The 72,089-nt window shown below is 43.1% G+C and overlaps 1 protein-coding gene and 2 long non-coding RNA genes across 3 annotated transcripts; 1 reads left to right on the top strand and 2 right to left on the bottom strand.

Moving 5' to 3' along the window:
* Positions 1-26,628: 26,628 nt before the first annotated feature.
* Positions 26,629-31,779, bottom strand: LOC118209576. Its single transcript, XR_004761735.1, has 2 exons — positions 31,168-31,779; positions 26,629-28,466 (listed from the first exon to the last, which is right to left on the bottom strand). It is a non-coding gene; the product is annotated as an uncharacterized LOC118209576 (long non-coding RNA).
* A 6,577-nt stretch (positions 31,780-38,356) lies between these two features.
* On the bottom strand, positions 38,357-60,132 carry LOC118209575. The gene is made up of 5 exons (XR_004761734.1): positions 58,282-60,132; positions 57,631-57,708; positions 55,372-55,456; positions 40,543-40,894; positions 38,357-39,328 (listed from the first exon to the last, which is right to left on the bottom strand). It is a non-coding gene; the product is annotated as an uncharacterized LOC118209575 (long non-coding RNA).
* Positions 60,133-62,674: 2,542 nt separating this feature from the next.
* zgc:162730 (uncharacterized protein LOC564559 homolog) lies at positions 62,675-65,028 on the top strand. Its single transcript, XM_035385014.1, has 2 exons — positions 62,675-62,833; positions 63,113-65,028. The coding sequence occupies exons 1-2, from the start codon at positions 62,801-62,803 to the stop codon at positions 64,163-64,165; spliced, it is 1,086 nt and encodes a 361-aa protein (XP_035240905.1). The 5' UTR covers positions 62,675-62,800; the 3' UTR covers positions 64,166-65,028.
* The last annotated feature ends 7,061 nt before the right edge of the window (positions 65,029-72,089 follow it).

The following is a 72,089-nucleotide window of genomic DNA, read 5'->3' as shown; positions in this document are numbered from 1 at the left end:
GTGTGTGTTCCACAATTTACAAGCAGGGGCGTAGATAGTGGGGTGTTCTACATGGCCTTGTCACAGTAGCCTAATGTCATCTATATGGTGATACTGCCCACTTACCCTCATCCTTTATGGAAATTAAGTTTCTTACCCGTTTCCACCTCCCATGGCAGATTCGAAAGGGTTGGACTTTCCTGAAAAAAAAAACAGGAAGAGTAAATATTAATCTCTCCTCTTACTGAACCCCAAAGTGTAAAGTCCTTTCTGTGGCCTCAGACTACAGATAGACGACACATGATTGGTCGGTAAGCAACAACAAGTTAAATATTTGGACATGTGTCTGTTCTTACAACCTTTGTGTATGTCTACTAGAGAGGAGTGACAGAATCTGGCAACCTTGCATGAACTGTCTTGCACATTTGCGGAGGCTGAGGTGAGTTTCCTCACCTCCTTCCTTAACTGTAAATCGCTTTGATAGCCATGAAAGCGCTATATACAGTAAATTAGGTGCATGCTCCTCACTGAGCTTTACTCAAATAAAGTAGTTTATCCATGTTGAGTGAACTCAGACCATTACAACTTAGTAAGAATGAGTTATTACAACTTAAATTTGCACAGAAATTGAAAACAGGACAACTTGTTCAGATCGGAGGAAATTTGTTGTGTCAAATCAACTTTATTGAGAAATATGCAGAAATATGACGCCAGGCCAGCGTTATATAATGAGTTCAATAAAAATGAAATCAAAACACAAGTTCTCTCAGCAGGATCTAGGCCACCGTTTTCGATGAATCTTGAACAAAATTTGATCGGTGAACAAAAATTTGAATATCAAGTTAAATGATCCTCCAGCACAGTTTAGTATTAACCTGCCCACTCCTGGCCCACGCACAGAGATCAAGATCGACATGAGTCAACAAGTAATGTATTATCACAATGATGCACCCGCTGTGTGCTCACCAAAAGGAAAACTAACCTTACATCTTTTTGTACAAAATACGTAACTATATTAGCTATATATCACTATATTAGCGGCAGTGTGGAACAGTGGGTAAGGAACTGGGCTTGTAACCTAAAGGTCACAGGTCAATTCCTGGGTAGGACACTGCCGTTGTACCCTTGAGCACAGTACATAACCTGCACTGCTTCAGTATATATCCAGCTGCATAAATGGATACAATGTAAAGTGCTATGTAAAAGTTGTGTAAGTCGCTCTGGATAAGAGTGTCTGCTAAATGCCTGTAATGTAATATGAAGTAAACCCTTCATCTACTGAAACACATTTACACAACTTTGTATCAGCTTGAATGAAAGCGAAAACACTGCTTGCACTCTCAGTGTATGAGAGAGCATCGTGCAGTTAACAGGCTTCTCGCGGTAAAACATTTACAGGGTGTTCATATCTGTTTTTCTCCGCTGTTTCTTTCCTGACACGAAACTGGCCCAAGACACTGCAGATGAGTCACCGCCGAACGTGACAGCAATATCTTTTTTGCGCGCAACACTTCCTGGAAGCGCGTACGATACTCCCCTTTGACGCGAACTTTGAAAAACAACCCCCGTGCGCTTGAAAGGGCCGTGTATTCATCGCTAGCGAACGTGAAGGATTTTCCGCAGCTCTGTTAGCTAACGTCGTGACGGACTTACTGTCAAGAAGCGACACAAACAAATGCATGCGTATCACGTGTGTACATGTTTCCCTGTGATAACTTCCAAGTTGTATTACGGGACGTCACAGGTGTCAGACCTACTGTGATTCGGTGACTCAGTTTCTCTGCCTCGAGCTGTGTTTTATGTATTGAAGACGTTAAAACCAGACACCCGGAGGCAGCAGAACGGAGAGGTCTGGTTGGTGTACAGGATCTTGTTACTTTTTGAAGATATAACAGAGCTTAGCTACCTGATAGGCCAGCACCAATGTTTTGAATTTGATGCAAGTGGAGACTGGTAGCCAGTGGAGTGGGATGAAGAGGGGAGTGACGTGGCTGAGGCTGGGGAGGCTGTAAATCAGATGAGCAGCGGCATTCTGGATGAGCTGCAGACGTTGTAACAATCAGTTTGGTTGTATGGTCCTTTCAGTGCCTCCTAGTTTGATTTAGCGTAGGTTAGGTCAGAGTAATGTTCACTGTGTGAACTGGACTTAATGTGTTCATGGCCATGAATAACTGTTACAAAATGAGTATTGTACCTTATCGGACCTGTGTTTTGTAGTTGCTCCAATGACCTTCGGTATGCACTTATTGTACGTCGCTTTGGATAAAAGTCTCTGACAAATAAATGCAATGTAATGGCATTGTATGTGTGTGTGTTACGTGAGCGTGCGTGTGGACGCAGAGAAAAGGGCCCATGGGATGGCTGGCTAACAAGCTCTGTATATCGCTGTATCCGTTGTACATCCACATTTGCTATTCCAATAAAATACTACTGTTCACCATCAATCGAACTAGCTTCAACGTTTGAAGGTAGAAGCATAGGGTGCTTATTTTTTTACCTCCTTTTTTCATTTTCTTGTCTTATAGGGCAATTGGAAAGTCCTTGCTTTTTGAAGCGTCAGTTTGAAGCCACGTCAATTACAGACATGAGAGATGGGGAGAGGTGGATCCACAGGTGGATCATTATACACCTTCTGAAAAAATACTTCTGCATGTCCTTGCTCCAAGCCCCCAGCTCCTTGAATGAGCATTTGGGTTAGAATGCCCTTAAAGATGGTGCACCTCAATCGATTTCCAGGTCTGTCAAGGACCACGGGAACAAGGGATGAATAAAATAAGAGATTTGAATGCACCCGTGATGACAACGCATGAGTTCAGATGTAAATTTAACATATTTTTGACTCGTTTGAAATTCCGTACCAGGAAAGGAGGCGAGGGAAGGAAGCAAGGAGGTGAGAAAATAAGCAGGCGGAAAGCACCGAAAGAGGCCAGAGGTTGCAGTAGCCCAGGCGGGAGATGAGCAACCCTTGGAATTACAGCTAACGAGTTGTGAAACGCTACAAGAAATTGTGAAACCTTGAGTTTGTTAAACAGTGCTGACTTATACAGTCCTTAGTATTTTGAGTAATGTATGCATTTTTGGACACAAGGTATACTGAATTACTGTGTGCAACGTCAGGTTTTATATCTGTAATGGAACACGCTAACTATATTTACAGTACTATTTTACTGGTTGTATTTTCTGGGCTTGTAGTCACAGTTAGAGGTACAGTCTACCAACAACTCTACGAGTGAGTATCTTGGTAGAGTCAGCTTCTAACAGTTTTGACAACACATCATTTGCCGCAGCACATACCAAAGAAGCTTGCTGTCAGAACAGTGGAGACAGGGGAAACCTTATGGGAAGATAGCCTTCTAAATGGGAAATCATAACGAGATCTCATGTTGAGAATAGTTGCTAAATTATTAAATTAACCTTTAATGCAAACATTGCTCTCTCACAAAAACAGAATCTGACAGTGAAAGCTTCTATTTGTCAACTGATACACAACATCTGTCATAATGCTTGTGAATTGGATCCAGGTTTTAGAGTTTGTATCACAGTAGTGCATATCGAGAATATCCTGTACATTCCTATATGAATGAATAATGGAACATAGGCTAAATTAATATGTCAGCTAAAAACCAAAATAAAGTTGTTGTTTTTGTTCATGCACATTTCCACAGTGAAATAATTTACAACACATAAGGAGCACTGGTATGTAAGCAGTTCCCATTGATATTTCTTTGTCACCATAGAGTAAGAGAACAAAATAATGTATTATTACCAGAACTCTAAAACAACCAGTTTGATCTTTATGAGAAGTTCTTATAGCTGACAATGTGCATAGATGGCCCTGCGATAGACTGACGACCTGTACAGGGTGTATTCCTGCCTCCTGCCCAATGCATGTTTGGATAGGCTTCAGCCTCCCACCCCATGACCCTGCCCAGCAGTAAGTGGGTATAGATAATGGATGGATGGATCTATCCTTGAACAGTTGTCAAGGGCAGCTTCTTTGGTTAAAACAGGGCTACCCGGTCAGTCCTAAAGTGACCATATTCAATCAGCCACTAGAAGAACCGATGCCTTTGTTCAACCGCAAAGGTCAGGCGGTTTATCGCCTTTCGGGAACAAAGGCTTGCGGCTAGTCCTTTTGGATTGGCGAGCGGTTCCTGGTTCAGTGGGAAAGTATCTGACGAGAACGCACGTACTCGGCAGTGTCATTTCCCCCCCCAGCGTTCTACTGCGAAACCACAATGGCAATCACGGTCCACTGAATCACACACAGCTTCTCACCACTCCATTCATGTGGGTGGAAGGAAGACATTCACTGTGTCCCGAAGGATCCAGCGGGAGGGAGAGCCCCCCCCCCCCTCCCCGGAGTACTTCACGGCCGGTTCGTTCTTGACCTCAACATCGGTGATGATCACAGATTTCCCAGTCCACTGTTCTGTCGAGTCAAAGCTCTGAAGGCTGAATTCTCCACTGGTGCCTCTAGGTGGGACTAGAACCTAGGAGGTTGGGCCCTCTGAAATCTGCTGTGCCCCCCCCTCATAGTCACAGCCAGCTCCCCCGATGCTGTTTCCGGTACGTTCCGCAGTGCCTCTCACACAGGCAGCTGTAGTGCAGGCCTGCAACAGACCTTATTTAAGCCGTTCTGTAAAGGAGCTCAATGACATTATCCAACCTATTTCCAGTCTGTAAACTTCATATTCGCCTCATAACAATTTATAGTTCATTCACATATGCATTCACTTAAACATTGAAATATACTGTATAAAAATGACATTTATTCTATGGATACACACAACTTTGTATTTATTTCATTTGTGTATGTATCAGGGACAGGGTGCACAGAGAAATTCTTAAAGTTAAATTGACTAAACGTTTACGAGTGTAATAGGGACAATTGTAAGGACATATTAGAGTTCATTTTACACTGAACATGCTGTGTTGCTGTGTACAATTAAAAACAAAAGACGTTTTCATTGGCAGAAGTGCTGTTGATATGGATGTTGAGGTTTCAAATCCAGCGTCTGTTGAGGCATTGTCATTGTGCCGCTGGGCAAGATATTTTAAAATAAAAGTGCCATAAAACCTTAACAATGAGTAACTAGCTATGGGAATGAGTTTCATGTAACCATGGAAGTTATGCTAGTTACCCTGGTGTGGAAAGACACTGTATGTTATGTGTGGTACAGTGGAAACCACACTTCTTTCCAGGTGGTTACCGGTATAGCATTGGGGTACAGCTGTGCCACTCATAACCAGACCCTTGCTTTGGTGTTAATGTGTAAAAGGATGTATGATACATGAGGATATATGCTAAAGAAATACCTGCACATTTGACTGCATTATATGGACATATGTGACAATAATACTACCAAAACTACACCCTACTGACAAACACATGTTTAGAATTTAGATGCAGTTAGTGCTTAAAATTTCATTTGAAATGTGCCCTCTAGCAATACAGGCCCCTACACTTAAGATATTGTTTTACAGACCTGAGCCTAACCTGACTGACTGGTCCGATCATTCTGCTTGAAAGGAGTTGTATAGATAGAAAGACCTGATAAGAAGACTTGGGGCACTCTGGGCTGAAATGCTTGAAATGGCAGTGAGATACTATCCCTCCAGTCAGGTGAAGCCCAGCTCCTGTCCCAACAGTGGGGCAATGAACCGCCACAATGCTTGATTGTTATTGGTTTGCTTAGAATTTACTTAGCTAGCTGTTCAAATCTATTGGCTGCCATGAGGTATTTGGTGTAGCCTAAGACATCAGCTTAAAAAACCTGTCCTTCTGATGTATAAAAACCTAAATGTACAGTACATTGAGAATACGTACAACTTACCTTAAATCGGTTGCAGTTGGATTTAGCTAAAACTCAAAAATGTAATTATAACAAAAATATAGTTTTCCCTGGCCATTCCATGTTAGGAGTGCTTTTTGACTTTTCGCACAATAAAAAATTCTGCTTTGTCCACAGAAATCAGTTGCATTTTCATATTTTTGACAATCCAGAACCATGTTAGCTACAAAAGTGGTGAAAATAAAAAATGTTTCCAGTTACACAATTAAGAGTGTTTCTTTTTTTTTTTTTTTAGATAACTGTGGACTGAGAAGGCAGGAAATGTGTCAAAAAATAGAAAAGCATGATAACTTTTACCATTTACAAACCACAATATGGTTTTTCTTTGATTCAGTGGAATATTTTTGTTATTTAAAAACATGGCAGAATATATTTGTGTAAAAAATCCAACTTTGGGCAACAGCTGGTTGCACACGTCCACCTAAAAATCAGTGGCTCATTCATTAAATACCGTACTGTTTCTGCCTCGGGAGAGTGACCTAAATAAAGTTATTTATTTACTGCAATTGGGAGCAAGGAGCAGGGGTGGCTTTGTAAGAATTTCTCAATGAAGAGGTGGCCATGAACGGTAGCCTGTGTGAGGGAGGCCAAACCATTTCCTCCTATTCCACAATCTAGGGCATGCCATTTATGTCTATGGTGTACAGACTATTTATTGTAACATGGCGTGTGTACAAAACACCCAAATAACTGGCTCACTTCCACAGTGTCCCCTGCCCCCTGCGTTCTGACCATTTAAATCAAATGGCCTAAAAATCTCCCTACAGTGCAGAAATAAATATAAATTGGTGTCATTGTTAGTATGTAATATATTGGCCAACATTTTATAACCTGAGGCAGAAGACAGTGGAGACATGTGAACATTAGGAAATTGAAAAAACTTTATTCCATGGGCCTGAGCTAACTTTGTTCCATGGGCCTTATGCTCTGAACATAATTATTCAAGGAGGTTTATTTTCAAATTTTTTTTTTTTTTTTTTAATTTTTTTTTTCAACGGAAAACCAGAATCCAACACCCTACTAAACATTGTTATAACAGTCAAAAACAAACTACTCAAAAAAAAAAACAAAAACAAAAAAAAAGTCACAGGCCTCGGTGGCATTCAAGTGCAGTTTTAGATAATTATGGCGAAATTGTGTGCTGTAGCCGAAAGTCGCGACGGTGATGTTGATGTACTTGTAGTGCGTATCACTTTCTTTCCACCCTCATTTCGTGATACCCTGGTTTTTCCCTTCTGTGTATCAGATCCCACAGAAAAGGTGTCATTTTCTTTCAGCGCAGTCACGACGTTTCTGCGTTTGCCGTGATTTACAGTAACCCTGTGAGTGCACTTTCGCCTGGACTCGCCGCTCGGTGAGAAGCAGAAGCAGAAATACGGCTTTCTTTTTCCGGGCTTCCGTGTGTCAGAGGCGTTCTCGCCGATCGCTAGCCTACTCACGGCTCTCTCCCACCTGCAAAAGGCAGCGTTGGAGAGACTGACATCGCGTCTGGTAAATGACAGCTGCGAGGCCACCGCTGCGTTGCAGTCGGCTCGCGACTCGGTCGCATCGACCCGGTAAGACAATAAAAAAACACTGCCCACTAAAGACAGAACGATATTTTCCGTCGGCAACATCCAGTGGAAACGAGGAAACGCGCAAAGACGTGGCCAATAACAGCAAGGCTGGTAAACAGGCTTGAGCACCGACGCGCTCGCACCGTCGCCTTGTGTGATGGGTTCGACTTCCTGTGGGTGCATGCAGGTGGAAATAGTTGCGTGAGCGAGGGGGCCTGACATTTCTCCGAAGGTGTGAGTCTGTCACTAGACAAGCCAGAGATAACCTACTCAGCACGGCTGTGCTGTGAGTGCAGTGTCCTAATCATTGATATTAGTTCTTAGTTTAAGAAAAAAGTACATTCACACTTTTAAATTAGAGACCTAAATAATGTTTGTGATTCAAAGTATTGGTTAGAGGGAAAAAAACAATTGTCTGTTATTCTTCTCATGCAGAAATGCTTCCCGTATACCAGCGCTAACCGAGAGACGGCAGCGTCTAGAAGAGAATTAACTAGGTGATTCCACTGTTGGAGTCTTTCTAAATCTTGCCCCTGATAACAAGAAAGACCCAAATGAGATTGAGATTTAAAAAAAAAAAAAAAAACTATATATTTTATGTATATTTTTACTGCTGACAGATTGCTGTTTTAGTCAATGAGTATGAAGCTGATTAGTTTGGTTAATTAATCGATTTAATAAGAGAACGAGCGATCGATTGTCACCGATTGGACAGAGATCTCACTAGGCTGGTGCCTGTGGTATAAATCAGTCCCTCATTAGAGGGGAAGAATGGACGAGCCAGTTAAATTTTTCTGTATACCTGATTTACAGATATGCAAACATTGAAAAAGAGACTCCCAATTCTTTGAGAACCACGGCATTATAATTTTAGACCAATACTGAAACCCCTGGTCTCAGAACATCTGTTGTGGCTCCTTCGCTTTTTATTTAAAAAAAAAAAAAAAAAGGTGTGCTTATTTAGCTGTGCCCATTACTTTCCATCTGGCCCCAGCTTAGAAAGCGTGGTTTAAGTGTGGAAGTTTCAGAGCTTTCATATGAAAAAGCGCTTGCCGGAATGTGTCCAGTCAGGAGTTTCTGAGGAGCGTTCGCCTTTTCTGGGCAGGGCTCGAGTAATCCGAGAAGCTAAAAATGTCACGCTTTTGGCACCGGTGCTTGGAAACAACGCAAAAAAGCCACCTGAAATGATTCAACTGGATCCATCATCAACATGCCCCCCCTCCCCGAAACAGATGACCAAGGAGACCGAGTCGCACCTGTCCAATGGACAGTTTGTTTTGCTCCTTTATTCTGACATCCAAGCAAAATTTTCAAGAATACCTGGAATCGCTCAAAATTATTTTTTTTACTAATTATTTTCCACAGGTACAAATAAATAAATACACAAATAATGTTCACAAATTCTGTTCTGTACTAATTTGACAACAACCAGTTTACACAAAGCATTGTCTTTTACATACAGTAAGCTCTTGACTGCTGTATAAATATTTAAGTGTCTGCCTTTCAAATAGAGGAAAGAAAAATCTTTGTGAACCGGACGCAAGAAAATGTGGGCTAGCAGAATAGTCAGACCTTCCCCCGACACTGGGATGGAAATGGTTAACCAGAACATTATTTTTAGCAACATAAACAAGCCCCCAGATACTGACAGTAGTCACTGGAACAGAAGAACCCTTTAAACCTTGTTACTGTGCCACTGTAAGACGTAATTTCTCTACTGCCAAACCCTCATATTGTTTGACATATAAAAGGTCAAACTGCAAAGGAAATGAGGAAATAACACTTTAACAGGAAGGTGGAGGGGGGCAAAGGACACAAATTATCACGCTGGTGTTCTGTGGTACGGCTACGTTTTTATCATGAGTGGAGAATTACTGATGTCATTTCCTGTCATAACGTGGGGACATGCTTTGTGCATATAAATATATTCGAACAAGATGTTTCTAAGTATATGGTGTCATTCGCAGAGTTAGTTTTTTTCCATTCGTGTAACACTGGCCAAAGAAATGAGTTTGGTCTGGCATTAATGTACTCATTACTTGTGTAGCATCCATTTCATGCCATTTCATCCATTTCAGCCATTTCATTTCATGCCAGGGATCACAATTTCAATTTTGCATACGTGATGGGGTGGACATTTTAAACACACAGGTTGAGCTGTTGGGTGGCTCATTCTATTAAGACACTGTTCCAATGTGGATGGCCCTATGGTCTGGTATCGCTCGAGGCACTGTATGAGTCCATGGATGGGCCCCACAGACTGGTATCTGTTAAGGCACTGTTCCAGGGTGTGGATGGGCCCCACAGACTGGTATCTGCCAAGGCACTGTTCCAGTGTGTGGATGGGCCCCACAGACTGGTATCTGTTAAGGCTCTGTTCTAGTATGTGGATGAGCCCCATAGGCTAGTATCTGTTAAGCCACTGTTCCAGGGTCTGGATGGGCCTCATGGTCTGTTATCTGTTCAGCCACTGTTCCAGGGTCTGGATGGGCCCCACAGCCTGTTATCTGTAAAGCCATTGTTGCACCATGTGGACTTTTCAGTATCGTCCACAGTCCCTGCACACAGTCCTGCAGTCTAACTACATCATTTACAGTACATACAGTAGTTCTTAGGAAAAGGCCGTGTGGACTATCTCTGACACTTACTGTACCTTCATGTTTGGAGTTCAACCCTCCTTCCCCTCCCTCCGTGTCACCCATTGTATCTCACACACACCATAAGCACCAGATTTTTTTTTTTCCTTCTCAGTAGCGGTGTGATGGTGACACATTTCAGCCATACGCACCGTCTCTGGAAAATGCCGACCCCCCCCACTCTCCCCCAGTGACAATTTGCAAAGTTCAGCGACGTGGATGTCAATCATGTTTATCTGCAGCTTCAGACGCGCCGGGGAGGCGGCTTTGCTCAGCACACCGCAAGTACCAGAACAGGCGATGCACAACAAGTCTTCATTTCTGAGGAGGTGGGAGACTGAAACACAACCCCCCCCCCCCCCCCCCGGGGGCTGTGGGGTATTCTGTGTGAAATTTATGCCCTGCACTTCCACCCCAGTGGAAGCTGGCTCGCGGCTCCGGAAGCTGGCTTCCTTGGCCGGGTGTGGAGGTGCCCTCAGTGGGAATGCTGGAACACCGGCTGAACCTGCAGTTCCGACCGTGGAATGTTCTGGTGCAACACAGATTAGCAACGGGAAACAAAGCAGAAGGAAAAGACATGGGCCATGTGCCTCAGGGTCTCTCTCTCTCTCTCTCTCTCTCTCTCTTTCTCTCGCGCTCTTTCTCTCTCCCCGTCTCTCTCTCTTTCTCCCCCCCCCTTAATCTCTCTCTCTCTCTCTCTCTCTCTCTCTCTCTGTCTCTCTCTCCCTCCCTCTCTCTCTCTTTAACTCCCGTCAGTTTGAAGGCTACAGACCTCTAATCTTGAAAAGAGCCAGACTGCTCGGCCTGTGGAATGTGCTTATCGCTGCTGTTTGCCTCCCTCCCGCGGCGGCTGCATTCCCCCTCTCCTCCCCAGCCGCACCCGCGCACTGTATGCTTCCCCCGAGCGGCCCAGCGGGCCAGCAGGAATACCTTTCACCCACAGGCCCGCTCTTTAAATGCTTCCTTCCCGCAACGTGCGCGCTGTCCGACTCGAAGGCTGTTTTTCCCCCATCCTCAGCCTTGTTTCCTACAGAGCGCGCCACGGGAGGCTTATCTGGCTGGTGTCTGGATGAAAGCTTCGGCACGCAGGCCCATTTGTAGTGCGGCGTCTGCAAGATGTCACGGGAAGTCTAAACGAATGCAGCTTGTTTGCGGCTGCTCCTTGTCCGCTGACGGCGGGGGGGGGGGGGGGGGTTTCCGGGCGCTCGACCTCTCGGTGTCATGTTTAAGCGAGCAGGGGGCGGGGCTCGTCCGCGCCAGCTAAGCGCCGGGCCCCGCGTGGCGGGAACCCCTGGGGAACCTCGCCGGTGGAGATGCGATCCTGAGGGGTGAGCTCACCACTAAATCTCCCAGCAGCCCCTCCCCCCCCCCCCCGTCACAGCCACTGATGACGCAGAGCAGTCAGTCCCATCTGGCGTGTACTTAAACCCGCCAGCCCCCCCACACCCCCCCGCGAGGGGCCGCAACACTTCGGGCATTCGAGAAGGGGTCACAAACAGGGAAGAGATGTTGCCGTCGTCAGTTTTTGCGGACGCGCCAGAGAGGAGCTCCACCAATCACGGACAGCGGCAGGAAGCAGAGCAACACTGAGAGTGATTGGTGGATACTTTCTGGATGTACTTCTGGGCGCCCCTTTTCAACAAAGAGACTCAAACCAGAAGGTATCCAACCAACCTGACCTGAGGCACCAAATCAAAAAAAAATAATTATTCATATTCTTTCTTCTCTTACATTTTCAGTATATTAAGTTCCAATAATCATCACAGAATGATTTATGTTAGACAACTACACCTTAAATATGCATAAATAACGCAAATAAACAGTTTGTGCAACCATTTGTAGAATAAAAAATTGGATGTCTACATCATCTTACGCAGTTGTTACCCAGATTCCGCTTAACCTAATAGCTCTGTCCTTTGAACAACAAACAAAGGTAAGCGGTTACTTCTGTCTCTCTTTTCCCACAGCGCAGTCAGTTTGGAGGTCATCAAGTTCCATGAAAAACACGTAACTGTAGGAAGCAATGCGAGGACACGTTATCTGACACTAAGCACAAAGGGCACTGCGGTTACCCTAAAACAAGGCCAAAGATCAGAACAGTCTGACGGCCCACACTGGCATGAGCCCTGGTGAAAGGTCTCTAAATTCAGAGAGCAGGTTTTCCATTGAGCGACCTCCCCTCTCTTCATTTCAGTTTACAGTTTTGTCTAAATGCCACTTTGGCTAAATGCCACTTTTCAAGAGCTAGAGACGGGTACAGTCACAATCAAATAAATGCCATCATTGAGGCACATCTCATGATACCTGCTAATTCAAAGCTTGTTTTTTTTTTTTGTTTTTTTAATAGTCATATTGTGGTGTAGTCAGACATAGTGGGTTTTCAGATGCTTGCGATAAAAGGTTAAAGTGTCTGTTTTCCACCCACAGGATCCTGGGAGTTTCTCTGCGGAGCTGAGCTGGTCATACCGCCAACACAGAAGAGACTTTCTCAACAAGCTCATTTAGACCAGTGTTCAGCCTCTGACAGAGCTAATGCTAAGTCACACCTAGCATCTGGACTGCTGTTCAGCCTCTGACAGTGCTAATGCTAAGTCACACCTAGCATCTGGACTGCTGTTCAGCTTCTTACAGAGCTAATGCTAAGTCACGTCTAGTATCTGGACTGCTGTTCAGCCTCTGACAGTGCTAATGCTAAGTCACACCTAGCATCTGGACTGGTGTTCAGCCTCTGAAAGAGCTAATGCTAAGTCAAACCTAGCATCTGGACTGCTGTTCAGCCTCTGACAGAGCTAATGCTAAGTCACGCCTAGTATCTGGACTGCTGTTCACCCTCTGACAGAGCTAATGCTAAGTCACACCTAGCATCTGGCCTCCTGTGTTCAGCCTCTGACAGAGCTAATGCTACATCACACCTACCATTTGCGAAACACGAAAAAGCAATTAATCATCCACATACACAGCATGTATATTTCAGTATGTGGACACCTGAACATCCCACCCTTATGTGCTTGGTGAACATCTCATTCCAAAACCATGGAAATTGATATGGAGTTGGGCCCCACTTTGCCTCCACTCTTCTGGAAAGGCTTTCCACTATATTTTGGAACATAGCTGCAGGGATTCACTTCCATTCATCCACAAGAGCATTATGTTGGGCGTAAGCACTGGCTCACAGTCGGCTTCTCCCTTCTTCCAAAGGTGTTTGATTGGTTAGAGGTCAGGGCTCTGTTCTGGCCAGTCAAGTTCTTCCCTACAACACTCAGCAAACCATTTCTTTATGGACCTTGCTTTGTTCACAGGGACATTGTCAGAAAGGGCCTTCCCCAAACTGTCGCCACAAAGTTGGAAGTGTACAATTCTCTAGAATGTCATTGTATGCTGTAGCATTAAGATTTCCCTCCACTGGAACTCTGGAACTAAGGGACCTCACCCAAACCATTATTCCTCCTCCACCAAACTTTACATTTGGCACTATTCAAGCCAGTACAGTTGGCACATTCCGCCAGACAGTGAAACGTGATTCATCACTCCAGAGAATGCATTTCCACTGCTCCAGAGTCTAATGGCGGTGTGCTTTACACCACTCCAGCCGAAACTTGGCATTGCACATGGTGATCTTAGGCTTGCGTGTTGCAGCTCAGCCATGGAAACTCATTTCATGAAGCTACTGAGGAACAGTGCTTATGCTGACGTTTCCAGAGGCAGTCTGGAACTCTGTAGTGAGTGTTGCAACCAAGGACAGACAATTTTTATGTGCTACATGCTTCAGCACTCAGCGGTCCTGTTCTGTGAGCTTGTGTGCCTTATTGTTTTCTGGCTGAGCTGTTGTTGGTCCTAGATGTTTCTACTTGACAATAACAGCACTTACAGTTGACTGGGGCAACTCTAGCAGGGCAGACATTTATCAAACTAACATGTTGGAAAGGTGGCACCCTCTGACAGTGCCACGTTGAAAGTCACTGAGCTCTTCAGTGTGACCCATTCTATTGCCAGTGTTTGTCTATGGAGATTGCATGGCTGTATGCTTAGTTTTGTGCTCCTGTTCGCAATGGGTGTGGCTTAAGCAGCCGAACCCACTAATTAGATGGGGTGTCCACATACATTTGGCCATGTAGTGTAGCAGTGCAGATAAAACAGGTCCCTTTTTTGCCATCTTTTCAAAGATTGTGACTTAAAAAGATCTGTGGCTTGAGCACAGGAAATCTGCTTCCTCCACAGCAATCATTATAATCATAAAATGATTTTGTAATTAATGTAATGTAGACTTTTAGAGTCACTCACACTGGAAAGCAGAAGAGCTGTTTGAGGTTGCAGAACAGGCTACAGGTAAACACTTGTGTGCATGCGTGTGTGTGCACGTGTGTTACTACGCACAAAATTCTATTGCAGAAAGGAGAAATTAACGTCCACTTTTTTCAGGAAGTAGTCTTTGATGTTGTGCGTAATCCTACTAAGTCTCAATGGCTGTACCCCACTGAATTTGTTCAAGCATTGCACAATTGTACTTTACCTCAGAACAACCCAAAAGCCCTTAAATTCCTAAAGAGCCTTTGAATGAAGCAAAGCCAATTTATACATAAGACTTCATGGTCCTTTTATTTTCAGTAGAACATATTTCACTTGACTGGCCTCCACTTGCTTTTCAGTCTGACGCAGGCAGACTGCAATTCATTCTGGTGATGATCAGCAAAGAGACACAAAACTATTCACCAGTATAAACCCCAGAACCCTGTAGAAAAATAGGTCTATTTTTCCCTGCCCTGTCACTGCTATTTGACTTTGTTTGCCTTTCATGCAAGTCAATGAATAATGCCCTTCTGCAATGATGCAGATGAAGTGTCAGGCAGGCAGTATAACCTTTGACCTTTTGGTTATAAGCTCAGACCATTTGTTTGGAGCATACTGCCTCCCCTATTTTGAAACTTTTAAATTGCTCAAACAGAACCCTAGCCTTTCACCTCAAACAGTCAGCCATTCAGCCAATCTAGGCAGTGTAAAGCAGGCAGTATACTCCAAACAACATTCAAACCTTTCGACAAAGAGCCACTGGTGAATATCGCTGTCGGTATACTCCATATGAACCCCATGTCCTTCCTTTCTTGTCACTCCACGTCACTGAGGGGCGTACAAACAAAGTTTGTACCAAGTTCCTTTGCACAACCCAGGATCACCGACACCCAACTCCATGGAAATGTTGTGACAGGAATTAGAACACAGTTTGTTGTCTTTAAAATCTTTGCGTGATCAGTCATAAAGGTGATATTGCACGAGTTCAGCAACTCTTAGCTACTCCGGTCGTGTCTAGATGAGATACAGGAGATTTCAGTAAGTGGTGTCATATCTGATAGATGGATTGAGGAAATTTTTACTTCATTTGTCAAACTAAAGATAAATCATTTGGACAGAAATGTAGCCAAATAAAATATGAGGAAGCTACCTACAAAAGATGGAGAAACTAGTTCCCCCATCTTTTATTTGGCTACCTTTCTGTCCAAACAATTTATCCTTATTTTGGCTAACAAATGAGGTCAAATTTCCAAAGGAGGAATAAAGCACGATTCTATCTGGCGACCCTATTGGACCTTATTGGATAGGACACCACTTCTCTAAATCTCCTGCATCTAGACAGGACCTGCCACAGTACAGTGATGAGATGACCAGAAAAATAAAAAAAGTTGAACTCTGCCCCCCCCCCCCCCCCCAGCCAGTCAGTCATGACGCAAGCAACCATGTTATATTTGGACGGATCAATTGCAGACTGGGGGAGATCTGCAAACTTGCAAACTGCTTGTGGACAATTTGTGCTTGGGGTTTGCACACACTGAGCTGTACAAATTTAAACAGGTCTTTTTGTTCCTCTCTTGGGCCATTTCAAACAAAAACACCTTAAAGAGCATCCAGCACTGCGTTAAGTCTGGATTTAAACACACAACTCTGACTCTACAACATTATTTGACAAATTATATTGCCATCTGTCTGTGTACTAAAACAATATATCTAAAATATATTATAATATATTTAATCTGGGTTGCTTGTGGTCACTGTCTTTACTATATGGCTGCGATCTGGCCTTTTGAAAATGAGAACTTAATGAGATCTTAATCACTTTGCCCTCAGCAAACTTGTTAAAGAATGGTTAAGAATAGATAACGCCCCAGAACATTGTTATACAAAAAGCCCTGCTGCCTCTGCGCAGATGCATGGACAGGATATTGTGGTGGCACGCTGGCTGCACACACTGTGCACCGCCAATGGAGAGTGGAGACAATGACGCAGAAAATGAGACCCGAAAACGCGTCGGCGCGCCCCCGCCGCCCGCCCGAGGTCCGAGCGGCAGGATGCGAGCAGCGGCCAGACTTTCCACGTGCTTCGGCCCCCACGGCTGCCAAGGGCTCAACACCGCAGGCTCTCGAGCGCTCGGCTAACCGTCGGCAGAGTTTGTGTTTTTGAGTTGAGTGGCTTCTGATAAGTCCACTGTTTTTGGAAGGGATATACATATCCAAAAAAAAAAAAAAAAACTCCCAGAGAGGGTGAGAAGATGCTTGATAAGGCCCACAAAACTGTTGGTGATTTTTGGTCAAGGTGAATTTGGGCTTAGGGGATATCCTTGAAAACCTTACAACCATCCCACAAAGCACTATGGTCCACGAGAATCTAGCCTCCTTAACAGCTGCTGCCAATATTGCAGCTAATTGACTTGTTGTGTGGAAAGGCTAGTGTAGTGACCACCTCCCAGAATAATAAGAGATCTTTGGATGCCCCAAGGTGTTGGTTGTGGTGATGATTTTAAGGTTGCTTTTTACTAGTCCACAGACCCTAAAATCCCTCAGGCCCTAAAGTCGGGCTTCAGCGGCCATTTTGAAACACAGCCTGAAAATTTGTGTCAGTATATTTTCAGTGGCCCTGGGTGTGCCATTCTGTAGTATTTCATGTATATTAATGTATTACAAGGGGTAAACCTAAAGCTAAATATATAATTTGAGATATTCAACTTGTGTAGATGGACCTGTTGCATGTTTAGCCCTTGGTCAAACTGAATAGAGCTTATAAATGACACTAGTAAGTGGTCTAGCAGAGTACTAGTATTAATAGTACAGAGCAGAGTAGTACTAAGGATAGTACACAAAATGGCAGCCGATAAAGTTGTAAAATATGGAAAAACGAAATATTTTCAATTTTGCTGTGTCGAACAAAAGACATTAACAGCTAAACATGATGTTCAATTATAATAGAGAACTGGTCCCTTCCACTGTATACACTGATATGTGCTGCATTGAAGCATGTATTTTTTTGAGCAAACCAACCGAAATAAATAACCAAAACACGAGCCAAACTGTTTTTGAGACGGTTCACAGCGGCCCCCCAATGATGTCAGCCAGCTGCGTCAGACCGGTCAAAAGGGGGAACCAACACATACACGCCCCTGACGAGGGCACAACAAACACGGGGACTCGGGGCGTCACTTCCGCTGGAAAAGGTCGTCGTCAGTGCGGTCCCTGTGCAGCAGTCGCGAAGGGGACTATATTTGACCTGTTTGAACACAAACCACAGAACTTGCCAAAAAAAAAGCAAAGCTGTGAAATAAACGCAGGCCGGCGAGCGCCAGCTCGAGCCGCTATCTCCGTCTGCAGAGACGCGTGTACGGTCTGAAGAGGCGTGTCCGACGAACCTGCGAACCTCACGGCGGGCATTTTGCTTCCACTTGACCAAAACAGCAGACACCACCGCCATATCCAACGTCAAGAGAAACACCTCAGCAGAAATCTAATGTGTGTTTAGTGCCTTTTCTCCCAGAAGGCACAGTATAGCATGTGTGAGGTATTCAAATCATGCTCAGAGTAGATGAGCCAGTACAACATAAAAATGCAGGCAAACCACATCAGACTCCTTCCTCATTCTTGTGGATTAGATTATTATTGTACGCTGAGCTCACCAGTGTTCTTTTTCTTCTTAATAATTTTCCAAACTGTTGATTTTGGTAAGCCTTAGGTTTGGCCTATGTCTCTGACTTTTTCTTATTATTTTTCAGCCACATAATGACTTCCTTGACTTTCATTTGCACAACTATGCTGACACATGCCAATAACAGATTCCAAATGTAATCAAAAGGAAAAGGATAGAATCAAGACTAGATACTGAAAGCTCTCATAACTGCACTAATCGAAAACAACTGATAATTCAAACACCTGTGATGCCATTTGTCTCAAACATTATGATGCCCTGAAATGGGGGGACTATATATAAATCTCATAATTTCTACACAATGAAACCAAAATGTGTTAAAAACTGCCCTTAAATAAAAGCTATGAATATGAACTTTAACCACATGTGATTGCAAATATAAAATTGTGGAATACAGAGAAAATCTATGAAAAATATATTGTCCCAAATATTACGGTGCTCACTGTATATCAAATTCTCAGACTGATAGAAACAGCAGACAGGTTGGATTCCCTTGCCTCTCCACCACCACCAAGGGACCCTGTGGATGGTGGGTGTAAATAATATTCAAATATTTAATAATTACTGTATGTTGGTAAGCTAAGTAAGCAATATAGCAATCTTGTCCCTGAGAAAGCTAGCTAGCCAGCTATCTGTTTTAGATTAGCAAATCTAAAAAGCAAAGCCCAAGTCTTATAAGTTTTAAGTATGCCTTTATGTCCTGTGAATTTTACCATGGCAATAAAAGTTATTAATGATATGACTTTACATTTGATGGAAAAGGACATATCATGTTCTGTGTTTCTCTATACATGAATTAATGCAACTTCAATAAAATGTTTATGGGGGGATAGCAAAGCCATTTTGGGCTCCTTGCAGTGGTGGTGTGCAGTAGACAGTTGTTGACACGGGCTAGAACGCACAACTGAGCTGCAGAGTTTTAAAATGGTAGACTGAACATAGTCAAGAGGGAACTAAGGAGGCCGCAGTTCGCTAAAATGTAAACTGCTTCCATTTCCTGTCGCACGGCACAACAGCTCAGCACGTCCTTGAGATTCCCTTGTGCCGTCTGTCTCCTGAACACCGAGTGACGGTGTTTTTAATGTGTGCACGTCCGTGCCACGCCGTGCCCGTGGGCATGTCGCTACTGTGCAAGGTGTTTTTAATGTGTGCACGTCCGTGCCACGCCGTGCCCGCGAGCACGTCGCTGACGCGCTGTACCAGCGGGTTTTACGGCTGTAATCTCCTGTCTGTTATTTTCGGTCAGTCTTGGCACAGCTCTGCGGGGGTGGGTTTCCAGTTACGTGCCAGGGCTTGACTGCAGGCACACCTGTTTCCCTGACCCACTGACCAGATTCAGACTTTGTTTGCTGGATGAAATGGCAAAAGGTTATTCTTAAACACTGATAGTAGGGTTGTACTCCAATACTTGAGAATAGGAAGGTGTAACTGTTTTTTACAAACCCCTGAGACACCAACAAATACAGTAAGAAACATAATACATTTTAAACATTGCAGCCATGTGGTTCGAATGCATTTATTTTCTCTGCTCTGCCCTGTATTATGGATAATATGGTCTGCCATCGGTAGTCAGCAGTATTTTGTGACTCGTAGTAATGTACTTATAAGGTATTGTGACAATGTCTTTGTTCTTTACAGTTCGTTCAGTAAACCAACAGACTCACTTCCTTTACAGGGAACTTTGGCTCACTGTAAGCTTCCAGCCAGGCTCCGCCCCACACTTTCACCAGCCCTTTTTCCTAAACGCAATCTGTTTCGTAATGTCGAAATGTACGAGGGCACGCACGGGCAGACCTATCCTGGCAAAATCTATTCGTAAGCCGAGGCATGTACAGGAATCTCCCACACTGAGAAAACCTTACTGTAACTGGTGCACGGAGGCCACCTCCCGCAATAATGAGATATCTGGATGCCACCCTCCAAACCCTCACTGCCCAACACAAAACCAACTGCCATGACTGAAACAACAGGTGTTTTCACGTTTGATCCGACAAATAAATCGAGGTGAAACACATTTTGACTTAGAGTTCATTCGGTGTCGTCACTGAACTTGGCATAAAAGTAAGATGAAAAGAAAAAAAAAAAAATTTACCAAACAAAAATATCTGTTGAAATTCATTGAGAGTTGATGAAAGGAAATTTTTTGCTTACTCTGAAAAAAAAATCAGAGCTAGACCACTTCCTTAAAGGCCACTTTGTTGAACTACCATCTGCTTGAACTGGGAACTCATACTCAAATCCTGGAGGGCCGTTGTTTGTTCTTGTTTTTCCTGTGTTCGTACGAGTTTGAGTCACTGATTGGCTAAATCGGCTGCTGATCGAAAGGAAATCACAGGGCTGGAGCCGAGACGCCTGTTCTAGAAGGTTCTGGTGTCTGTGCTACGACACAGTGCCTTCCAGAAGGTGCTTTGTACCTTGCACCATGAGACAAATCAATAACTGGCTTAAAGTGTTGGTACCTCAACCCTCTAAAATTGACCACCAGTTCACCATGTGTTCTGTGCAATGTGTCCTCTGTGTATGTTTCATGTCAGTAGGAAGTATATCTGCACCGAGGCCAAAATAAAAGTCCTCTGTTGTATACGCACTTTTGTTTTGTGAACTGAAGCCCGGATGGGGAATCAGGCGCTGTAAACTCTTTTATTACTTGTTAATGTGTGTCATTCTTATCCATTTTTAAACTGTTGATCCAGCATTCATAATTCAGTGAGACATTGGGGGCCTGCTGCAGCTTGTAGAGCAGGTTTAAGAGCTGGAGGCAGGCAGGTTTTCTGGCTGATATTGGTAAAACACTCAGAACAGACCTGTCACCACACCATGCTTTTAAGAGCCCAACTTTTTTGACCTTCAGGTCCTTGACTTCCTTGGTGTAATAAACTTATTTTTATTCACTAATTTATTTTATTTCTTTTTATTTATTATATTTTTTTGCAATACTGACCTTATGGAAGAAAAAGAATCCCAAAATGAATTGGCTCTTTGGTATTGTGCACACACCAGCTGCAGAAACTGTGACCTATATTGCAAAAACATTTACTCTTAAATTTTACTGGAAATATTTGCTAGTGTTAGCCTACTTGTTAATCCACCAGCAAAGACAGTTTGTTTAGGTGATTAACTTAACGTGCCAGCTCATATCTCTGAATAAAAGAGTAAACAATCTATGTATTTGTCGAAGTTAAGAACAAATATAGACCAAATCCTGGATTATGACCTGTTTATTTTTGCTATGAAGAAAACGAGAAACTTTCATTTAAAGGTCATCTTTCCTTTCTATTTCAAACAGCAGTATTCAGTCTTCTCTTTTACCTTCTTCCTTCTGTTCCTGCAAGGGATGTTTGTTAAGGCTCATGTAGCAATCTAAACGAATACTGTTAATGATTAATAGGTTTTGTCTGCCCCATGATTTATTTTGATAAGACAATCGAAACTTTACTTCTAGAAAAGACTTTTATGAAAGGCATGTGAGGTCACACATTTCCCCTCTCCTTATTGGCTTTCTTATATCACACGTTGGCTGCTCCTTGTCTTTGGCTGCCCACGGTTCAGTTCAGACCTCAGCCGTGGACGTTAGTCACCTCCATCAAGGCCCTCCTACACACAGGTGTGAGATTGGCCAGGGAAGTGGTTCAGGTTGAAAATCCCCAGAGATAGCAAAGCCGAGTTGAACTTTAACATTTCGACTGCAACTGCTTTTTTTCCCCCCACTTTCTCCAAAAATATTATTGCTAAAACATTGAACACACAAATAAATTCAGAACTTTACATTCACCATTTCTTCCTGTAGCCGTTCATTTGCTGGTACTCTCAGTTCCAGAGAAATTCCAGAGCCTACAAGTTTCTTTCAAGTTTTGCTTACAAAGAAAGGCATAAACGCAAATCCAGTCTGTAGACACATGCCCTAGAGAAACAGCACCTTTGAATACGAGTCGATTGTCCCAGTAAATCTTAAGCTAAAGCTGTGCCACTCATGTGCCAGAAACGTGCCAACCATCAATAACTTGCCAGGCTGTTGCTGCTTTCCCTGCAGGCCAAAAGCCCTTCTGTTCACCATCAGCACACCAGCTGGAGCCCGTCTCTTCTGAACACAGTTCACGTGTATGCGTTCAGACAGAAACAATCTATTTAAGCAACGCACGTCAAGATAGATCTTTGAATGTGTAGCGTGTGTATCTGTTCTACACACACACACGCACGCACACACACACAGACAAACACACACTTTTGATTGTCATAAAACACATTGCGAAGTGTCCATTGCTAATATATGATAATATCATTTTTTGTTAAAAAAATACTCAGATTCAGATTCTTTAATGACCACACAGCCAAGGCTGGTGGAATTTGTGAGCGGTACTTTTTTTTTATGGAGACGTGCAATATGAATGGTTAAATCTTAAGCATGAACTACATGAACTACTATAATTGTTTAGCTATATAACTATATTACACCAAGTCTGTAATTCATTATTTGCCCTTAGTATAACATGTCTACTTTGACCCCTCTCCGTCTGATACTGGAAAATGATATACATTATCAATTACTTTTTATGCTAATGATAATGTATGAGATCATCAATTATTTTTTATTTATAAAGATAACGTATGAGATTTCCCAGTCTCAGATATTGAGGGGTCAAAGCAGACATCTTATACCAAGGGCAAATAATCAAGTACAGACTTTGTGTAATGTAATTACATATCTAAACAATTACAGTCCTTTGTAGTTCATATTCAAGATTAAACCATTCATATTGGAAGTCTCCATAAATAATTTGCTACTAGCTGCTTACAAGGTTACTGCAGTGATAAGCATGCTTGTCAACGCCTTATTGGCTCCTCTACAGTACAGCTGCAGACCTGTTTCCTCATTAACGTCTCTCTCCAGCTTCATCGTAGCTTGATTGCAGTGTGTATATGAGGGCAGAGGGATTATTCATTATTGCCAACACTACAAATGCATGAACTCACGCATTACAAGTTAACCTGAACTTAGCTCTGACCTGACCTTGTCAAAGAACAGCTAAGGTTTTTGGGGCTTCACAACACATGCAAAACGGTTGGTTGTGTAAGTTAAAGTTAAGTTCTGTGTAAAAATCTTAGCTGTGCTTTGGAAATCTTGTGTCATAAAATAAAAAAGACTGTCGATTGTGTTTGAGTTTAGTTTATTCTTTTAGTTTCCTTTTCAGGTCTGTCTGTACGTGAGATTTCAGACTTGTTTTTTCCCTCCTTGTTGATTTCAGCAGAGATAACCTTTTTTATCGCCTCCTACACAACTGCCTAATACTCAGATGACCTGGATCCTCTCACATCCTCAGGTGTTAACTGTGCAATTGATCTTTTATCAATGTTTAAAACGATCTTAGTTAACGATGTTCAGTTAACTTAGGCTCGGGGGCAAGCAAGTCAGAATTCTAAAAATGACCATGGAAATACATTCTTACGCACCCTCCTGTGAGTAACATTTCCATGAGCATGCAAGGAAACCCAAAGCTGTCCTGGAAACAAGGCCATTTTGGCTCTTTGTCTGATGCAACCCAGGCTACCAGGGGGTTTGAACACAGGCAGTAAAGTAAACCAAAGGGCGCTAGCATGGCAACAATCACTAGGGTGGGCTAGGCCTGCTCCAGAACGGGGCAGAGTGTAAACGCGACCTTCTCCCTTGCACAGGACCCAGTGAGACGCAGCCTAATCGACAAGCTTGTGGGGGAGTTTCCACTAGCTTGTTACCCTCACCCACCTCACTGGCCTGAATCGACCTTGCTGGTGCTGGCTTTGTTTAAGCAACATATTGTGTTTTCAGGACAAACAGACATGGCAGAACTTGCGTAGAGAAAAACAGGATCATTGACCTTGTTCTTGGCAAGGTGGCCCTCTCTACCTTTGCTTAAAGGTAAATTCAACAGCCTTCGAGGAAATCTCTTTTTAGAGATGAACACTATCGTAATTCAGCTGTCTCGTTGAGAGACGGGCTGAGCAGTACTTGTATATAGCTTTACAGCATCTTAAAACAGTATTATTCCTTTAATAGTTTCTAAAAGCAATAATCCTCACTCACTCACTCAGAACTCAACTGTCCTTTCAAAATTTGTTCACATTCTCCTTTTCCTTTCCTAAGTCACAAGATGTATTTTCATTTTTAATTTTAAAATAACAACGTTGTTACAAAGAAGGAAAAGCTGTCTTTATCAGTGGTGATTGATCTACATGGCAAAGAGGTAAATTTTTCCTCTGTTGTGTCATTCTCTCCATCCTTCCTCCCCTCGATCAATCTCTCTATCACTCCCTCCCCTTTCGTGCCCTGCCTCTCTCCACTCCAATCTGCTCCACACCTCATGACTTCTGCTCTCCGAAACAAAAGAAAAAAAAAACAACAACAAGCAGCTCCCTAAGACACATACCTGCCCAGTCGCTGAGCAGATATCACGGGATGGTTGTCTCCGCTGTTGCGTAACCACACACGAAGCACAGAAATGCACGTGGGCCCGAGCCAAAGATTGGAAATATTATTTTTTTTTCCATATGAATTTTCCATTCAGGTACAAGCATCTCATCAATGTTGCCACATAAGTACCAGTAATGACATAAAGTTCAGGTTCAGGTTCAGGTTCAGGTTACTTTATTCGTACCCGTAGGTAGATTTGGTTTGCAGTAGAGTCATCCATCTTGACACGATTTAAAAACAACAGACAATAGACAAACATAATAAAATAAATAAAATAGATAAAATGAAAGTACTCAAAATTCCAATCATTACTAAAACCACTAAAACTAAAGATAAAATAAATAAAATAAATAGATAAAACCTCTCTATCAATCTGCAATGTTGCTACGACTTGTTCATCTGAGTGATGGCTGCTGGAACAAAGCTATTTTTGTACTTTGGCAATGGCGATAATAATCCTAATCATACTAATCGCAATAATTCTTTTATGTATAATTTCATTCAAAATGTATGTTCCGCCTTCCTCTTTCAGGAACAAGATTTTGAAAAAAATTTGGAGAAGTCTGCTCCACCCCCATGCTAATTAATGACCCACAATCATGCTCTGATAAGAGGTCTGGAATGATAAGCAGGTCACGTCAGTATGAAGCGAGAGCTTGTCTCCTGACTTTTTAAAATTTGTTTCTTTCTTTGTTTTTGGTTCCGACCGGGACTGGGCTGATGGGATGCTGAAAAAACCCATGATCAGATCAACGGAGGGAAAGAGCGAGAGGGAAAATGAAGGGATGGAAGGAACAGAATTGGTTGCGGGTTTGGAGCTGAGGGAGACAGTCAGTGCTACACACAGGCCAGACCACACGACAGCCCGAGCTCCTGCAGACAGCATACACTAGCTGCTGATGAAGTGGTATTTCTGCGCGACAAGTGAAGCTCAGAGGCTAAAATTCACAGGAAACACAAGACATAGCCATCTACCCACTTCGCAATGGTAATCTGTAGTCTGTGCACTGTCCTGTTTTAACATAAGACACTATAGAGAGTGCTACAAATATGATCTGGCATTCTAAAAAAATTGTACAAAAGTCAAATGGACTCTATTAATTGAAAAGTACTGCTTCCTGATGCATCCTTCTGGAGTTGTGCCACTCGAGACCAGTCTCAGTCTCGAGTCTCAAGACTGAATGTTGAGGGTCCATCTCGGTCTTGCATGTGTTTTTACTCTTGACTTGGACTTGGACAACAAAGATTCATATTTTTTACCGAGACCAGTCTAGTCTTTAAAAAACATGAGCTGTCGTTAACAGTGCCAGAAATCTTTGGTATAACGTAGGCTAACTGTATAAATATGAGGTATATTAATCTGCTGATTTGTTGAAAATGACCTGACACTAGGTTGTGCCCAGGCTGCGTGAACCAATGACTGTTGATTTCAAATGAAAAACGTCATACACCAGCTGCTAGGCCAATAGAAAGACCTACCCTATCAGAGTTGCCTTCTCTGCTCTAGTAATGCGCATAATCATTTTGCATTGTGATGCCTCAGGATCCATTTTTTTCTTTTTAAATAGTTTATGACAGTACATTTTGACTTACAGTTACATTATCTAAGACACTTCCAGTCATGGTCTTGCATTGACTCCCTGACCCCCTAGAGTCTTGAGTCTGACTCGATTAACTAGCTCTGATCTCGATGGACTTGGTCTTGAATCAGTCTCGCTTTAGGTGTTCTTGAACAGGACACTGTGATTTTTCAGATAAAATTACCCTCAGAAGTCTGATTTTGTATTTTTACATTTTTGTGCATGAACTATTTTTTTTTTCCATAACTGGCAACAGTGGACATGGTAGAAAAAAAACAACATTTTTATTAAATATAAATTTTTTTGTCCACATGAATTTTCCATTAAGTTCAAGCATCTCATCAATGTTGTCAAATAAGTACTAGAAAAAAGTTTGCTAAATAATAGGTGACATACAGTAATGATGATTATACTCATAGACATACTAATGATAATAATTATTGTATGCATTACTTAATTCAACATGTATGTTCTGCCTTCCTCTTTCAGGAACAAGATTCTAAAAAGAAAATAATAAACTGGAGAAGTCTGCTTCACGCCCATGATAATTAATAACCCACAATCATGCTTTGATAAGAGGTCTGGAATAATAATAAGTCAGTATGAAGCGAGAAGTTGTCTCCTGACTTCTTTTATTTGTTTCTTTCTTTGTTTTTGGTTTCCGTAACGTGACAGAGGAGATATTCATCTGCAGGTCCACGTTTCTGTGGAAAACCCAAGCTGAATAAAATATTTGTCGTGACATCGACCATAATGGGCTCCAAATTTGGTGAGGGCACAGAACAAAATTCCAGACTCTGATTACAGGCTTAATATCACACCCTCCCAGGACACCTCAGGGGCATTTTTGCATTCTACTGGTGAACACGTTAGCCACAAATCTACCGATTGATTTTGACAAAGGTGCAGTTAATTAAGCCTTATAATTGTTTTCCTACTCAACGCCATTGTCCTGCAGTTCTAGTTAATTCACTGATGCCAAAATGTCTTGGAGTATTTTGTTTTTTCTGTTTTGAACCTGCCAATGTAAGAAAGGAATTTTAGCATTATTGTATATGGGCAGAGTGCCTGGGTTCCTGTTTTGCTTCTTGATTCACACCTCAGGTGAAACTGTGAAAGTACACACACGTGTGAGAGCAGAACAGGCTGCAACTTCAGAAGGAAGCAGTGATCGAGGCTTCTCATCTCCACTGCTGGTTGAACCTCTTAGAGCAGGGGTCCCCAATCTTAACCCTGAAGGGCCGGTGTGGGTACAGGTTTTTGTATTAGCCCAGCACTTGGATACCTGATTCTACTTGTTACTTTGTTGAATCGGGTGTCATGTTGCTGGGCCGAAACAAAAACTTGCACCCACACCGGCCCTTTTTGGATTAGATTGAGGACCCCTGTCTTAAGAGAGTTACGAGACAATGGTTTTGGCTCGTGTGTGGTGGAGTGGTCACAGTGTACAACAATGTGAGAAAGTCTGGGCAAGAATGAATATTCGCTTGAGGAGACACGGGCAGATGAACTCTATTCTTTAAAGGTTGGAGCCCACACACTTTTGGTCTGAGTCACTGCGGATTGTGACTTGCTCGGTGTCAATCTCGTGACCATCTGTGTCATTGTGGTTTTGGAGCGTTCGGCAGGAGGCTGTAGCTGAAACGGAGCACTCTGACGGTTGAAAGGCAGGCATCCAGCAGGGCCAGGCAGTGCAGCGCAGTCTCCACCATCTCCGGGACGTCAGGCTTGCCCTGCTGAACTTAGAGATGCTAATCTTCTGCTCATTCACTTCAAGGCTTGCCTAACAAAAGCACAAAAGTAAAATGTCCTTATTGGTGATTTTTTTTTTGTTCAGCTGAAGACAACTAGATCTGGGCCACACAAACACACAGACACACACATGCACACACACGCACACACACACACACACACACACACACACACACTCACTCACACACGCACAGAAGCCAGAATAGGAGTGGCTTAGGGCTGGAACAGAGTACATATAAATCAGACAACCACGGCAACTGTCACGATACGTATCAAAAGTTCCTAAACATACTAGAACATATCAGATGTTGACACCAGTTCAGGGAAACAGAGCCCAAAAAAGACCATTCTAAACCTTTTACCAAGAAAGTTCACATAGTTCCTTGTAGAATAAAATGCTATAGAAATGCACAAGAAACCAGACAGTACACTACATTGAGGAAGCAGATTTCCTCAGACGTCATGCTAGAACACAGAACTACTGGCCACGTGAATGGGCTAATAACCCGACGGACTTGAGACACGCTTCCCTGGCCTGTCGTGAGTCACTTGGCAGCCACACAGGGTCCCCACAGACCCGGCTCCTCTCCGTCCTCTTCCCAGATGGTTGGACAACCTTCCCCAGTCAGTCCGGAAGGCGGATTCACCGCCTGCATTCCATCTGCCTTTTCTCTTCTCCCTTTTCTCTTCTCCCTTCATCTCTGGGATATACACAGACGACAGTGCTCACTGTATTTCTAAATGTACTTATTTCTAGCTCGGATGGAGTTGGCTTACCTTGTGAAATGTACCTTCGTTATGAGTCTGCCCAATATATAAATAGTCATTATAAGGGGTTTTTCTTGGTGCTTGGTTTTTGGTTTTCTTTTCTATGCAGACAACTTTTGCCAAGCATTTTACAAGAGTTTTTTTCATAAATTTAACCACTTAAAATGGTTTCAGTATAAGATTATGTTTAAAATTTAAAAGAATTCAATAATTAAAATTATTTCAGCACAAAGGTATGTACTATGAATGATGTTCTTTATGGTCTCATGCAAATGTGCTTACGCATGACAATGTTCACTAAGTCAAACTCCTAAATCCTTTGAGCAAACAACATTCCAAAGTGCTGACTAGTTTGGCAAAGGAGCTGAAGTTTTCTTATAGTAGGAACAAATGATACACAAATCAAGGAGCCTGCCACATTATATGACATCATAGGTTCACAATCCCTTAACTTCACCCACTATCGCGATTGTTCTGCGAGATTACAAAATATGTTCTCCAATCTACAATTATGTAACACTGACAAACCATGCAGACAAACTGAGCAGACGCCATTGTTTGAAACGGGAAAAAAAGTAGACCCCGTAACTGAAAGAAATAAGCTGTGTCTTTCACAAAGGAGTGCTAATGTGTTGCTTTCCGGGTGACAACAGGGGAGACCAGCTGAGAAAAGTCAATGTTTACAGAAGAGGAGATTTAGTGGGCCTGGATGACGTGTTTCTGAACAGCTGGCTGCTGTCACTGAGAGACCCGGTGGCCTCCTGTCATCGCCTATGACTGACAAATTCAAAATGGCTTCCGGGACAAACAGAACAGTCGCCGTGTGTGCGTATCGTGTGGACTCGGACCGCGGATTCAACAAGGTGCTGCCAAGAACCAGCCAAGTCAACAACTCCTTAGCTTCAGCTGTGTTCCAGGAGCAGGCTCCATTCTGACAGGACGCTGTACATACAGTGTCCATATGATATTACCGTTTCTCACGTTGGAAAACACAAGCAAGAAGTCGCACATTCAGAAGTGAACCGTGACCCACATGTTCGGAGCAAAGTGCAGTCAGACACGGAAAATCCAGCTCAAATCAGAACAATATACCGCCTGTTAAATTGGTTCATTAAGTTCTCTTTTGTACACTTCCAGCAGTGTGACCTACAAAAACCTTGGCTTTTGTACAGAGACAGTGTAAAATCTCACCTGCTGTTTCTGCCAGTTAACTAGGGGACTGGTAAAACTCCGCTGTCTCCACACGTTTTCTAATCAACAAGAAAACAGGTTGACCCAGGTTGTCTGTCGGTTGTTTTTATAAGATTAATTGATGGGTGTGTCGGGTCAACAGAGTTGCAGCCATGTCAAAATTAATTGTTTCTTCTCAGGTGACACTTCTACCCATCACACAGGAGTGTCACTTTGAAATGCGTAGTGACAGCAGGACATGATTTGGTGACTGAAAAATGTTTCTTGTTTTTATTCAATTTTTCAAAAATCTCTGATTAACTGACAGTAAGTAAGATGGCTGGCTTGAAGAGGCAAATGTTAAATGTTGAAAAAATGTTAAGACAATGAGGAAATGGCTTAATAAGAAATGTGGTGGTGCTTCTAAAGCAGCTAGTAGTACAATTTGATAACACTGGATATTTGTGAAGCCGATGCACAAGAAATATAGAATTTTAAAAATCCATAATTACCACAGCCTCAAATTATTTCATACTAATTTCAAAAGTTCTGACGTAATTCTGATTTTTGTATGCATTCAACTATTTTCTTTTTAATGTCAGTGAACCTTAATTTGCCAGGAAGACCCATTTTTCTAAGGAATCCTTTTTCCCAGGGACACTTGAAAGTTTTTTTTCTTCTTTTTTTTGAATAAGACATGTCATTATTTTGTTTCTATGGTGAAGCCATCACCCCCTCAAACCATGCAGAATAACTGGAATTGGGAAACCGATTTGTCACCAGAAGGTTGTGTGTTTAGGTCCCAGGTGCGGCACTACTCTTGTACCCTTAGGCAAAATACTTCACCTCAATCCCTCAGTAAATTTCCAAATAGCTATTAATGTCATAGCAACGCTGCTATTTAATTAGGCAACATTACAGCAAAGATTTCTTTTAAATTTCTTTTATTGTTTTAAAGAAATTTACGTGCAAACTGGAGTGATAACATATTAAAGTAAACTTCCACTGACCTGGGGCCAAGTATGGCTTTGGGTAGCCCTGAATTCAGATATTCACATTTCTTCTTCCTTTTTATGAGAAAAAAAAAATTCCAGGCCAAATTTCTGTTTCCTCAATTCTCAGGGCGACTGGCATTTCCACCTTGGCTGTCTCACATTCCCAACATCGTCCTGTCACCTGGCACCGTTTCTAGTCCCTCATCACGAGTCAGCTTAGTGTTCTATATCTTCCTTTAAAATATTATGATTAACTTTTATCGATTGATTCCTTTATTAAACCCAACAGGGAAATTTGCTTGTCACTCTAAAAAAAAAAATAGACAGCTACAAAGACACAATAATTACAACAGACCAAGCAGCACACTGTGCATACAGGACAGATTACACAGCATTGTCTACAATGCCATTTTTAAATAAACAATATAACTACTCATCTCTGCCACTGGCTTTACGGTCATTAACATACCTGACGACAGTGAGCAGGAAGACCAGTGAAAATGTTCAGTTGAGCATCTTGGCAGTACCAGACAGTCTCTGAACCCGCTCCTCAGTTCCACGACAGCTGCACACAGGGGATGGTCGCCGTGCCTCGGAATCGTGCCGGTTTTAGTCCCAGTGTGTCACTCGGTGACAGTCGCCAAGGAGTCGGGTGACAGGCCAATGATGGGACCAGTTTATTTACTCTATTCCTGTCCCCTACTGTAACACCAGTGCCCCAGCAGGCTACTGCATAAGAAAGAGCACTGGCTGGTATGCTTTGGAAAAAAAAGCCTAGCTAATGGTGCTTTGTTAATAATTTTTTTGCATTTGCCTTTTTTTTTCTTTCACTTCCATCATTCCCAAACTGGCCATAATGGCAGTCTTCACATTTATCAACAGAAACAGGATTTGTCCTCTCATGTCATGTATAGTCAATAATAAATGGTTGAACCTGGGGTAATGAGAATGAAGGGGGAGCCTTCGAATGAACTCCAAATGCACACCATGTACCTTCAGATACTGCTCATTAAATCTTCAGCAAGAATACAATGGTGCCTTCTAGAAATGGCAAGCCCAAGATCAGGGTTCAGAGTAACAAGATACGTGTTGTAGTCTGTATTTCCCGGTCACTTGTCTCCCCAGTACTGTCTCTGTGTCTGTGTTCTCTGAGCTGCTTCACTCCCCTGTACTTGTGTGATTTCACTATTCGGGTGGTTCCGGGTTTTCGTGGTTTCCCCCCTTCTTTCCAGTCTCGCTTTACTTTCTTCCTGCTGATTTCTAGTTTTACTAATTTCTACTAATCCCTACTAACTTATAGATTGTAAAGTACTAACCTCGCTAATATACTAACATGTGAATATTACTAATGGACTAACACACACTAGTTTTGGGTTTTTGATAGTTTAGATCACTATACTAATACATTAACCAGTCTCCCCTTTTCCATGCTGCGCTGTAGCTTCGCCCCTTTTCTTTCTAGCCTGCTCTAACGCTGAGTTCTGCAATTGCCTGCACCTGTCTCTTGCTCTAACTGCACCTCTCTCTCTCTGCACGTGTTTTACCTGCTAAACCCAGGCCGTCTGTTATCATTGTTGTCTATGTGATTCCAGTCCGCGTTTTGTCAGTCCCCTGTCATTTAATTAGTTATCCTAATGTTCTTCACCTGGATGTTGTTTGTTACTCCGCCCTCACTCACGTAACCCCTCCTTGATTGTTACCTTCCCCAGTGTATAAATGTCAGTCTTTTCCACCATGTCCCTGTCAGAACGTTGATCATATTCATTGTGCCGATTATTTGTAAGCCTTTGTTTATTGAGATTCTTGCGACACCCCTTTGCCCGACTTCGAGTTTGCCTGCCCCTTTTGGTTTTGTTTGATCTGGTTCGACCTTCGCTTTTCTTTGACTTCTCTTTTGCCTGCCCCTTTGTACCTTCGCTATTTCTGATCTCCTGGTTTTTGACTTTTTGCCTGTCTTTTTACTTTTCTTTTGGAAACTCGATTCTGTACCGCACTATCTCTGATCACCTGGCTTCGAACTTCGCACTGATTAAAGACGACGTTTTCTTGGATTTCCCTGGTCTGCGTGTGGGTCCTTACACAGAACATCACAGTACGTTCTGACCCGGATGGACCCAGCGGACCCTGCCCAGGTACAATTTGTACTTGGGCAGCAGGGAGCCATGTTGGGACGCCACCAGTCCCACTTGGAGTCGGTCTCTCACCAGCTGCAGACCCTAACCTCCTGCGTGGCGGAGCTGATATCTGCACTCCGGGCTTCCTCGCCTGGCTTCGCTCCCCAGCAACCTGCGGCTCCCGCTACGCCTGACATCCCACCTGTACGTGCTCGTGAGCCCGACCTTCCTCCTCCGAAGAAGTACGACGGAGAACCTGGTGGCTGCCGCCCATTCCTTACCCAGTGCCGGCTGATCTTCCAGCTACAGCCAGCTACCTTCCCCACTGAGCAGGCCCGAGTTGCCTACATCATCACGCAGCTCACCGGGCGAGCTAGGAAGTGGGGAACGGCTGCCTGGGAGGAGGGGCTTCCCTGCGTGCAGACCTCCACGCTGCTCGCAGAAGAGATGAAACGGGTCTTCGACCGCTCCAAGCACGGCCATGATGCGGCGCAAGAACTCCTGCGCATGCGCCAAGGGGGAATGACGGTGTCGGACTTCGCCATCGACTTTCGTACTCTGGCTACCGCCAGTGGCTGGGAGGAGAAGTCTCAGTACGACACCTTCCTCAATGGCCTGTCTGAGAGCGTGAAGGACGAGCTGCTGACCCGGGACCTGCCCGAGGACCTAAACGATCTCATTGCCCTGGCTATCCGCGTGGATTCACGCATCCGAGAGCGCCAACGGGCTCGCAGTCAAGGGGTCTACAACCGAGCAGTCACTGAGAGGTCCAGAACCACTGCTGCACCTTCTACCAATCTCAAACCTCCTCCAGTCATGATGTCGGACCCGGAGCCGATGCAAGTCAACCGTGCTCGCCTGACCAAGGAGGAGAGGGATAGAAGAATGCACACCAGGTCATGCCTCTACTGTGGGAAACCAGGCCACTATGTCGCAGCCTGCCCGCTAAAAAGACAACGCCCGCTAGTGTGTCGAGAAGCACTAGTGGGTATGGTTCCAACCGAATCCTCCTCCAAACACCGGACTTGCCTGCCTGTCAACATTGAGTGGGATGGACGAACCAAGGGGACCACCGCCCTCATCGACTCCGGGGCCGAGGAGAACTTCCTGGACGCTGGGGCCGCCGAGAGATGGGGGATCCCCTTGGAGAAGATGTCATGCCCCCTAGTGGCCAACTCGCTCAATGGTCAAAGGTTGGCGAATATTACTCACACCAGCGTTCCTCTCAAGGTTCGGCTCTCCGGCAACCATCAAGAGGAGCTTCGGCTCCACATCATTGAATCTCCCCACTCACCCATCATTCTCGGGCATCCCTGGCTTGAGAAGCACAACCCCACCTTGGAGTGGAACTCGCACAAGATTTTGGGCTGGAGCCCATTCTGTTTAGCATCTTGTCTGCGAGAGGCCCATTCTTCTGTTCCTGAGTCACCTCCTCCCGAGAAGCCGACGGACCTGTCGGCGGTTCCTCCCGAGTACCTGGACCTTGAAGAGGTCTTCAGCAAGTCCCGAGCCACCTCTCTGCCTCCTCACCGCCCTTACGACTGCACCATTGACCTGAAGCCCGGCACCACTCCCACCAGAGGTCGATTGTTCTCTCTGTCTCGGCCGGAGACGGAAGCTATGAATAAATACCTCCAGGAGTCCTTGACTGCCGGCATCATCCGTCCTTCATCCTCACCAGCAGGGGCCGGATTCTTCTTTGTGGGGAAGAAGGATGGCTCACTCCGGCCTTGCGTCGACTACCGAGCCCTCAATGACATTACGATCAAGAACCGTTACCCACTCCCCCTCATGGCTTCCGCCTTTGAACTCCTGCAAGGAGCCACCATATTCACCAAGCTGGACCTGCGCAACGCCTATCACCTGGTGCGCATTCGAGAAGGCGATGAATGGAAGACAGCCTTCAACACTCCTACCGGACACTGGGAGTATTTGGTGATGCCCTTCGGGCTCACAAACGCACCAGCTATTTTCCAGACACTGGTGAATGATGTTCTGAGGGACTGGATAAATAAGTTTGTTTTTGTATACCTGGATGACATCCTGATCTTTTCCAAAACTAAGGAGGAACATATCATCCAGGTCCGCAAGGTGCTCCAGAGACTGTTGGAGAACCGCTTATTTGTCAAGGCGGAGAAATGTGAGTTTAGTTGCAACACCACTTCTTTCCTGGGATACATCATCTCCGCCGGCAGCATTCAGATGGACCCCCAGAAGATCCGGGCGGTTGTGGAATGGCCTCAGCCAGACTGTCGTCGGGAACTGCAACGTTTCCTGGGCTTCGCCAACTTTTACCGCCGTTTCATCCGTAATTACAGTTCTCTGGCAGCCCCACTCACCGCCCTCACATCCATTAAGACCCGATTCCAGTGGAACGCCCAGGCTGAAACAGCCTTCCGAGCCCTCAAAAACCACTTCACCTCTGCACCCATCCTTGTTCATCCTGACTCTGCGGCTCAGTTCATCGTAGAGGTTGATGCCTCCAACATTGGGGTGGGAGCCGTTCTCTCTCAGCGTTCCTCCAGGGACAATAAGATCCATCCCTGTGCCTACTTCTCTCACCGCCTGACACCCACAGAACAGAACTATGACATTGGGAACCGTGAGCTGTTGGCGGTGAGGATGGCTTTGGGAGAATGGCGCCATTGGCTTGAGGGCTCTCAAACACCTTTCCTGGTGTGGACTGATCATAAGAACCTAGAGTACCTTCACACAGCCAAACGCCTCAACTCTCGCCAGGCCCGATGGGCACTATTCTTCTCCAGATTTGACTTTACCCTTGCTTACCGCCCCGGGTCAAAGAATACCAAGCCTGACGCCCTCTCCCGCCGGTTTGAACCACCCACCAAAGATCCTTCACCTGACACCATCCTCCCGCGGAGCTGTTTCATCAATGCCATTCACTTGGACATCGAGGAGATGGTTCGTAAGGCCCAGGAGGATGAGGCTGGTCCAAGTAATTGCCCAGCGGATCGTCTCTACGTTCCTGCCCAAGTCCGCTCTCAAGTTCTCCTTTGGGGCCACGCTTCGCAACTCTCATGCCACCCGGGGGCCACCAGAACCAGGACATTTATTCAGAGACGTTTTTGGTGGCCCTCCATGAAACAAGAGATCTTGGACTTTGTGGCTGCCTGCTTGGTCTGTGCCCAGAACAAACCCTCTCACCACCCACCCTCAGGTCTGTTACAGCCCCTCCCCATCCCACACCGCCCCTGGTCTCACATAGCATTAGATTTTATCACAGGCTTACCCCCATCCAACACTTTCACCACTATCCTCACCATAGTTGATAGGTTCTCTAAAGCTGTTCACTTCGTTCCCCTCACCAAGCTTCCCTCTGCCAAAGAAACTGCCAACTTACTCATTCATCACGTTATTAGATTACACGGCATCCCCACTAATATAGTTTCCGATAGAGGCCCCCAGTTCACTGCACGTTTCTGGAAAGCTTTCTGCTCACTGTTGGGTTCCTCCATTAGCCTATCCTCAGGATTTCACCCCCAGACCAATGGCCAGACCGAGCGGGCCAATCAAGTGATCGAAACTGTCCTTAGATGCCTCTGCTCCAAGAACCCCACCTCATGGTCTTATCAACTACCCTGGGCAGAGTATGCCATTAACTCACACACCTCCACTTCCAAACTTTCTCCGTTCGAGTGCTGCCTAGGGTACCAGCCGCCTCTATTCCCTAGTCAGGAGGAGGAGGTGGGGGTCCCCTCAGCTGAAGCCTTCATCCGGCGCTGCAGGAGAACATGGAAGACCGCTCGCCTCAACTTGCTTCGCGCCAGCGCCAGGATGAAGGTGACGGCCGATCGCCGCCGCTCTAAAGCCCCCTCCTACAGAGTTGGACAGCGTGTTTGGCTCACCACCAGAGACATTCCCCTACGTGTTGAGTCCCAGAAGTTAGCTCCTCGTTTTATTGGCCCCTTCCCTATTGTTAAAATCCTCAGCCCCACTGCTGTTATATTAAAGTTACCCTCCACCATGCGCAGAATTCACCCCACTTTTCATGTTTCCCGCTTAAAACCCGTTGTTACCCATCCCCTCTGCCCTGCCCCTGAGCCCCCCCCTCCCCCCCGACTCATTGATGGTGGTGATGCCTACACCGTGAACAAACTGTTGGATGTTCGTCGTCGGGGTCGCGGCCTTCAGTACCTGGTGGACTGGGAAGGCTACGGCCCCGAGGAAAGAAGCTGGATCCCCTCTCGCTTCATTTTGGATAAGCAGATGGTTAAGGACTTTCATGTCAAACACCCTGTACCACCGGTGAAAACGCCAAGAGGCGTTTCCTAGGGGGGGGGGTACTGTTGTAGTCTGTATTTCCCGGTCACTTGTCTCCCCAGTACTGTCTCTGTGTCTGTGTTCTCTGAGCTGCTTCACTCCCCTGTACTTGTGTGATTTCACTATTCGGGTGGTTCCGGGTTTTCGTGGTTTCCCCCCTTCTTTCCAGTCTCGCTTTACTTTCTTCCTGCTGATTTCTAGTTTTACTAATTTCTACTAATCCCTACTAACTTATAGATTGTAAAGTACTAACCTCGCTAATATACTAACATGTGAATATTACTAATGGACTAACACACACTAGTTTTGGGTTTTTGATAGTTTAGATCACTATACTAATACATTAACCAGTCTCCCCTTTTCCATGCTGCGCTGTAGCTTCGCCCCTTTTCTTTCTAGCCTGCTCTAACGCTGAGTTCTGCAATTGCCTGCACCTGTCTCTTGCTCTAACTGCACCTCTCTCTCTCTGCACGTGTTTTACCTGCTAAACCCAGGCCGTCTGTTATCATTGTTGTCTATGTGATTCCAGTCCGCGTTTTGTCAGTCCCCTGTCATTTAATTAGTTATCCTAATGTTCTTCACCTGGATGTTGTTTGTTACTCCGCCCTCACTCACGTAACCCCTCCTTGATTGTTACCTTCCCCAGTGTATAAATGTCAGTCTTTTCCACCATGTCCCTGTCAGAACGTTGATCATATTCATTGTGCCGATTATTTGTAAGCCTTTGTTTATTGAGATTCTTGCGACACCCCTTTGCCCGACTTCGAGTTTGCCTGCCCCTTTTGGTTTTGTTTGATCTGGTTCGACCTTCGCTTTTCTTTGACTTCTCTTTTGCCTGCCCCTTTGTACCTTCGCTATTTCTGATCTCCTGGTTTTTGACTTTTTGCCTGTCTTTTTACTTTTCTTTTGGAAACTCGATTCTGTACCGCACTATCTCTGATCACCTGGCTTCGAACTTCGCACTGATTAAAGACGACGTTTTCTTGGATTTCCCTGGTCTGCGTGTGGGTCCTTACACAGAACATCACAATACGGAAGCATGGAGTGATATGAGTGCTCAGAAATACAGGGAAAGAGAAAGCAGGGAAGAAGAGAGAGAGAACTGAATGGTAGATGATCTTGTGAAATACTCTGGATTGTGTCTCTTAAGAACAGATATTGCTATAATTTTGACTTTTTGGTTTCGTTTACAAAGGCAGTGTGACGAGTTACTTTCATTGACTGCTAAATTACAGGACAAAATGTACACAGGACAAAAGCCTCCATTGTGTCAGTGTTTGGGAGTAGTCCTGTATTCAGACAATTTGAGCACAAAAGATTCACGGATGAGTTGGAACAACACAGCATAGACTGAATGTTATTGCGTACGAAGCGTAAGAATAGGTTCTTAGAGAGCTTAAATTTACTTTGATAAGCAGAGCCTCTTTCAGATCTACTTTATTTTTCTATGAGGCCAACCACTGAGTCAGATATATTTCTAAAGGGATCTCCAGTATGAAATATTACCTTTTTTTCATGCATAGAGAGAGACAGTGTGAACATTTCTTATGCTTGAAGGGGGGAGGGGGGGCAGTAAAGATCAGGCCACTGTAGCTGTGGATGTGTCTGCAGTGGGACTCATAGAGAGAGACAGTGTGAACATCTCTTATGCTTGAAGGGGGGAGGGGGGGCAGTAAAGATCAGGCCACTGTAGCTGTGGATGTGTCTGCAGTGGGACTCATAGAGAGACAGTGTGAACATCTCTTATGCTTGAAGAGGGAGGGGGGGCAGTAAAGATCAGTTCACTGTAGATGTGTCTGCAGTGGGACACATACAGAGACATTACAAACTTTCACAATAATACACCGGCGCAGCCCGCCGTGCGTACAGGTCCCGCTGTGCTCGCCGCACGCCGATCCCAGCTTCCGCGGTGACGAACGTCGGCTGATGTCGGTTTCGGTTCGGTCCCTCTGAAGGACTGTGCGCCGGTGCGGGTAGTTTCGCGGCTTACGTCGAGATGGATTCGGGCGACGCAGACGCACAGCCCGCGTCGTCAGAGCTGTGAACGGCCAGTCGGTCTCCATTCAGTCTTCGCCCTGTGTACCGCCAGCCGAGCAGTACCCTGACGAAGTGTAGCACAGTGGGTAAGGAACTGGGCTTGTAACCGAAAGGTCGCAGGTTCGATTCCCGGGTAGGACACTGCCGTTGTACCCTTGAGCAAGGTACTTAACCGAAATTGCTTCAGTATATATCCAGCTGTATAAATGGATACAATGTAAAAGAAGTTGTGTAAGTCGCTCCGGATAAGGGCGTCTGCTAAATGCCTGTAATGTAATGTAATGTACTCTCACTGAACGGAAGGACTGAGCTACTTACACAGCTGGTGTCAGTATGCAGCAGGGAGACTGCTAGCGCTAGCCGCCAATACGCAACAACAAGCGCGGAATAAACTCTTGACTCAGTCTCCTCTACCATGACTGGCACTGTGGTCAATTATGCACAGTCACCGTCAGCATTGTTATGCGATAGAATGGGAACCTCACAATGCATGACTGAAATGCACACACACACACAGGGATTTCCTGAACATAAGTTATTTGTCATGTGTGTATCTGTTCTTTTTTCTTCCTCAATAAATTTCTTCCCTGACTCATTCTTTTCCAATGCCACTCCCACTTTCCGTCCTAACTTTCTCAACCTCCACACAACGATTAAAAAAATGTCAACCATTATAAAACAATAAAACAATCATAATACATCGGATTAATCCATGAAACACTATATCTCTAGTTCATACACATTGATTTCGATAATGAATTGGGGATTTTTAACAGATGCTGACTGATTCCACTTATCCTGACTTCCATTTTTATCATCTTAATTTTTTTATGATTATTCTATTGCAACAATGTTACACATTTGCATATCTATGTTTAAAGATGAAAGAATTCTGCCAAATATGATGTCAGCTGAAACTAGATTGGCAATTGAGAAGATTACTTTTCTCTCGCACATAGGGGCCACTGGTTTGTGTGTGATTTGTGTTTGTGTTGGTGTCACACAATACTCTCAAATTCTCAGAAACAGAAAAAAAAAGTTTCTTACAAATACAGAACTCAGATTTTAGTTACATTTTAGATTTTAGTTTAAACAAACTTGGGCAGCTGTTGAATTACACAACATTTACTGTGTGTGGTACTAGATGGGAATATTCAATGTCAGTTAAAAAATGTAATTGAGAAGAAATACTTTTTTTTTTTAATTGATAGAGAAGTATTTTGTGTGGCACCATCCAGTCAAAATATATCAAAGGCACCATAATTTGTGTTAAGCTTTAATATTTTAAAAGTTTTAATAATGTTTTTGAGAAGTAAGACAGGATAATTATAGATTTTTTTTTTTACTTTATTTGTCATGGTGATGTGGTCTTCAGTTTACAAATGAGTGTACAAAAAATGCGGTGCTCCTACCTTATACTGATTCCTCATCTGAAACACATCATTTGAAATCCAAAGGAAATGGTTCCATTGAACTTTATCTGAAATTCATCTATGGCTTGGCCAGAAAGAGGAATGCTTGAATTGACTTGAATAGAATTGATGACAACAGGAAACGGGAATAACACACTGGCAGCCGGCTGAGGTGGATTTGTGCAAAGCCACACAGGCCCAGGGTTGTACATTTACCTCCAAAATCAAACATTGCAGGTTTCGTAGGCTGTGACCAAATATGGTGACAGAGCCGCCATGCGTTCTATTTTTCTCCATTCCAGTCCAGAAGGGTAAACAATCCCATCTCGACCGATATGTCGGTGGCACGGAGCTGAAAAAGAACAAAAAGACGTAATTTCTGGGAATTGAGAGTCAGTATTTGCTAAATAAACAGGACCTCTTGTTGACAACATTCAATCCCTCATCCAGAAGCACAGCCCTGTCTGCGTTACACTGCGGAGAACACGTACTTCAAAAGCACGCCAGGTTATTCTATGATATAACTGAATGAAATTAATATTTATAAAAACATCCCATTAAAAATATGTTCCAGTGGTAGGCAAGTCTCTGTCTCTCACAGAAAAATGACAAGTGCTACTCAGAATTTTTAGACAGCAGTGGCAGCGATTGGGCGTTGAAAATGTAAATTGTGGTCCTATGGAGAGCAGGCATTTATTCACTCTAAATCAAAAAAAAGGCCCTACTTGGTTTAAAATGTGTTTCTTTCCTTCATGTTCACAGATCGCTGTTAGCTATGAAGTACAGACATCGAGGTAATGCCATTTAGTCAGACCTTGAAATCCCATCACAAAGTCTTCAGTCACAATACATTATTTTCATGTTTAAGTAATATGCTTTGCATATTACATATGGTTCAACTGAATATATGAAAAATGGTAGTACTGCCACTCTTTGGTGTAAACATACGTGTAAACAATGAGTAGAATTCAGGGAGAGAAATCTACCAGAGTGCATTGCCTTCCCCACTTCTGGATTAATATTCAATACTTGCCTTTCTTTTCCAGAAATATCAAATGGATTAATCTCCAGTAAGATCCTATCCACACGCTAAATGCTACCTAAGGAGCCATTTAAGACGCTGTTTTCTGAGAAATCTTTTTCATTTCAGAACAGTGTCACTCTAGGAAGCATCCAGCTTTAAAGAAACATTTTCTTTGTTTGAGTTTAAATTTGACACCAATCTTATCCTGCAATCTTTTTTCCAAGGAGTGAACATTCCAACAGTGCCAGTTTAATCACATACGTTTTGATTTGCACAGATGAGTCCTTTGGTGAAAAAATAAAATAATAAAAAATAACATCCGGTCCATATTTCTATGGGCAGGACATGAAGATTGTGGCATGAGTACTGGAAAACACGACACAAAATAGCATATATGCTTTTTTATTTCATGAGAACTACACCGTAAATCAATCAGATTATCAGATTTAAATGTCATATGGTCGCACACAAATCTTGCAAAGCATTGTAACAGCATTCATATACAGGTAATGTAGTTCAATGTATCTTATCTTAGTTCATAGAAAACTTCACTCATAGACACTAGCTTTGACTAGTACATTTTGCTGTACATTACTGCACTACTGCTAATTGTGGCACCCTATTTTGATTTAACAAGGACCTGACATGTTAATCAGTTTGTTCACAAGGAAGTTTTGAGACGACATGGGTTGTCTATAAAACTGTCTAATATTATCGGACATGACCCTCTCGAAAAAGTATGAGTTGCCTACTTTCTTTACACCGCTTTAACATCATAATAATATAACGTCAACAAAAACGGTGCAGCATACATGTACTGTTTGACTGAGAAGAATGGCGATTAGAGGAACATATCTCCCTGGTGATCACATCTAATAATCTAATTGTATAATCTCATTAGGTTATGTGTTGTACTGGTAGGGGTTCCCATGGCAACTTTGCCACTTGTCTGTCAGCAACGCAGCATAGGCTGTTGAAAAGGTGAACTGTTGACTCGCTGCATAGGCTGACCTACTTCAGCCACGCAGACCTGTTTGAGCCGCTCTCCGAGATAACATCACGTCTAAACTGACTTTCATGCAAAACGGGCCTTTTTGCCAGTCAAAAGGGATAAGCAAAGCATGTGACTACGGAGGCTAACACCTCCTAATGACGTTTTTGTGATGCCACATTTAAATACAGTATCATGCCAGAACCTAATTATAGTAACTGGGCCTCATCACCTAGTTTGGAAATTACCTTGCATAAATATCTGTGGTGTTTTTGCAGGGGTGTAACTTGGTTCTGCAATGTTCTCAGCTCCAACTGTGGACAAGAAATCATTATTTGCCCATACACTGGCCTTGAAGATCAACTCTAAAGCATTTATTTGATAAAACATCTAGGTTTTGAGTAATTAAGCTGGCTCATCAAATAACTGTTAATTATGAGGTGATGCAACCAAAAGGCCTGCCATTTTCTGGAGGTTCAATGACATATCATGATATCATTTGCTTATTAGATTTAAAACTATGTTGACAGAATTTTTCCTCTCCCATGTGAAATGTCTTCTTGTAAATACAGCATTTGAAAAGAAAGATGAGAGACTACTGATATAATGTTGGGGAAATCGAGAATGGTCATCCCAGTTTCCCGCACGGGCCCATCTGTTTTATGGGATGGCCTCTGGGTCCCGCTCTCGGCCTGCCACTAACCACGCCCAGCTCTGTCTCCCTGACAACCCGAAATGGATCCCAGATGAGGAGAAAGTACGAATAAACCGTAGGAAAGCTCACGTTGCATTCCTCCAAAAAAGGAACATTCCAGAAAATACTGAGTAGGAATGTATTCATTTTTTTCTCATTTCTGCTCATTTTTCATCAGCTATTCCATTCTTAATATAATATCGATGTATACTGCGTGGCAAATACAGGAAGGCACACTATCAATAAAACAAATTAAAATACAAATTACACTGCATCCACAATAATGTTACAAATACTTGTGAATGACACAGCACTGTTACCATAATATACTGATTCAGCTTTTTTCGTTTTCAATAGAAGTTCAACTTGATAGCACGCTCAGTACTATTAATGTATACATTTAAAAGTGTTATTTTTATGCCATGACTTCCCCACAGTTGACAGTCGCATGTGTGTTTTCATTTCACATCAAGCATATTAAGCTTTCCAAACAAAATAGGGTGAAAGAAGAACTACAGAGCATCCATCTTTCATTCAAAGCACAGGGAAGATTCCAGAAATTTGCAAAAAGCTTTGGTCATCTGAAAGCCTTGGCAGTGGGCAGTAGGAAAGGACACCCGTAGAGGCTTCACAGGTGCGCACTTTTCAATTTTATGGTGGTTTGAAGTCCCATGACAACTTTCCCCTTCCCCAGGAAGGGACTTTTTTTAATAATGTGGCCCAGAATGCAGAAACCCGCAGGACAGAAGGAGGATTCTGAGTCAGCCGGAGACCAAAGTCATCTGGCGATAATGTGACCTACATTACAGGCATTCCTGTGATTTAAGGCATCGGGGGTGAGTCACCGTTAGGCACACTGATTCAGACCAGACTGACTAATCCGTTAAAGCAAGAGGGGAGCAACTGGTCCCCCATCAGAGGCGGCCAAAATATCCGCGCAGAAAAAAGCACCGTTAGCCTTGCAAACCACGGCGAGTAAACAACAGAAAAAAAAGGGGAAGATTTCTTCAGTCATGTGCTGCACACTCCAGCCGCAACCACCATGGCAATTAACCACTTATAAATCTCTTAGATCTAATGATCACACTGTTCTTTCTTTTTATGTCTTTGTTTTCCATTGTGAGAATGACTTTAGGGTTGTTATAGTAGCTGCTTCAGGGTTTCATAATCGTGAGCTGTTTGAATCTGATTTGTATTATGGCTCCAGGTTAGCATAAGTTAACTGGCATTTACTGCTTTGCTAACGTCGCCTTACACTAGCTGGTCTGTTAATGTCCTCAACCAGATCTAGCACTGTTGCTCACACTCATGGTAATGTAAATCGCTGTGGATAAGCACCTTGGCTAAAATAATGAAATGAAAATGTAACCTGTTTTGGCAACAGGGGAAATGACAACAATAATTTCCTTTTGGGCAAAAATTGAAGACAAATGTCGATTGAATACCAGTTGATTGAAGTCAGATCTTGATATTCCAAGGGTTCAATGATGGTTCAATGATCTTGATTTGAAGCCAGCCACCAGAAATTGTGTGCTTCTTGATAAAAGATCATCTTTAAATTTATTTTTTAAATGATCTTTGTGGCAAACAAGCCTGCCACAGGCCACCGAAGTGGCTTTCCAAGGGGCCCTCCAGCACAGAGACACAGGGAGATGATGTTCCAACAGTCCACATTTATTTTTAAGGGTGGCAAGATGTTACAGCCAAGGAGCAGATGTAAAACTGTCATGACAGAGGCTCTCTTTGTGTGAGTGGGGATGGCAGATTTAACCTGTGCGCACTGATTACCTCACTACGCACAGGTGCAGCCACTCCTGTTCCCGGGTCCAATTAGCCTGGCCAATTATCTCATTCTTAACCAACTATCCAATTGGCCAGGTCTAATTAGCTTGACTCAGGGCAGGTGTGGCTGCTTAAACCAACCATCCCCACACCACAATCTTATTTTATTAAAGATGGTCTCAGAATTTCATTTTAAATGAATAGTAATGACTTTATTTAAGGACTAAATAAGCTTTATACTCAAAATTCAAGCATTCATTTTCTTCTTTGCAAACACATTCTTTGAGGTTTTAGCAATCACTGAAATCAACTCTCCAAACTGTGTTAATACTCTTTATTCTGTATAATAACATGCGAATACACTCAAATAAAACAGCTATCATCATTTTTCAGGTATCATTATTTCTCTGAATCACCTCTCGCATACAAACACTCAAACATCCAGGATGGTTATGGGAATATTATTAAAGTCTATAGCAAAGCACCCAGTATTCACAAGTGACATAACGGTGTGAGTACTACATGCTGTAAAACCTATCAGAAGCGATTGCCAAGTTTATCAGAAGAGATTGATGAATTATTTTCTTGTTTTCTTTAAAGGAGAGTTCAGGGGCAGTCATCCTCCAATCTCTATGTTATATTTGTTTTGCTTTATTCAGACAGAGGAGAGACCACAGCAAAGAAAGTTCCTTGGCGGGGATGTAACCCCCATCCACGTACGGGAATCGCACATGACTAAGAGTCAGTTGTCCTATGGACTGCGCCCGACGTTCTTTCCAGAACCTTTTCCAGAAATGCCAGAAGCCAGTGAGTGTTTTTCTCAGAGGGAACGCAATTTTCCAGGACAATAAACGCCGTGACAAAAATTACCCGTTTCGTAGGCACGTTGCATCACAGAAAAACGCCAGTATGCAGGCCTACGGGAACTATGTCGTACGTCAATCGTGGCAAGCCTGCACAAGCAGACACTCTCCCTCCAGGGTCTGAGCTCTCCACGTCTCTTTTGCGTCTGAACCTTCTCAGGAAGAATTTAAGCCCTGCCACAAATAATACTGAGGTGTTAATATTTTAATCTGCACTCACAAGAGGAACATGCTGATTTAACACGCGAATGGCTCAACCTAGCCTTGAATTTGACATTTGTTACTGGAGATTGATTTAGAGGATTAGACTGGATTTGGGTGCTCCATTAGGGTATCGCAAAATGACGCACAAGTTCCATTGCATTTAATACATTCAGCAAACACCGAGTAATGGACACACGCATACACTGGTGCTGATTCACACACTGACTACATGTACTGGTCCACCAAACTGGTGTACTCCCAGAAACTCTGTCCTTGCCACATCGAGTCCACTTTAAGATGTTGTGTCTTCTGGTATTTTATTTTTATTGTTTCGTATGAACCTTTTATTTAGACAGGGTAGGTTGACTGAGCACGCACACTCTTTTGCAGCAACGCCCTCTTAACACCCCTCCCAATTAGCCCCACCTGCACGTCGTTGGCTCAGAGTACTAGCACGGGATGGCCTCATGCAGATCCAGATGGTCTCTCCCACGGGGTTGTCCCCCCACCCCCCCTCCCTTCCCCTCCCCTCCCCTCCCCTCCCTTTATTGAATGTTTCCACATTTTAGTTTGCGCAACCGTGCTGTACATTTCTGAACACAATGTCCAAACAGCCCTCTGTGAAATATTCCAGAAGTTCCAGAAATGGCCTCTTCGTGACTGACAAGACTGCAGCAAAGCACTGTTCTTAGAAGCAGAAAAAAAAAAAAAAATATATATATATATACATATATATAGCTATTTTTTACCGAACTGCCATTTACTATGCCAAGAGGAGGGGCCTCCCTCAGAGCTGCGTTTCCATGACGCTGTCTGGCCATTCCCAGCTTACTTCCCAAAATTCCGGGCTAATGAGCAGAGAGCCCGTGCACCAGGGCGGCGTTCCTCTCGCGGAGTTTTCACCGTGCAAGCCAAGCCGCAGGGGGGTGTTTCCATGGCAGTGCACTGAAGTGGGAGTGGAGAAGCAGAATCTGCAGAGGCTACGCTCAGCATCCATATATTGGCACAGAGCCCTTCTGAATTCAGAAGTTGCCAACCCAGTCCTGGAGAGCCACAGTGACTGCTGGATTGTGTGGTTTATCATTATTCAATTTATGAAATATAGCAGTCGATTGCACGGTTCAGTCATCTCACCTGGTTCCCCGGGTCTAAATTTGTTGTTGATTTTAGGGGAAAGACACAAGCCCCAGAACTGGCCAGGCCTGTGATTACTGACTTTATCAAGCCATGTCATTAGTTTAAATGTTCTCATCTTGGGGGCTTATCTTACCTCGATACACATTCAACCATTTCAGTGTTAGGTCTGTTTCACTAAGATACCGCTAGGTACTTTTTGTGAAATTCTGAGGTATATGCCTTTGTTCCATGTTTTGGTTTGTCCTTAAAGTTGACCTACAAATGTAAGCACGTGCTTCTTCTCCTCTTGTACACACAGTCCATCAACCTGTAGCCAACAAATTTAATATGCAAAAAAGGAAGAAAAAAAAACTGGCACTAGAACATGGCAAAAAAAAAAAAAAAAAAGTAGGGTAGTAAAGGTAGTAAATCCAACAACTCTTTTTTGTGTACGGTAGGATATTATAATGAATTGAACCCACCATATACTGAAATAGCTGATACAGAAACTAGTTTATTAGTATATTCAAATGGCCAAACTGACACCACTAATAAATTATTCGACCAATCGACATTATGCATGTTAAAAATATATATATATACGTATCAGACTCCAATAGGTCTATAATTAGAGGGATTAGAGTTTAGCAGCCTATTTTCCTCCCAAAATGGTGATCATTTCATAAAACGTCACCCACTGGCACTGAAACACTGATATGACATTAGATACGGTATTTTAACATGTTTCTGTCTCAATAGCTATGTTACCCCATCGATAACAAACTTGCTAACTCGTACAATAAGGGTGTATGCTTGACAAACATGGTACAATGTTAAGCCAATTTAAGCAAAATATTACAGACTTTACAAAAGAAAAGTAACCACTTCAAGCTTGCTTTTGATGTGTTCATCGACACACCCCCTTCATTTGCCATATAGGAGCTTCCATGAAAGACCAAATGGCAAGAGAAATTATTTAAAAATTAGCCATACATTTTGGCAGAATCCTGTGGTGAATTCTGAGCTATGTCTGATTAATTAAAATGTCTGTAAATGCCTCAGTGAAATGTACAGAAATCTTAACATGTGCACACACCCTGTTTAGATACTTGTGTGGTCACCTGATTGAATTTGGTTTCCCCTTTACTCAAACATTCCCAAAAGAATACATTTTCAGATACTCTCAATGTTTCGGTTTACTGTGGTTTTTTAAGAGGCCTCAAATTTCTGCTGCTGTTATTTAAAACCTACAAAAATTTATTTAAGTTTTCTCTTCAGAAGTATGACGTAAAAAGCATACTTTTTTTCTACTTTAAGCTTGAAAGTACAGTTAAATTTTGGGAATACAGCTTCAGTGTTTGGGAATAATTAATAGTAAAATTGATTGGTTAAAGAAACACTTGGCTCGCTAATACCGTTAAAGTAGCTAGTACTGCTAGCTGGCTAGTACTGTTCAATGTCATCTGTTGTTCATTACAATTTGTCTGTATTATTAAAAATTCGAAAGCACACACTGCATTGATTAAGTGTTCTGTCTGTCTTGGATTGAGCTGGTCAGGCCAAAGCCTGCCCTGGTTTGACTCAGAAGGCCTGGCGCTGCTAACGACAAAAAGGCAGAAGGTCCGGGCGTAAAACTGGAGCCCGAACGCCTGTTTTCGATTAGCTTATATTCGGAATGGAATGTACCCTTATTGGACCTCTGTACGACGAAGCTCCACTGTGTTCCCCCGGGACCGAGCCTTCCTGCTGACTCTTAACGTTTTGGTCCCAAACACCACAACACGTTTGTTCCATGTGCGCCGTGCGGCCTTCTCGATAATGACTCAACAGTCTATAAATACACGCCAGGACTATTCCCGTATGTAGCTAATTAATCCCACCTTTGCAGGGTTCGGCAGCTTTCCACAAAGCGGATGTTTTTTTTAATGTTTTTTTTTTTTTTTTATTTTTTCCATTTCACTGTCAGGTGAACTGCCTGGGCGGAGAGCTCTTGGCGGCACACCAAGACATCTGAGAGGAGAACGAGGGCGTGGTATGAAGCGGCCCGTTCGTAACGTCTGGCTCCGGACGCGCTCGCTCGGCCTTTTCGAAAGATTTCCTCCGGAAACGACCCGCGATAGCTTCCAGCCGCGCGGGCAGCGGGCGGCGCACAATCCGCAGCTTGTGTTGCGCGTTAGCGGCGCGGCTCGGAGGCTACGCCGCTTAACCTCGCCGAAGCGGTACATCCGAGCCGGATTTGAGGCGGCGACGAAAACGGAACCGGGTGCCCTTTGAAGCGAAGCTTTGAAACCCGGCCGCTCTCTCGCACCCGGGTTTAGCTGCTCACGCTAACGCCGTTTTGAATCCATCTGTTCGACATTATTTTTTTGGGGGGGGGAGGGGGGTGCAGGCAGAGAGAGTGCGGTCATGTTTTTGTTGTTGATGTCGTTTCTTTTTTTCCCCCCGCTCAATCGAGTATTTATCCTCGATGTTTCCTCATCGCTTTTGAAATGTGCTGGCATAGGAGAGGAGAGGTCTGAACATGCACAGAGGCAAAGTCATTGCACCCGTGTACTGCTGCGGGGTCATCAAAACAGGCACACAAATCAAACGCGCAAGCACCACGTTCCCGCACAAATTTCCGTTCACGTTTCGCAAAAAATAGCGCAACGCTGTGTCACCGCTACGGTCGTTATCAGGGATACTGACACAAATTCGCTGAACTTCGAGCAGAAATAGCCTCAATCCCATCCTTACGTATCACCGTAGCCTCGCACACAAATTCTCAGAGTTCGCTTTGAAACATTTTAAGGGTCGGGAGGACAGTGAAGGGCTCTGTCGGGACAGAGAGAATGCGCACATTGACCGTTAATGCTTACCGCTGTACTTCTGTCTGCGGTGTGTGTCAATAGGGAGAGGGTGGGAAATACAGTACGTACGTGAGAGAGCCTTTCCTGCTGCCTCCCGAACAGACAGAAACCCCTTTGCAGGACCGAGGGACTGTGCAAACAAGTTCAAAACAGACGGGGGGTGGGGGGGGGGGAGAGGAAAATTACAGGGCTCGGAAGCCGCAGAAGCCACGGATTCTGGGATGGCTGTAAGGTCGACCCGCGTTCCTGCTCGGGGCAGAGCTTCCTTTCCCTTCGGGACCAGTTCGAGATTTGAGATATGACCGCTTGTCACAAATGCAATTCTTCTGCAGTGTATCAGCACAGCTGTAGGAAAACACTTTCTCATCTGTAAGCATTAGTCATAATAACAGAAAAAGGGTAGCTGAATCAGACCCGCGAGTATTACAGGGCACAGGTCTCTATCCCGGCTAGATACCCACATACGGTATTTGGAAATTCACAGACGATATGTTCAGTTTTAGTTTTTGTCCCTGAAGCTAACCAATGATACTCAGAAGGTATCTGAAATTCAAAAGCTGAGGTTAGTGGAAGAAGTAAGTAATGGAAAGTGAAACAACAGTAATTTTTTGCACACAATAAAACACATTTTAATGCATTTCTCATCTCGCATTTATGAAAGCACTTCATTGTGTACTGTTAATTTATAAAGTCTGTTTATGCTGAAATGTTGTTTCCAGTAAAAACGTTTCATTGCTTTTCTGTTACTAATTGTTCCATATTAATTGGCTTAATTAACTTTTTTTCTGCCGCTGGCCGTTGGTTTTGGTGCTGATCGTGTACTTTTGCGGTGTTTACCCATCCATGTTCATCAACAATGTTTTAAAATTTCGTCCATCTCCAAATATAAGGGCACAAATTGATTTCTTTTTCAGCCTATTATTTGTTTTAAATACTGCAGGTGGTAGATCACGCCTCAGAGAGTGGACAGGCTTTTGTACGCTTCGCATTTTCAGACAGATAGAAATCAGAGACGGTAACAGACAGACAAGGGACCGTCCAAACAGGTGGGTATGGCTCTATTGAATGCGTCACACATTTTGTTGATATAAATAAGATAAGGTAAATTTGCTAGCTAGAGTTACAAAGCCATAAATCAAGGCTAGTTGTGTTATACAAGTTCCAGTTAATGCTAACTATGCTAACTAACTCTGCAAGGGGTTGTTTAAATTTCATTAGAGAAAAGAAGAACATTCAGTTCAGGCGCTCAAATTTTATTCCAGTTTAGCATGATGCAAGCTAATGGAGGGCAATGTAATGTTACAGCAGCTGCTACCACCAGAATATTGGACGATTAAAGGTCAGTAGCTCACATCACTGCTGATGTGGTAAGATGCCTCATAAAATGGAAGAAAAATCTCATGGTAATTTTTATGAATGGAAGTACTTTTGAATACAAAGATTTTCACACAGACAAAGGATCAAGTGTAACACGATCCACCATGTTCATTTATAGTTAGTTCAACGTCTTAATTTGGCCAAAGCAAATGTGGCTACAGGAAGCTAGCAGACGTGTTAACTGAGACGAAGACGGATTTATTCAACCGGTGAAGTCCTGCCTTTGCTGTAAGACTGGGATAGACCCGAGGCAGGGTTCAGGTGACCGGCCCCAGCCCCAGAGCTGGCGGAGTTATCAGACAGGCCCGGAATGCCGTCGAGCGGGATCCAGGGCAGATAACATCCTAACACCAATGAGGTCGAGAGGCCGTTGTGACGCACGGCGTGTTCCCACACCCACTCTCCCCTCTCCCCTTCTCCCCTTCTTCATTTCCCTTCCCTCTTTCTCTTTCTCTCTCTTTCTCATGTCACCCTCGGCCCTTCCGGAAAAGAACAAGCCCCTCTTTCACAACCCCGAACGCCTGTTTATCTAGCGCACAAAGTTCTTCCCTGGCAGTGCGTCGTCCCACTCTGTCCTACTTTCAAAACTCACAAAAACCTTAACCCCCCCCCCCCCCCAAAAAAAATGGGGTTCCCTTCCTTAACTTCCAGCTGCAGACAGGAAACAGTGAAGAAAAAAAAAGAGAGAAAAAGAGATTAAATAATTTAATGAATGAATGAATGAATTAATTAATTAATGACATCATCCTTGTTTCTCAATTTCGTTTGGAGCCAAGAGGAAAACAAAAACAAACAAAAAGAACTCCACCATTGCCCAACAGCTCGTCTGTCCCGTATGGCAGGGTACAGGACATCTCCCCGTCAAAGCTCGCCTCCCCCGGCCCTGTCCCGTCCCATCCCATCCCGTCCTGCACTGATGGCCCCCAGCCCACCCTGCTGGCCCCCGGCCCATGCGCACGCGGCCCGGACTGCACCCCCCCCCCCGCCCCCCCACCCAGTAGGGAGTGTCGTGGAGAGGAAGCTGTCAGGGAGCTAAATTTAAAGAGGCGAGTTCAAGTGAGCGGGGCCCGTGTGGGACCTCGGCGCTCCCCGCCTGAAATACCCGGGCGCTGGGAAAAAAGAAAACAACAAGCGAGCGCTTGTTGGGTTTGGGTGAGGCGTACCGACTCAGCCCAACGCCAGGGCACGGGGGTGACACCAGCACTATGACTTTTATTTATCAATTGTTTTTTTTATTGTACCGTAAGACCCACATTCAAGACATTTTTAGAAGAGACAAAAAATAAAATAAAACAAATTTTAAAAAAACCTAACCTTAACCATGTACATTTTTTTGCTGAAGCAAGACCAGATAGGATCGGAGAGAGAAAAAAAGTACACAAATGCAGCGCTGTGACTTTTCAGAAAGAGAGCGTCATCCGTTAGCTGAACACAAATGACGAACTGAGGATGTCAGGCATCGCGAGGCCTCGCAGCTCGTGACCTCTTCCCCAGTACACACGCTAGAAGCTCAGAGCTTTCGGTTTGGCTCACGGTGCTATCCGTGTGTTAAAGTGAGCGGCCGGAGGGGGGGGAACTGAAAGTGTTCTAGACGTAATCAGCTGGGAACCATTTTGAGTGCGGTCACCAGACACTGTGGTTCCAGAGACCTGCGTCAAAACTGGTTCGTACACCGGCGTTGTGACGAACGCGCCGGACGACTCTGCATCGACGACCTCTTTTCACACACTCACACGCACATTGTGTTCATGTTCTGTATGGCTCTCTGCATGCTGAAATAAAATACTGCCACATCGCACACGTTATGTGTTTTGCCCTTTGTGAACCCTGATGTGTCTACGAAAAAGAGGAATACAAAACTACAAAAGAAATTCACTTGGGTTAGTGCCTAAGCTAGTAATACTTGAGTAAATATGGATATGAAATTATTTATTTACAGCCGTAACTATGAATACCCGTGGATACAGTGTGAATATTACCACACTGATTGAATGGTTCGAAAATGTTACGTACTTTTACGCTGTTAAAACATGACATGCATATTGTTGAGATGGCATTATATGGTTATAGGGAAGCATTGCTTCACATGGTCACAATGGCCAGAAAAGGAATTTAGTTCCTGTTCTGACAAAGGCGCTGCATTACCATCGGTAACTGTGATTTGGTACGTTGTGTGAATTTGACCATACCGTTGCAGTCGTATAAATCTCGTGCCTCGGATTCACTGTCGTCATGGAAATCGCCCATTAGAACTTGCCAACTCGGACTGACAGAAGGAAAACAAAAAAAAAAGGTCTCCAAAACAATTGCTGCCGCAGGCCAGTGTTCATTTCTTCTTTTTTGGTCCAGCTGAGGAAGGCTCGGTTCCACATTATGACTCAGCTGTAGCTCGTAAGGATTCACATCCCCTTGCCAAACAAGGTCATTATCAATCTTAACGGCTGCGTTTTACGTGTGCTTTGGACTTGGTCAAACACCCATCAATCGGGCCCCATTTGCCTCCCCAGAACCAACTGCCCACTTCTCTGTCTGTTTTAAGGCCTATTAATGTTTTCAGTTTGTAGGAAACACGTTTGCCATTGAGAAGGCCTACTGCTGAAACAACAATGCTTATTATGGTCTTGTTTTCCCGTATCCATGGTGCCGTGATGTCAGAGGTCAGGCCAGCATCCTTCCCCTGAGCGGCCTCGCTGTCTGAGGTGCAAGAACAGGAGACTCGATATTTAGGTCATCTCCGTAAAGGCCAGTTTGTCTTCGTGGAAATGTTTTAGATGTAAACAACATGTTAAGGAAACGGACGTGTTAAGGAAACGGACGCCAAAAAAGGCAAGACCAACGTATTAACTATTAAGTTTCATCTTCTTTTAACGATCTTATTCCACATTCAACAGGATAGATATCGTAGATTCGCTCACGGAACGTGTCTGAAACTCTGTACTTGCTTGTAGGGCGGAGCACCGTAAAACCAGGGGGGGTAGGGAAACTTGAAGGAAATGGGTACCGTGACCACACCCTCAGGCGTGGAAGTTCAGCAGCCAGCCACCCGCTGCATTGTGGGAAGTGGCGGACTGACCTCGAGGCATCGCTCTCTGGAATGTACGGAGGACGCTGGGGTGGTGGGAATGGCGGGTATTCCAAACGGCGATGAGACAGCAGGAAAGAGACACGGCAGCTGCAGCTTCTCATCAACCAACCTGAGCCATTTACGCAATAAGGCCAGATTTTTTTTTTTAGTTCTTATACTTTTTGCGCGATTTCTTGCAACGGTCGGGATCATATGAAGAACGCGTTGTGGACTGGGTTTTATTTATTTTTTTAGAATACATATACATTTACATATTCCACGGGATCGCTCCAGTCCTGTCCTTTGTTCCATAGCCATGGACTGCTTCAGCTCTGTTCCTCCCCTTCCCATGCCTTGATGCTGTCTGGAGCTCCAGATCCATCACCCGGCTCCTCTAAACTGCACTATCCATTTGGTCTTCTACTATTCCTGTTAGCTTTCACCTCAGGTGTAACCTGCTCAACCCATTTTATTTGCTGTCTGCTACTTTACGCCAGGCTAGCTAATTACTAACTAATTACTGTGCTCTCAATCATTGGCAGTAACATAACATCATGTCAATATTCAGTACAGTGATGCTGCACATACACAGTCTAGCAACACTGTTAGCCATGACTGGCTCTGTTGATCACATACCAGATCGTGCTTGTTTTGTCTTACATTTTAAGTTGCTCTGGGTAAAAGTCTGCTAAATTAATGTAATGGTACAGGTTAACAAACCCATAAAATTACATAGGAGAGGAAGACCACGGTGTGTTAATCCACTCACAAATGTAAGAATGTTGTTCTCTTCGAGTGTAGTAAGCATGCATTCAGAAAATACCCATAGTTCAGTGCAGTTTTAAGGACGAGCGTCTCAGCGTACCGTTTTCAGCCTGCTAGCTGAGCCCCTGGCAGCACCCCTGGCAGCAGGAACAGGAAACGCGCAGGAGACCACAGGAAACGCCTCGCTGTCGACAAGCCGCCAGGAGACACAGGTGTCAAACGTTTCAGTTGCGGCGGCTGTCTCCACCCCCCGCCCCCCCCGCCCCCAACAAACCCCTCCACCCCCGCCCACCGCAGAGCGACATTTATACTCGCACTTAACACCAGCTCGTTCAAGCCTACCCCTGGGGAGAATTTCCGGCACTTTCTTTTCTTTTATTTCATTGGCCTGCAGTCAAACTACACCATGTTTAAGACATGACCATTTTAAATTTCATGTTTAGGGACAAAGTGGCTTTGTCTCTGAGCAGGGAAACTCAATTCTTTTCCAGTAAAAGTATGGCCATGTGAAAGTGTCTGAATGCTTGTAGATCAGACATGGGCTAAGTGGAGCTTAATGAATCTCTCCTCCTTTATAGCTGATAGGCTTTGCTTATTGGGATGGCAGGTATGCCATCCCGCCAAGTAATGCCTTAGCAGGGCGGCATACCCCGTACCTATACAGCCCCGAGAGTTTGGCATTTTCCAGAGCCAAGTTACTTGAAATAATTTAGGAAGTATTGGGTAGCAGCATTGCTTTGGAATACAGCATATTTAATTTGTGTTTGGTAAGATAGCCAATATTTTTTTTATTGTAACTTGGCGTAATTGTAATATCAGTACTTTAAATTGCAGGCCTAGATTTTGCAAGTGTTAATGATTTATAGTGGTTTGTATGTGTGAGTAACTAGCATTTTTGTACATTGAAAACGTGTTTTTGTTCAGATGGTATTTGCGATGGTTGGACTGAATCAAAGGGCTACAAGCGCTAGGGAGAATGGCTCTGACTGACTGGAATGAGACCGTCACAAACGAGTATTGAGTACTGAATCTTTTGGAATGGCTCTGACTGACTGGAATGAGTCCGTCGCAAACGAGTGTTGAGTACTGAATCTTTTGGAATGGCTCTGACTGACTGGAATGAGTCCGTCGCAAACGAGTATTGACTACTGAATCTTTAGTGTGGATCACTGAGGGACTGATCACTGAGGACAGCAGGTCCCATGGTAGAGGTCACCCTCAGGCCTTCTGATTTGGGATTGGGGCGGGAGCTTGTCCTTTCGTCTGCGGAGGGCCCGAAGGGTACAGTGAGGTGACACGAAGAGGTTTTCGGAATGATGAGACGCAGACCTCCCTTCCTGTCATCAGGGCCGAGTGCGGAAATCAAAGGGCGACCGTCCACCCGCCGGCCAATCAGAAGAGCGTACGCCGAGCGGCAGCCGTTTAATTACAGGGCGGAGGGCCTGCTGCGCTCGTCGGAACCGGGCGACGGATTAAATCGAAACTTTGATGCACGCGGCCAAAAAAGAATTACAAACTCTGCACACATAGCAATTTGGGAGTCTGGAAAGAGCCATCAGACAGTCAAAAACACCGGTGATAGCACCTGAGCTAATGCTAACATAGTGGCCAGGTAAAATTTCCATGTGTTTTACGCTCTAGGTTAATGTTTTTGCGATAAGTGTGTGTGTGTGTGTGGGGGGGGGGGGGGGGGGGGGTAAAAGTATTGCAAGACTCCACTGTACACCAGTAATCCTGCATACCCTAAATGCAATGCTGCAGGAAGCAACTTGCAGCAGTAACTAACAGCTATTTGCCTCCATACAAGTAGATGACAATAAAATACAGTTATACAAGTTTTGTACTGTACAGCTGAAGAATTAAGGTTGTAAGTTCCACTACGGAAGCATCTAAATTTGGCCGTGCTTCTCCATATGTGTCCAACAGTGCTGTACAGTGAGAGGGCTGTACTCCATCTAAATGAGGTCTGTGTGAAGGCACCATCGAAAGCTGTGAAAATAGGAAGGAATAGAAAATATTTGAAGAATAGAAATACTCGCTCTCGGTATAAAGCTGTGCTTGTTCCTTTGTGAATATTTCACACTTTGCAAATGTGTTTCAGAGGTAAGTGTGAAATCTGCAACTCCAGAGTGAAAACCGTTGCGAGCACTGCACCCCTAAATCCATACTTTCACTGGAATGTTCTGTCAGCCAATGGGCCTGCTTGCCAAGAAACCGCAGTAGACAGAATATTGCTTTAAACACACACATAGAGCGGTTGAGCCACACACTCAAATTTATTTTGGCCTAATTTGTGTGAAGTAGTACATCAAAGTAAAACACACAATGTCATGCTACCAAACTGTAAAATTTAAATTACCCCAGCATTCAGTGGGCGAGAGGCAGGAATTCACCCTGGATAGGTAGCCGATCCATTGCAGGGCACACACACTCGTACCTGTGGGCAGTTTAGAGTCTCCAGTTAGCCTAGCCTGTAAGTATCTGGACTGTATGTGGAAGCTGGAGTGCTTGGTGGAGGCCCACAAGGACACGAGGAGAACACGCAACACAGAAAGGTCCTTGGTCGAGATTCAAACTCGGTACCCTCTTGCTGCGAGGTGACAGTACTAGTCACTGGACCACCGTGCCACCTGGCATAGATGTGTCAAAAACTAAATTAAAAGGACTGCACCAGCATAACCTCAGAGGATTCACTGCAAGATGCAAGCCATTGGTAAGCCTCAAGAACAGAATGGCCAGGTTAGAGTTTGCTAAAAAAAAAAAAAACAGTAAAACATTTTTTGAGTTCTGGAACAAAGTTTTAGGGGGAGCTGAGCATCAGCCTTAACCAAAGTGATGGAAAGTGTGGAGAAACACACCCCAATAGAAACCACAGAGTTTTTTCAGAGCAAAAATGTGGAATGGTCGTGACATCCATCAATCCAATCGATGTATTATTCACTGATGCACTATTTCACTTATTCATTAATTTCACTTGCAATACTGAAGGCAAACATCCCCCGAAACAAACCAGGAGCTGAAGATGGCTGCAGTTCAGGCCTGGCAGAGCATCTCCGCAGAAGGTACACAGCGTCTGGTGATGTCATTGGGTCACAGGCCTCAGGCTTCGGGTTACCTAAATCGACTCTATGGATCATTAACAAAAATTAACAACAGTAAGCGCAAAGGGCCTGGTAGGCCAAGGAAGATCTCTGCAGTTGATGACTGACCAATGTATAAAAGGGGGGCACTATGTACAAAAAGTTCTGTAAGTGCTGTGCTAATACCAACATGTATTAAAATGCCCTCTAATAAAAGCTAAGAATCTGCACTTTTTCCATATGTGAATTGTTGGATTACAAATATAAAATTCCTTATACCGTGTTGGATTCAAACCAAATACACTCCATGTAAAGGTGTGTGTGCTCTGTTCCGGTCTCATTTTCTGAAATCATGTTTTCGTGCCTCTGTTTGACAAAAGGGCAAAGTAGGTGTTTTCCACTAAAGACTGAGATTATGTTCTCTTAATAAAAGCGAACATAACATTGCAGAAGTGAAGTAGAAGTGAGTCGCTTGAATGATATGACAACTCAAACTAGCCGGTTAAACCGCAGTTTCACATCTGCTTACCATGCGTTCAACAGCACAGAGAAACACACACATACACAAACACGCCATACACACACGCACACACACACATATACTCAAATCTACATTAGCAAACACATGCACACGATGAACAGAGAGAAGAAAATCATGCCGTGGTCGACTTGATGCAAATGTTTTTGGTCCTTTAGCGCAATATTTGTATTAGTACATGGGAGGGAGAGAAAGGTACTTTCCCTCTTAAACGACAGTCTATAAATATGACCTCGTGATGAACGCCTACTCACTCTAAAGCACGGTCTACTTTTTCTTTTTTTTTTTTACTTCAGTTATGAGGTCATTTATAATGTCAAGCATATGGTGCACTGAGGAGGACAGCTCCTGATGTCAGTCTACACAGAAAGAAAACCAAATGCCAACGCAGAAAAAAATATAGCATGTACAAAACAGATGTTGGCGTTTAAAATCCCTAAAAATATACCAGGGCCTGTAGATAGATACTGACAAGTAGCTGACCTATGTTAGTACAGTTTCTCCACATAAGTGTATCGCAGTTACTGGTATACAACATGGCACCTAAATGAAATGAAACAATGTTATAGAGAGAGCTTGTAGCCAAAGGAAACATATGCTGAGACTATTAACTTTTTCAGTGCATTGACCCTGACATATAACAATCAAGAGAAATGCCATAGAGATAAAAACAAAACAAAAAATGTTATTTCAATGTTCTGTTTCATTTAGAACTGGTGAATATGGGGAGGGCACATGTTTGGTGTGACTAAATTTCTAACTCCCTGCCATGACTAAAGTACTTTCAGTTAATAGTTGACGTGAAAATCAGACAGCCACTTCCTGTCTATTTAGCTTGTATACTTGTGCCGATGCTATCAGATATATGAGCCATCAGTACACAATGGAATTTCGCTGATGCCAAATATGCCAAAACATTTGAATCGTTTAGTCTCGTCTTCACTATAATACTGAATGCAGGGGCTTTTCTAAATTTAGATACTGGGTTCCTTAGATCTCTGCATGCTTGTGTTTAACCCAAATGGCTGAAATTAGGATGCAGTCCTCTTGCATTTGCAGTTGATTGAAGATTCAGGGGTGACTCCTCACACCCTGAAAACCCTAAACATCACAGTGCTCCGAATGTACTTGAGTTGTACTCATGTAGTACTCTGCCACATTCTACCCAATAGCCCCTCTACTCAGCATAGTTTATAACTACACCCTGAGCAGTATTATTATTTACTTATTTATTATTAGCAGTAGTAGTAGTATAATTATTATTATTAGCAGTATTATTATTATTATTATTAGCAGTAGTAGTATTATTATTGTTGTTGTTTTGTTATTATTATTATTATTATTATTAGCAGTATTAGTAGTATCATTATTATTATTATTGTTGTTATTATTGTTATTATTATTATTATTATTAGCAGTAGTAGTAGTATCCTTATTATTGTTATTATTATTGTTTTTGTTATTATTATTATTGTTGTTGTTGTTTTGTTATTATTATTGACACTAGTAGTCGTAGTTTCTCAGAAGGCACTCTTGCCTTATAGCTGAGTAAGAGCAGACAGGAAGCACAAACGGCTGCCTGAAGATCAGCCCGTTTCTGTACTCCAGGGCCGTGCCTGCGCTACTCGCGCTGTGACTGAACAGGGGAACCCGGCACGCCCAGGCATGTTTACTACGGTGGGCCTGGGCCAAGCGCACGGAGGAAAGCCCGCCGGTGCGTGCGGAACACAGTGTTCCAGAATCTCGCGCCGCGGGCACCCTCCGGCGCACACGATGAGCGCGCTAGCTCCGCCCCTTCCTGCTCACGAGGAAGACTTTCCATTCGCTGAGAAGGTGCTGGCAAAAAGAAGTGTGGGGGAGGGCGATCCTGAAGCACTCATTCCTGAAGAAACTAAATCCCAAAGGACAGGAACATTTTCCACTTCTCGTCATCCATTTAAAAATATTATTTGCAGGCAATTTAGACAAAAAGTCAAGAGGGATATTTTTAACTGGACAACAGTGGGCATTCTGCCTTTGCTTCCAAATTTAGGATTGCAATAAGAGGACAAGGTACAAACTGGTTGTATTTCAGTGCGGTCTAACCTCCAATGAGCCATTTACTAGACCATGCAATTGGTTAACCTGTCAAGCAAGTGTGCAGGTTTCTGTTTTTTTTTTTCTTTTGTGGGTGTAACTTTTGACTCAGCAACATACATAAAAAATATTCAGGTGTGTATACACTTCCTGATCATTACACAACAAGTTCACACACTTAACACAGAATGTTGTGTACAAAACAAACAGAAATTCTGAATAGTCTTGGCCAAACTATAGACTCAGGATGAAGGAGTGGTGAGTAGAAGTCAGGACTAAAATACTACTTTTAGTCCTAAAATATTACTTTTATTTATTTATTTTTCTAAGTTGTATTTTTTCAGAGAACACTATCGGGCCTGATATGTACCACAATATCTAAACATGCTCAGACCCAACAAAGAGAATATAAGTCTAATCAAATACTTAATATTGCCCACACCTGCACATATCTAATTTCTAGCTATGGGCTGGACTGATGTCCTTGGCATCGGTGACCATAGTAACATGTAAGCGTAGGGCCCTTTCAGTTGGAGTAGCTAATCTGCATACTTCCCATGGCATGTTGCACCAAAATACGGATAACATTGGCCTCGCTTGGTAGGCCTACACCACAACGCTTTCCAAAGTGACTCAGCTCCTCACACAAGCCATGTGTGCAGGCAGAAGGCACTTCTCGTCACACAAAACGCTTCACAGGAGAGGCGTGGACTGAACAGAGTCCAGCTTTCCTTTCTCAGCGAAGGGCTCTGAGAGGTGAAGCAAGTGGAGTATTGAAATAGAGAGAAGTAATTTCCAGTTTCCTTTACCATCAGTACTGCTGGTGCACTGCAATTAATCATCACTGCTCCCTCCACGCCTGTGCTGTATATGACTCACAGTGATACAGTAAAAGCAAACTCAGGAGACTTTCAAAAGCAGAAATTCAGCAATTCCACATGTCTTCATTATCGTCAGTCTTATGTATTAATATAACACGAACATACACAATATGTTGAATATAAATTAAGAATCTGAACACGTACCCACACGTGTTTCTCGTCTTAAGTAATCTTCATGAAGTGGAGGAACATTGCACTGTCAATGTCGCCGCCTATCAATCAGTTGCCCTCTTGTGGTGAATTTGCGTTCATTTTGTCAACTATTTTTTTAAATTTTTTTTCTTTCTTAATTCACTCTCGGAAAAATGGGGAACAAAACAGCAGGTTCCTTTGAGGTGCGAGACCCCCTGTTTTAGCAGCAGCATACCTTTACTGAGGATGTCAGTAGTAGTAGCCTAATAGTTGTAATACTTATTCTTCTCGTCATAACATCAACTACCCTAAAGCGCGGACTATGCTTTAACAAATGTATTTCAGAAATATGCTAGCTTGGGTTAGATAAGATGATCTGGTAAATAAAAATGAAAACTAATATAGGCTATAAAATCCATAGTTATGCAACAATCAGATGTCTTGGAATGTATCTACAGTATGACAATATAACGCTCATACAGTTAGCGAATGTTGCGGATGTTGTCACTGAACATTTGGCTTATCGTTGTCATAGTTAGTATGTTGTTGATGAAACTGAAACTTTTGTTGCAGCTGTCTAAAAATACACAATGGCTTTGCTGGTTATACGTAAGACTGATTTTGGTATGGGATTGCTGTGGGAGTGGTGTGTACGGGAAGATTGCAAGGGAACTCCGCCTTTAACACACGGAAACACATAAATACTCTGTCAGACCGAGCACACAACAGCTCAGTAACTCGTGAGTGTCAGAAACCTCCTCACTGTGGAAGGAAAGCAAGATTTTTTCTGGGTCTAAATCTTCGTTTCTACTTGTTTTCAACATGTCCGACAGATTAGATGACACTCTCGTTATGGTAAGTCGGCTACTAATTCGAAAACTTTCCGACAGTTCGGATGAAAAAGTAGTGCAGAACATTAAAAACTTGCTAAACTATGGTAAAAGTCGTCTTAACTCCTTAGCTACTTATTTTTCAGATGTACATAGACGGTTTTTTTTATTTTTTATAGTAAACAAACTATAGCTCGTATCGTTCAGCCCTGCGGTCAATTTTTGCATAATAAATAGCTTTGCTTCGGTTTTACGCTTACTGTGAAATGTGTATTTGACTTTGATGTCTTCTGTTTTTCCACAGAAGCTGATCAAATTGGGTTCGGAAGAATCCTTTGGTCAGCACCATACTACTTCGGGGACACCTCGTTTGAATCGATCGACCTCATTCTACTCACCGATTTCCAAGAAACTAAGCCCGAGCTCCGAACATCTGGCTCTAGGCTGGCCATTGGACATTTGGAGTGAAACTCCGACCAGCAAACAGTTCTCATCCAGACCCGACCGCTCCATGAGTCTGACTGAAGCTGGTGCTCTCACGTTCAGCAAAATGAAGACCAACGAAGTGCCTCCCCCTCCTGGCTTTCCACCGCTCAACAATCCCGCAGCTCTACCTTCCAATCGATACAAAACCGAACTGTGCCGTAGCTTTCAGGAGAACGGCAGCTGCAAATATGGAAGCAAATGCCAGTTTGCCCATGGGGAGTCCGAATTGCGCGGTCTGCACAGGCACCCTAAGTACAAAACAGAGGCATGTCGCACTTTTTATAACTTTGGCTACTGTCCGTATGGTGCTCGGTGTCACTTTATTCACGAAGAGAAACCAGCCCTGCAGCACCATAACCAGGCACCCACCACCAATCAGCCTCGCCTTCTCCGCCAGAGCGTCAGTTTTGCTGGATTCCTGGCATCACGGAGCTCTCCTCCGCCGGCAGTGAACGACACTCTGGGCTTCACCCGTGCTCCCTCGGTGTCCCCACCTCCTGCCGACCTGCTCTCCCCAGTTTTCTCTGAGTCTGGCACTCAGTCCATGAAAAATGCGTTTCAGTTCTGTCACAGCCGCCCGAGTTTAAGCGACATCCACAACATTCCTCAGATAATCGAGCCGCCAAAGTCCCCATGCTGCGTTTGTGGTCACGGAAATAACTTCGCGAACAGCCTGAACAAATTTTACATAAAGGAAGACACCACATATGTCCACCAGCAAATCCTCCAGCGATCCCCTTCCGAAGATTCGCTCTCGGACCGGGACAGTTATAGCAGCACTGGCAGCACAAGCGGGTCCGAGTCGCCAACTTTCGACGGCTTGGGGAGCAAGCGTCTCACTGTTTTTGAACGCCTGTCACTGTCAGATTAAGGACGCTCGGCAGCAGGGACGATACTGATTTAGAATCTAAACGAACTTTTAAGGTTCAATTCTACAGATACAAATTTTGAGAATGCGCAACAACACTTTATACTGTTTATTTATGTTCACAGATGACTTGCTCAGTGGATTTTTTGTACACGCCTGTCTGTTATTCAAAGCTATATTTTTTATAATTGTGTATCTTTCGTATATTTTCTATTATAGTCTTCCTTTATTTCCTTTCGTCTAATTGCCAAACATTCAAATGAGATATTAAGTGATTTCTACATAATTTGTCACTGACGTGAAGCCTCTAAGCTTGGTTTTGTTTATCAAAAAAAGAAAAAAACACACCCCCATTATATGACGTTTCTTCCAGGAATGAATATTTTTAATGTTCTTTTCTATACATATTACGACACAGCTAAATGTCAGTATTGGAAAAAAAATATATAGTTAAGCCATCAATGTGACAAACTTGAAATGGAAAACTTAAGATATTTACCCACTGTGATTTGCACTTTAAACTGTATTGGGAGAGAACTCTCTGCATGTAGCATTTAACCAAAGCTTCAGACTTTTCTACTTTTAAAACTTTTGTCATTAAGACATTCTTTTCTGCGTGATTTGCAATGCCTTGGCAAAATATTTGGAAACGGAATGTATGTCTGCGCATACGAATTAGTTCCAGCGTTGCCAACATTGCTCGACAGTCAAATTGTCTCAACCATTCTGTAGACAATATTCGTTGATGCAAACTGTAGGGCACTTCCCGATATATGGTGTTGCCATAACCAAAATGTTGTTTAGAGAGATGTTTGTGTTACGTAATGATTTGACAACCCTGGTTGGGATTTTAGTCGGCTCATCTTTCATCAGGGAAAAATAACAATATAGTACTTCATTATATTTTTGTTTGGTTTTGTTTCCTTTTTTTTTTTTTTTTTTGCGTATTTTATAGACCTAACTAATATATTTATTGTACTATTTATTAAAGTAATTCCAATGTATTTTTTACTTATTTATCAAGTGTCTGGTTTTTTGCTGAATATGTGACTTGATGCAAAAGAAGATGATTTTATTTTGAATTGTCACAAATCAAAATAATAAAATTACCATGAAAATAAAGGTCTGAGTGATTTGACATTATTTCTGTAAATTAGAGCGAGATGTCTAAGTGAAAGCATTATTTATTAGGCTGTGCATTGTCTAGGCATGTTTTTTTTTTGTTGAAGAATCAGCTTGAGAATGTGCGAAGATTTGCCAGCTGAAAACATTATTAGATATAATCCCACAAATGTATGATTTCCCAGAATGCAAGTAACCACAGATACAGTCTTATAAAGGAATTGAAATGAATAATATCGTTGCCTGGATTCTAGAGACAACCATATCTTCTACATGACTCACACATCTGTGTAAAGTCATATTGATACCAAGTGGTGTCATTAAACCTAAATTCGGTTATTAGCGCTGATTTGCATATTTTGAACGTTAGACGTAATTGTACAGATTAAATGGTGTATAATACGCGTAACTGCCAGCATAATGCCTGGGGTTTGGTGGTGGGTGTGGTTACTGACCAACCATGGGTTGCAAAGTGACAATAGGAGGTCTTAAGAAACATAGTGAGCGTGACTCAGCTTTGAACGTGTTTCTGATATAGAATAGACATTTCATTAGGCCTATACACTCCTCAAAATTAGCAAATGGATACTGGAGCGTGTTTAGGTGGACAGTTTTGCTGCTGACTGATGATCCAAGTGGGAAAAACTGGCATTGCAATTGTTAAATTATCAGGTGTCACAGAAGCTGTGCTCCCATGAAGGAAAATAATAATAATAATAATAATAATAATAATAATAATGCTATGTACGGTATATCTACATCAGAGAATGCGAGGGAATAAGCTTACAAGAGATTGTTCTGAAAATCAGCAAGTTATTCCTCAGTTGAACACATGGAGCTTGTTCTTATTATTGGTAGATGTTCTGCTGTAAAAGGGTTACTCGATTTTGAAATGTAAAGGAGCATCCAGTTTCAGGTAATTTCCGGAAATATCTGAATTTAAATGGAATTGACAGTAACCCTGCGGTATTCATTGAGGTCATGTTAGATAATAATAGTGAATTCTTTTGATTAAACAATCCAGTTTTACCCTGCATGCAGCTGGTACAACCTGAGTGTCTAGCTAAAGCTAATAATCTTTGAAACAAGTTTATCAAATTATTATCCAAAAAAAAAAAAAATGAATGTTGAGTAAGTATTCTTAGTAGTACCCTGATGAATTATTCACACAGTGCACTGCCACCCAAACATCATGGCCTTTTTCTGCATGTGTGATGTAAATAAAAGTAGGATTAGCCCATGTTTGTTTGTGCAGATAGTCTAAGGACAAATAACTCAATGTACTTTTGTTCTACTCTGTTTGTTTTAGTGTGCAGGGTAAACTGTGTCATGTGATCTCCCTTCCATGCCCTGCCACGTAATAGTGTGTGTGTGTGTGTGGGTGGGTACCAGTGTATGTGTGTGTGTGTGCGTGTGTGTGGGTGCCTGTGTGGGTGTGTGTATGTGTGTGCGTGTGTGGGTGCCTGTGTGTATGCATGTACGTATTTGTGTGTGTGTGTGTGTGTGTGTGTATGCAAGCACGTGTCCATATGCATTATGTGCATCTGGGTGTGGTATGGTGGCATGTCTTAATGTGTGTGCATATATGTATATGTGCATATGTGTGTGTCATCATTCTATATAGTCAATAAATATTTTATGAAGTATTGTAGAAGGTGACTCTTATAACTAATACGTTTTTATAAGGACATTTTTATATGTTCATAAACTAAATTTGTGCTGGCGGTTTTTGCTTTTGGTTTGAATTCAATCTCCAAAAACTGTTGGGCACCCTCATTCGCCTATAAAAAGTCTCAAAAAATGTTTTTTAACCAGGTTTGTTTGAAGGGGAATTAAGACCAATAATGTTGCAAATACAACAAGGCACATTTAACAAAGGACACAATTATCTTACAGCACAAAAGCCTTGCTTTCCTTGAAAGAGAGCAGTCAAACTAGTGATTTATTAAGATGATGTCACTGTTCACAAGCAAACTAAAGCCAGCACAAAGGCCTTCTCTCTCTCTCTCTGAATGCCCTGGCAACATCAGCTGACCAACCCACGTCACTTTCAAGCCTGTGCCAATATTGCCAGTCAGGTCAGAACTGGGCTTGGACCCCGTGAGCAAAGCCATAAGGCACAGCTACTGATAAGAGATAAGGCTCAAAGAGGTGATGTCACCATCAGCACTGAGCTGGCTATCGCACTGAGCTCCACCATAGAATATTTATTCAGCCTAGATACATTCTGCCAGGGGCAGAGCAGGCCTGTCATGCATATGGGTGAGAGGCGTGAGTAGTCACATAGAGCTTCACACTTACCATAAGGAAATAAGAAATAAGAAAGCAGGCCCATTTTAAAGAGACATTTCAACATCGACTCTGATTTAAAAGATAGTGTTACTTGTCAGCATTCATTAGACAATGTATTACTGGCTTTCTAGACCAGGGATCAACTTGTCCTTATGTACTTGATTCTGTTACTTTTATAAATAACTTCTGATATTATTTTCTTATTTATTTATTTTTTTTTAAATATCTGAATTCTTTGTAGCTGTTTAACACCATAAATGTCTGAAGTCTGACAAGGAATATCTTGCTGACATTTGACACTTCTGAGACCAGAGATTGCATGCGATGATTCATTTCTGATATAACTCAGTGTTCCTCTTGATACACTTAATGGGCGGGTTCATGGTTTGCTCTACGGTGGCCCTGGTGGTCCCTTTCACCTTATCTTTTATATTGGACATTTTTTGACCACCTGACGAGGCTGTATGGAGTCTAATAGATAGCGGGTTAAACAGTATAAAAAGATGACATGATTTACTGTGCTGTTTTAAATCAATACAATTATGTATTCCCCACTTTTTAAACAATTATTGTTTCAAAAGTGATTTTATAGCATATTTTGTTTTGGAAAGTGTAAAGTGTAAATTCGGACTGTCCTTATTTTGCTTTATGCTGTATGTGAGGGAGTGGCCTTTCACTAGCTTAACAATTGTTTAATTGATTGAATTTGATTTAATTGATTGTATTTATTATTTAATTGATTGATTGTTTGTTTGTTTGTTAATTGATTTAATTTGTCATTGAAACCCAGGTGCAACTGGTTGGCTCAGCCTATTTAAGTCCCTGTCAGTAGGGACAGAGGGAGGAAGGTGAGCCACTATGATAATTTGTACTGCTGGTGCTTTTTAAAATAAATTATTTGTCTTTTTCGAGTTTTGTTTTTCTCAGCAGTTTTTAAGCCTTTTTTACACTGTATCTACACAAACAAGAACTCCCTCCCATGTAAGACCCTTTGAGTGAGTTTAAAATGAAAGCTTATCAAGAAAAAGTTTGGCATTGTTCATTCAACTTGTGCATTCAGACTAACCTTAACTCTTGGGAAAATGCCGCTTGATACCATCTCGCTATTCATGGTTTAACCTCAGCATGAATGACTTTGGTAATCTCAAGTTGCCACCATTTTACTCCTCTAACTAGTGTGCATAGAGGCATATTGAGTTGCAAAATTTATTTGAGCACGAAATGTAAAAGAACAAGCCAATTTGGACTTCCCTTTCAATAAAGACAAAGGATAATATGTGGAACATTCAGGTATAAGCATTGAATTACAGTCAATAGACACAAATATCGATCAGTGGTTTATGGACTATAGAGCAGCAAGCACCAAATGGAAACTGTTAATGCCAAAACATACATAAACAGTGATGTCCATAATGTTTTGGACAAAGACATACTCCTTCTTGATTTGGCTCTATATTCCACAATTATAGATTTGGAATCAAGCAGTTCACACATGGTTAAATTGCATATTCTCGGATTTTATTAAAGGCTGTTTTTATGCATTTTGGTTTAAACATGTACTTATTTTTCGTAGTTTCCCAGGGCAACATACTGTTTGGGACAAATGGTTTCACATGTGTTTCTGATTGATCAGGTGTGTTCAGTTGCAGTGTTCAGTACAGGTATAAGAGAGCTTTCAGTATCTAGTCCTAATTCTAGGCTTTTGACTGCCTGTGGAGTCTGTATTTGTTATTTGTCAACATGAGTGTGCCAATGAAAGTCAAGGAAGCCAGTATGATGCAGAATAAGAATAAAACACAAACATAGGCCAAGCCTTTGGCTTACCTGAACAAATTGTTTGGAAAATCACTAAGAAGAAGGTAAGCACTGGTGAGCTCAATAATTGCAAACAGCCTGGAAGGCCATGGAATACCTCTACAGTTGATGACTAATGAATTATCTCCATTATGAAGGAAAACCCCCCAAACAACTGTCAAACAGATCAGAAACACTCTTCAGGAGGCAGGCGTAGATGTGTCAGTGATTACTGTCCACAGAAGACTTCACAAACAGAACTACAGATGCTACACTGCAAAATGCAAAACTCTAGTTAGAAAAAAAAAAAAAAAAAAAAAAAACTGGACGGCCAGATTACAGTTTATGGAGTACATAAAAGAGCCTACAGAGTTCTGGAAAAAGGTCTTGAGAACAGATGAGACCAAAATTCACTTGTATCCGAGTGATGGGAAGACCAAAGAGTCCCCCACCTTCTATGGTGGGGGTGTTATGGTTTGGGCATGTATGGCTCCCATAGTTACTGGCTCACCTGTCTTCATTGATGATGTAACTGCTGATAGCAACAGCAGAATGAATTCTGAAGTGTACAGAAGCATCTGATCTGCTCAAGTTCAACCAAATGCCTCCAACCCCATTGGACAGCACTTCATCCTACAGCAAGACAATGATCTTAAACATATTGCTAAAGTAACAGAGTCATGTAATGTAAATAGTCATTTACCTGATCTGAATCCAACTGAAATATTTCATATGTTAAACAGAAAATGTAAGGCAACTAGCCCCCAAAACAAGCAAGAACTATAGATGACTGCAGTACAGGCATGGCAGAGGATTACTAGAAAGACTCAGCACTTGGTGATGTCTATGGGTCAGAGATTTCAAGCAGTCATTGTATGCAAAGGATATGCAACAAAGTACTAAACATGATTACTTTCATTTACATAACATTAATATTAAAAAATATAATATTATGATGCCATGAAAATAGAGCCGCTGTGTATAAAAAGTGCTGTAATTTCTTCATGATGAAACCAAAGTGTATAAAAAATACTGTTAAATAAAATCTGAGAACATGCATTTTCACCACATTGTAATTGTTTGATTACAAATCTAAAATGGTGGAGTACAGAGCCAAATCGAGAAAAAAAAATCTGTCCCAAACATTATGGAGCTCACTGTATACATGTATACATGCCAAAACTGTGGTCAACTGGAATACACATGCAGACGCACACCCACACGCAAACACACACACACACACACATATACAGAATCAGAGAGTGTAGGCAATGCAAGGGATTGAGTAGCCATGTCTGGCAAAAAATACAATTGGTAAATTAACAACTGGCAGCAGGTATCTTCTAAAAGAGGTCAAAATCAACCCTAGAAATGAAACGGAAAGAGGTTGCTGTGTGAACCGTGGGATGTTTGCAGTGGTCACATAAGAATATTTTTATACTGAGGCTGAAAGGTGGGGTATTTTTTTCTGTGCCAGTGAAGAATGAGTTTAGCTGCGGTTAGCAGGGTCTGCTGCTTTCGCCATTCCAAAAAGCCACAGGCATTTGTCACGATCAGGTGTAAATCATGACCAATAGGAAACCCTGGGCAAATGCTGCCATCTGCATACAAAAAAATTTAAATAAAAACAGAATTGAAATAAACAAACCAGAAATTCAGAATATTCATATGCCCAAACAAACATGCACACTTTATTGATCAACATGTTCACATCGACAGGTCTGTTAAGGGGGAGACTACCTGTCCTCTAGCCTCAGTGCTGGAGATTACCACAGGGAGGAGTTAAATAAGTTCACGGTCCATTTAGTTCCTCTTGTCTTACAAGTCCGCACGTACACAGGATATGTTGTCATAACAACACAGGCAGCCCAGTAAGAGCAAATAGCCTCCAAAAAGCACAAATGAGCTTCCCTTTTTTTCAGCCTGCATCAATAGCTGGCATAGACAGCTTTACATTTGCAAACAGAGTTTGTTTGATTCCAGATAGCCGATTACCATCTGTTGATTGCCACCTACAGTATGTACCATGATGGTCTGCTGTTGTCACCATTATTATAATCATTTTCATGGAGAATCAGAGTGACTTAGACAACAACATCTCATATCATTTGAGGATAGTGTAAGGCCTTAGATAGTGCAGACTTAGTTTTCTAAAGAAACAACGAATGTATGTGACACAGAAATCATTACTGCTGTACCGGGTGTGTTCATAAGTATTTACCATCTTATTCAAAAGGACAGAGATTGCATTCAGAGCTCCTGAAGTTTGCTATGCGCTACACCAATTTGTAAGTCAAAGATATTGCATTACATTACAGGCATTTATAGCTGATGCTCTTATCCAGAGTGACTTACACAACATTTGACTTCGCATTTACTTTGCATCCATTTATACAGCTGGATTTACACTGAAGCAATCGGGTTGGATACCTTGCTCAATGGCTTGTACAATGGCAGTGTCCAACCTGGGAATCGAACCTGTGACCTTTAGGTTAAAAGACAGTGCCGTACCCATTATGCTACACTGCCGCCCCAATATAGGACGTGCAAGGAGGCCAACCGCTTGCAGAGGGAGCACAGTTCTAATGCAATACTCCTTGGACAGAGGCTTCAGGTCTTGCTGCACTAGGCCATGTTCACACCTGCTAACCAGCCGTTGCGTTCATAATCTGATGTCAGCAGCGAAGTGTGAATCACGCTTTGTGCCGTTTCTGATTAC

This window comes from Anguilla anguilla, chromosome 12, assembly GCF_013347855.1.
Source record: "Anguilla anguilla isolate fAngAng1 chromosome 12, fAngAng1.pri, whole genome shotgun sequence".
Taxonomy (NCBI): domain Eukaryota; kingdom Metazoa; phylum Chordata; class Actinopteri; order Anguilliformes; family Anguillidae; genus Anguilla; species Anguilla anguilla.
The sequence above is the reverse complement of the archived record's forward strand: the minus strand, read 5'-3'. Positions and strand labels throughout refer to the sequence as shown.

Coding starts and splice junctions, on each gene's coding strand:
- zgc:162730 (XM_035385014.1), top strand. CDS start 62,801: ATGTCCGACAGATTAGATGACACTCTCGTTATG. Junction 62,834..63,112: donor TAGATGACACTCTCGTTATG/GTAAGTCGGCTA, acceptor GTTTTTCCACAG/AAGCTGATCAAATTGGGTTC.